This window comes from Hemicordylus capensis, chromosome 2 (assembly GCF_027244095.1).
Source record: "Hemicordylus capensis ecotype Gifberg chromosome 2, rHemCap1.1.pri, whole genome shotgun sequence".
Taxonomy (NCBI): domain Eukaryota; kingdom Metazoa; phylum Chordata; class Lepidosauria; order Squamata; family Cordylidae; genus Hemicordylus; species Hemicordylus capensis.
In genome coordinates this window covers 427,965,313-428,037,401 of record NC_069658.1, presented here as the reverse complement: position 1 = coordinate 428,037,401, position 72,089 = coordinate 427,965,313, and the positions used below count along the sequence as shown (strand labels likewise).

The window sequence follows — 72,089 nt, the reverse complement described above, 5'->3', positions numbered from 1 at the left end:
CAGATCAGGAATGGGGAGACAGCATAAACTGGCTGGAACTCCAGGCCATCAGACTAGCTCTACTCACCTTCCAACAACTCCTGTATGACCGACATGTATTAATAAGGACAACACCATCGCAAAAGCAAACGAACAGGCAAGGGGGTACCAGATCAAAATCGTTGCATGCAGAAGCAATCCTGCTCCTGGAATGGGTGGAACACCACCTCACCTCCATCACCGCCCATCACGTGAAGGGAGATCTGAACTCCCTGGAAGATTGGCTAAGCCAAGAGGACCTACTGCTGCAGGAATGGGCGTTGAAATGACAGACATTCAGTCAGATCACACATATCTGGGGGATGCTGGTGGTGGACCTCTTCACCACCCCACACAATGCTCAGCTCTGGAATTCATTTCCAGGTTCCACTGCAAGAAAATGATGGACACGGACACCCTATCAGCACAATGGCCTCAGGGCCTGCTATATGCCTACCTCACACATACCCCTGCTAGCCAGAGTGCTCAGAAGAATATGCCTCAGAAGAATATGCCTCCTCAGAGCACAAGTGATCCTTGTGGCTCCATTCTGGCGCAGGAGGCCCTGGTTTGTGGAGCTGCTTCAGCTGGCAACATCAGAACCTTGGATGATACCTGTAACACCAGATTTCCTAACCCAAGGCCCAGTACAGCATCCAAATCCAAGGTGGTTACAACAAGCCGCATGTAGACTGAGTGGCGATTACTAGGACAACATGGCTACTTGCCCAAGGTACTGGACACAATGATGGCATCAAGGAGGGCCTCCATAAATAGAATTTATCAGTACACATGGAGAGCTTTCTTCCGGTGGTCTGCACGTCACTCCAGCCCTTGCCTCGAGGAAAGGCATCCATGCAACACCTCTTACAATTCCTACAGGATGGGCTTGAGAAGGGCCTCAAACATAACACCCTCAAATGACAGGCAGCATCCTTAGTGGGACTGATTTCCGGCTTATCACAAAAATCTATCATATCTCACCCTCATTTCAAGTGTTTTCTTCGGGGCGCAACAATGCTCTCTCCTCCAACAGTTCATCGTTTCCCCTCATGCGATCTCCTGAAGGCCCTCCAAGCTCCTCCGTTTGAGCCTATACACTCTATCCCCTTATGCATACTTTCTTTTAAGGTGGCCTTCCTTATAGCCGTCACATCAGCATAACGAGTCTCAGAACTTCAAGCTTTGCCTGTCCACAAATCCTGTATTTTATTCCCAGGTGACAGTACGGCTTATTCTCGACCCCTTCAGGCCTAAGGTGGCATCAACTTTTCATCAGTCACAGGACATTGTCTTTCCATCTTTCTGACCAAGACCTACACATCAGACAGAAAAGGCATAGCACATGCTCAATGTTTGCAGGTGCTTCAAGAGGTACGTAAAACATTCATCTTTCTTTAGGACAACAGATGCTCTCTTCATCTTCTTCCTTCCCGGTTCTATGGGCAAGGCGGTATCTCCAGCCACTATTGCCAGATGGATTAGAGCTTGCAGCGCAATGTCTTATGAGGTGCAACACCTTCGGCCTCCCTCCCACATTCTGGTCCACTCCACCTGAGTGTTTTCTGCACAAGCACCTGTACATGAGATCTGTAGGGCTGCCACCTGGAAAAATCCATCCACCTTTACCAGGCACTACAGGATGGACATGTATGCCTCAGCCCAGGTTTTGTACATAGTCTGGAAACTACAATTGGTACAGAATGCGGCAGCCAGACTGGTCTCTGGGACACCTTGAAGGGGCCATATAACACCGATTATAAAAGAATTGCACTGGCTACCGATATGTTTCCAAATGCAATACAAAGTGCTGGTTATTACGTATAACTCAACAGCTTGGGGACTCAACAACTTGGGTCCAGGGTACTTAAGAGAGTACCTTCTTGTTCATGAAGCCTGTGCCTATTAGATCATCTGAGGAGGTTCAGTTATGGTTGCCACCAGCTCGTTTGGTAGTGACTCAGGACCAGGCCTTCTCTGTGGCTGCCCAGGGCTTTGGAATATGCTCCCTGTCAAAATAAGAGCATCTCCATCTCTGATTGCTTTTAGGAAGACCCTCAAGACACAACTGGTTGTGGTTTTTTTCATGCTTTTAACTGAAATTAATTTTAAACTGTTTAATTTTTTTTCATCCTATGAAATTGTTTTAACTTTTTTATTCTGTACAATTGGTTTGATTGTTTTTACTCTATTTTATATTTGTTGTTTTAAATTGTGTACAGTGTGTGTATGTGTGGCGGTCTCTGTGTGTGTGTGTGTGTGTGTGTGTGTGTGTGTGTGTGTGTGTGTATGCTAAATAAACAAACACTCTCACTTCCAGACAAAAAGACAATCACAGAATGTTGCCAGGATTGTTTTGTGCATAGCAGCCAACATATGAAGGCTGCTTTTAAGCATGCACAATATGGTGTTTATTTTCATGTGAAAAGTTGTTAGCACATAAGGTAGTTAGTACTATCTTCTGCTGAGTCAGACTAATGGTCCAACTAATCCAGTATGATTTATTCTGGTCATCTCTGACTGGCAGAATTTCTCTCCAGGAGAGGCACTTCCCAGCTCTGCTATTTAAGTTCCTTTTCACTGGTGATTGAACTCCGGACCTTCAACATGCAAGGTATGTACTCTACCACTGACAATTTTCTACACAAGCATATGAAAACAATGCAATTTAAGAACAATTTTAAACAAACACCTGGGGATCCAAGATATCATTGATCTTTCACTCTGATCAGGGTGGTGTTTTGTGGGTCGGGACTCCTGTGATTTCCCCATTGTCATAGAAGGACCACCATCTGGTTAACGTTGGACTTACAGTCACTTCCCTCACAGGGGTGAAAGACCTATTAGAATGGTCTGCCCGATAAGGTTATTGGATCCAATAGGATTTCAAGAAGCCTTGGAGGGATTTAGTGTTGGCTCTGTTGACGATCCAGTTGATGCCCTGGTATCCAGTTGATACCCTGATACTGGAACAGCAAACTCACCGGGGCAGTAGACATGATCTCTCCTAAGCATCCTCTCCGACCTGCTTCAAAATTGGCCTCTTGGTATACGGAAGAACTATGGGGGCTGACGTGGTGAGGTAGACAACTGGAGCGCAAGTGGAGAAAGACTCGACTTGAACCTGACAGATTACAACATAGAGCGCATTTGAAGGCCTATGCTCAGGTGATACGTGCGGCAAAGAAGTGATTATTTTCTGCCTATATTGCATCCGCAAGTTCATGTCTGGTGGAGCTGTTTAGGGTTGTGAGAGGGCTAGTATGTGCCCCTCCTCTCTTGAATCAGAATCTGGAACCATTGATTACCCGCTGTAATGTGTTTAATGAATTCTTTGTGGGGGAAATCTGTCATATTCGGGCTGACTTAGATTCCGTCTCCACAATTACTTCAGTGTCTGATGTGGAGGTGTCCAGTGACTCCTCTTGTGTGGTTAAGTTGGATCAGTTCCAGTTTGTGACTCCTGAGGATGTGGATAAGCTGATTGGAACTGTGCGACCTACCACTTTTTCTCTTGACCCTTGCCCGACATGGCTTATACTATCTGGCAGAGGGGTTGTTGTAGAAGGCCTGGTAGAGATCATAAATGTGTCTCAGAGGGAAAGCAGGATGCCTCCATGTCTTAAGGAGCTAATTATTAGACTGCTTTTGAAAAAGACTACCTTGGATCCCTCAAAGGTGGCTGGGCAAGGTGATTGAGAGGGTGGTGGCTTCCCAGCTCCATACAGTCTTGGAAGAAACTGATTATCTAGACCCATTTCAAACTGGCTTTTGGGTGGGCTATGGGGTGGAGACTGCCTTGGTCAGCCTGATGGATGATCTCCAACTGGGACTGGACAGAAGAAGTGTGACTCTGTTGGTCCTTTTGGACCTCTCGGAGGCTTTCATTACTATCGACCATAGTATCCTTCTGGAGCGTCTGAGGGAGTTGGGAGTGGGAGGCACTGCTTTGCGGTTGTTCCACTCCTACTTCTAGGGCAGGTTCCAGATGGTGTCCCTTGGAGACTGTTTTTCTTCAAAATCTGAACTTTTGTATGGTGTCCCTCAGGGCTCAGTATTGTCTCAGATGGGAGAGATCATCAGGAGATTTGGTGCATGGTGCTATCAGTATGCTGATGACACCCAAATCTACTTCTCCATGTCAACATCATTGGGAGGGGGCATAACCTCCCTAAATGCCTGTTTGGGGGAGGTAATGGGCTGGATGAGGGATAACAAGCTGAGATTGAATCCACATAAGACAGAGGTACTCATTGTGTGAGGTCGAAACTAGGGAGATGAGTTTGGTCTGCCTGTTCTGGATGGGGTCACACTTCCCCAGAAGGAACAGGTATGCAGTCCGGGGGTGCTTCTGGATCCGAGCCTCTCCCTGGTCTCCCAGGTTGAAGCGGTGGCCAGAAGTGCCTTGTTTCAGCTTCAGCTGATATGCTAGCTGTGTCCGTTTTTTGAGATAAATGACTTCAGAACAGTGGTACATTTGCTGGTAACCTCCAGACCTGATTACTGTAATGTGCTCTATGTAGGGCTGCCCTTGTGTGTAGTCTGTAAACTACAGCTGGTTCAGAATACGGTAGCCAGGTTTGTCTCTGGGTCATCTCGGAGACACCATATTATTCCTGTATTGAAAGATCTACACTGGCTGCCAATAAGTTTCTGGACAAAATACAAGGTGCTGTTTATAACCTATAAAGCCCTAAACGGCTTGGGCCCTGGGTATTTAAGAGAACGACTTCTTCGTTATGAACCCCACCACTCACTGAGATCATCAGGAGAGGTCCATCTGCAGTTGCCACCAGCTCATTTGTTGGCTACTCAGGGACGGGCTTTCTCTGCTGCTGCCCCAGAGCGTTGGAATATGTTCCCTGCTGAAATAAGAGCCTCCCCATCTCTGACAACTTTTAAAAAGTCTTTGAAGATGCACCTATTCACCCAGGCTTTTAATTAAATATTGTTTTAACAGTTTTATCATCATTTAAAAATGTTGTTTTAAACATTTTAATTGTTGTAATGTTTTAACTTTTACTATGTCATTTATTTTGTTTTAACTACCCCTTTAAGGGTTTTTTTGTGTGGGGTCATTTATTTTAACTAATGTTTTAGCTTTTTGTTTGTTTGTTGTAAACCACCCAGAGATGTGAGTTTTGGGTGGCATAGAAATGTGAATAATAATAATAATAATAATAATAATAATAATAATAATAATAATGATATCTGGATAAAACAAACCAGTCAATAACACCTGTCTGACTGTGTAAACAAGAAATAATAATAATAATAAAATAAATTTATTTTAGAACAATCCACAAACGAGAAGCAGAGATGTTGAGTTGCTGGCATGGAAGGTGGGTCAAGAAGCAATGGTGCAGGAACTTTCTTTATCATCACACCACTCTTCTCTCCATGCATACAGCATTTTTCTGCAGAGAAAAGCACTGTATTTGGGGCGAGACCCCATGACAGAGAACGCTAGGCTCCCAGAGTTCTTAATCATGGGAAAAATCTTTCCCAAGTGCAGCATTTGCCTCATGCTTGAAAAGCAGGGACAACATGGTTAAGGAGCATGCCAGCGTGGAGTTGTTGGTACTGCAACTTTGCACAGCATGCACCATGCCTGAACGAGGCTCAAGATTGCCCTGATGAACATCATTCAGTTGATTAGATTCTAGCATATTACCCAAGTACTAAATTCGCTCCACCACTTCCACGCCCCAACATTCCTGGCATCAGTTTAGGGACATATAAAGTTGTTCAGCCTATCAGAATAACAAACTGTATATGGCAGTGCTGGATTAGAGACCATGGCAGTCCTATGCTGGATAATGATGTCTATGTCTGCACACTTCTCTGATCCATATGCTCCACACAAACCAAAGCCATCTCCCATCATGCTCAATGCACAATTGAATATGCAGCTGTGGGAGGGATGCAGACTTTTGCCTTTATGCTTCTTGTGCTCTGCAGGATACCAGTATTTAGAACTGTACCATAACTGGAGATTCAACCACAGCTTTCTTTGATTGCCATTTGAGTGGCTGTGGGAATGAAGGGAAGGGATTTTCAAGGACCTCAGAACAGATAGGTATGTTCTGGTCTGGGTGGGCTAGTGGGCAAACAAGCTGAAAATCCAGATAATACAGTAGTGCTCTGGGTGGGTAAAACTGATCATCTGAGTAGTGAGGTAAATCTGGTCTTGGATGTGGTTGCACTCCCCATGAAAGACAACGTCTGCAGCTTGGGGGTGCTTCTGGACCCGACGCTGTCCTTGGTGGCACAGGTGACAGTGGTGTGCAGAAGTATATCAGCTTTAGCTAGTATGTCAGCTGCAGCTCTACCTGGAGAAGTCAGACCTGAGTCTGACCTTAGTCACTCATGCTATGGTGACATCCAGATTGGACTACTGCAGTATACTCTATGAGGGGCTGCCCTTGAAGACGGTTTGGAAGCTTCAGCTGGTCCAGAATTCTGCTGCAGGGATGTTCGAGGGTGCAGTTAGCTTCATGAATGTTACCCCCATCCTGTGGCAGTTTCGCTGGTTACTGCTCCACTTCCAGGCTAGATTCAAGGTGCTGGGCGTGACCTTTAAAACCCTACATGGCTTGGGGCCAGGGTTCCTGTCGGGCCACATTCACCCATCCAAACCCACCAGGGCCCTCTGTTCGCATCTTGGGCCATGCTTATGGCCCCGCCACTAACAGAGATCCAGTTGTCAGGGACTAGACACAGGGGCTTTTTAGTTGTGGCCCCTCAGCTTTGGAATGCCCTCCTGGAAGAGCTTCACCATGCTCCGTCCCTCAATTTTTTTTAAAAAAAAAATTAAAGACATCTTTTTAGAGCTTTTAAATATCTGCAGCAATATCTAGTATGTTTTTAAGTTCTTATTGTTTAGTTTATTAATAACTTTTAATTTGAACTTTTTCAACAAAATTGTAAGTGTAAAGGTGGTTTTAGCTTGTTCTTTTAACTTTTTCAGTTTTATTAATCTTTTACTTTATATTGTACCTATTTTATTAATTTTGTGAGCTGCCCTGAGCAGTAGTTGTGAGCATTTGATATTTTATTTAAATAAATGAGATATTTATTCAAACATTTTATAAATAAATGAATAAATAAATGTTCTCTACCCAGTGATATATTTGGCACATAGTAGTTTCTGACACTGCCACACAAATTTGGATGGGTCTCTCAGCTGCATAACATTCTTAGAGCAATGGTTAATCCTGCCTTGACAAGGTGTGTTTGGAAGAGGGAACTGTTGGATGGGTTAGGAGAAGGAAGGGAAGGAGTGAATATATTAGAAACAAGCAGCTTTGACAGGCAGAGTTGCAGTGTTCATAGAAAGCCAGAAATAGCAGATGAGCTCCTACAAGCAGGCACTGAATCTATTCAGACGAGCAGAAAATAGGGTTACATTTTGAAAGCAGATAGAACCCTATTTTTACCTTATACCAAACAGACGGGTATATGCTGCAAACCCGGCAGGGAGTGTGAGCGACGCACGGTTAACATTTTAAGGTTCTCTCCAGCCATTGCTAGCATTGTTGGTCCTCCAGCCCCACCCATGGCAACAGCAGTCCGTGTGAGTGGACAGAACAAGCACATGACCCAAGGAGACAACTCAGAGGGCTCCAAGCTGCAGTCCCTCTTTGCTGCTCCCTGATTGGTAGCCTCAGCTAACCCTTTCCTGGCAATTGCAGCACAGTCAAAGGAACTGAACTCCGTCCTGATGCCCAAAAGGACAGAGAAGACTAGAGCAGCTGCAGCTGCCAACCAGCCCCAAAGGAAGAGTCACACATACCCCCAAGGCACTCCTCAGATCCAGGAGGGACACAGCAGATGCCCTCTGGAGCCATTGCTAGATGCGGATGAGAGCAATTGCAAGATGCCCCCATACGTAGCCCAGGCACAAGGCACACTCCGTACACCGCAGCATGGTTTGGGAAGGCAGAAGGGAGAACCTTCCCCTCGCCCGCTCACCCTCCCGCAACTGTGAGCCCCCTGCTGCAACCGCGAGCCTCCCCCCGCCCACTGCCATTGCTGCCATGAGGCCAAACCAGTGACCCTTGCACGGACAGTCATTCCAGCAGTCACTCCCACTCTACCAGCAGATGGAAGGAGGAACCAGTGGAGCCCAGAGTACTATATACTCAAGTTCCTCCTCACAACAACCCTGTGAAGTAGGCTAGGTTGAGAGAGAAGTGACTGGCCCAGAGTCACCCAGCAAGTCTCATGGCTGAATGGGGATTTGAACTCGGGTCTCCCCGGTCCTAGTCCAGCACTTTAACCACTACACCATGCTACAGGCAAGGGCAGCTGCAGGCAAGGGCAGGGACACTCCTGCTCTTGTCCAGTGACTTGCAGGGGACAGGAAGGAGCACAAAAATCTCCATTCAGCTATGATACTTTCTGGGTGACTCTGGGCCAGTCACTTCACTCTCAGCCTGACCTACTTCACAGGGTTGTTGTGAGGAGGAACTTGTGTATGTAGTACTCTGGGCTCCTTGGAGGAAGAGTGGGATATTCTATATTATTAATTCTTCTAGACAGGCCATGCGCCCTGCGGGGCGGCTGGAAAGCAGTTTGACCTTTGGATCGGGGGCACTGTGAAGCAGCAGGGAGCTCGGAGGCTGGGGGCAGCTTCGGGAGTTGGACAGTTGGCTCTGAGGGCTGCGGGTGGCAGACGGTTGGCTGAGCTGCACTATGAAGTGGCAGGGAGCTCGGAGGCTGTCAGGCGAGCAGGTGACAGTCCCTGGCAGTGGGAAGCAAGGACTACGAGACAGAGATAGAAAGACGGAGGACAGAGAGCATGAGCACGAGACTTGCGGGAGTGGCGAGAGACTTGCAGGGGGCGAGCGGAGGTGGCGAGAGCGAGCAAGAGCATTGCGGGGGTGGCGAGAGCAAGCAAGAGCATTGTGGGGGTGCAATGCCACAGGCTCATTGCAAGACCACACAGATGTTCTGTGCAGGGTCAGCTAGTAGAATGTAAAATGAATGAATAGTATGACATGTGTCTGTGCAACTATTCCCTAGGGGATAGGGCTGCTATAGGAAGAAGGATTTGAGCTCCCTGCCTGGCATCTCCAGGTCGGGCTGAGTGAGAATCCTGCCTGAGAGCCTCGGAAAGCCACTGCCAGTCTGTGTCGACAGTACTAAGACAGTACTAAGCTGGATGGACTAATGGTCTGACTCAGTGGAAGGCAGCTTCCTATGTTCATATTTTCCCTTGGGCTCATTTGCAAGGTGCCTGCCACTTTAAGGAAGCTCAGTGCTGTTTGCTGGACAGGCTTTCCCCAAGCAAACTTCTGCTTGCTTTACAGCCCACTCTGTTATCTAGTCTCTATGGTATCCCTGGGGAGGGAGCCTCAAGCAGCGTCCCACAGCATTCCATGGCTCCACACGGGCACTGGGAGGGGGTAGGCAACCTCCCCTGCTTGCTGAACCTGGTTTTGGAGGAGGGGCTGAGAACTGGGTGACCCTCTTTTGACAGAGCCCTGTTTGAGAGATTGCTGAGGTTCCACACGGTAGTGCTAACCCCGCCTTCATACCTCAAGCCCTGTTTTTGCTGGTCGTGAGAATAGCTTCATTGACTCCACCAGTGTTCCCTCTAACAGGGATTCCCAGATGTTGTTGACTACAACTCCCATAATTCCCAAGCAACGGCTGCTGCAGCTGGGGATGCTGGGAGTTGTAGTCAACAATGTCTGGGAATCCCTGTTAGAGGGAACACTGCTCTCCAGCTAGATACAGAAGCGGAAGCATAGGATGTTTGGGAGCAGATTGGTTGCAAAGCTTCTGCCACAAATAAGAGAGAAGAAAACAATATCTCCCCGGGGAACAGGGGGCGGGGAGCCTAACCAGACTGGCCCAGACCCCATTCGTCCACTGCAGGTCCACTGCACCAAACCATTTAGATCAACCCAGGGATGGCTGGGGATTCTGTTGGTGTACCGACCACCCCGCTGCACTTCAGTCTCCCTACCTGAGCTGGCGGGGGTGGTCTCGGAGGTGGCCTTGGGTTCCCCCAGGCTTATTGTTTTGGGGGATTTCAATGTCCACGCTGAGGCCCCCCTAGTGGGTGCGGCTCAGGATTTCATGGCCTCCATGGCAACCATGGGCCTGTCTCAATTGGTATCGGGCCCTACCCACGTGGCGGGACACACTCTGGATCTGGTTTTTGCCGACCGGGAAATAAATGATCTGGAGGTGGGGGAATTTGAGACCATTCCCTTGTCATGGACAGATCATCACCTGGTGGGGTTTAGTTCGACTGCTCCGTCTGCCCTCTGCAGGGGTGGTGGCCCAATTAAGATGGTCTGCCCCCAGAGGCTTATGGATCCGCTTGGATTTCAGACGGCCCTTGGGGAGTTTCCAGTGTCCAGAGCTGGTGACCCTGTCGAGGCCTTGGTTGATCTCTGGAATGGAGAGATGGCCCGGACTGTTGACACGGTTGCTCCTAAACGCCCTCTCCGGCTTGGTGGAGCCCGTTCTGCTCCTTGGTTTTCCTCAGAGCTTAGGGCGATAAAGCAACTCGGGCGACGGCTGGAGCGATGCTGGAGGAAGAGTCGTCACGAATCCGACCGAACACGGGCTAGAGCCGATTTTAGGGACTACGCCGTGGTGGTGGGGGCGGCGAAGAAATGCTTTTTCTCCGCCTCCATTGCGTCTGCTCAGTGCAGACAAACAGAGCTGTTTCGTGTGGTGAAAACTTTGCTCCACACATCCCCCCAGAAAATGGGGGAGGAGTCATCTACAGCTCTTTGTGATTGGTTTGCCTGTCGCTTTGCAGACAAAGTCGCTTGCATCCATGCTGACCTGGACTTCAGAGTTTTGGCAGTTCCGGCAGACGTGCCTTTGGTACCATCTGGTCCCGTTGTTTTGGATTCTTTTCAGTTGGTGCGGCCTGAGGATGTGGACAAGATCCTGGGCAGTGTGCGGGCAACTTTGTGCGCTCTCAACCCTTGCCCTTCCTGGCTAATAAAAGCTGCCAGGGACGGGACAGGCAGATGGTTGGAGGTGATCGTTAATGCTTCATTAAGGGAGGGCAGGATGCCATCGTGCCTCAAGGAGGCGGTGGTAAGACCTCTATTAAAAAAGCCCTCCCTTGATACCTCCAACCTGGACAACTATAGACCTGTGTCTAACCTTCCCTTTTTGGGCAAGGTGATGGAGCGTGTGGTGGCGTCCCAGCTGCAGAGGGTCTTGGATGATATGGATTATCTGGACCCTTTTCAATCTGGCTTCCACCCCGGGTATGGGACTGAGACTGCCTTGGTCGCTCTAGTGGATGACCTACGCCGGGAACTAGACAGGGGGAGTGCGTCCCTGTTGGTGCTGCTGGACCTCTAGGCGGCGTTCGATACCATCGACCATGGTATCCTCCTGGGCCGCCTCTCAAGTATGGGAATCGGAGGCACTGCGTTGCAGTGGTTCCGGTCCTTTCTTGAGGGGAGGGTCCAGAAAGTGGTGCTGGGGGACTACTGCTCAGCCCCTTGGCCGTTGGCCTGTGGGGTCCCACAGGGATCGGTCTTGTCCCCCATGCTGTTAAATATCTACATGAAGCCGCTGGGAGAGGTCATCCGGGGACTTGGACTGAGTTGTCAGCAATATGCAGATGACACTCAGCTCTATCTCTCCTTGTCATCTGATCCTAGGGAGGCGGTGGATGTCCTGAATCGGGGGCTGGAGGCCGTGATGGATTGGATGTGGGCTAACAAACTGAAATTGAATCTGAATAAGACGGAGGTACTGTTGGTCAGTAGGAGAGCCAATCGGGATGATGAGATTTTACCAGTTCTGGATGGGGTTGCACTCCCCTTGAAGGAGCAAGTATGCAGCTTGGGGGTACTACTGGACCCGGCTCTGCTTTTGGAAGCTCAGGTGGAGGCGGTGGCCAGGGGTGCCTTTGCACGGCTTCGGCTGGTGCACCAGCTGCGTCCCTTTCTCGAGAAGGCAGATCTGGCCACGGTTACCCATGCCTTAGTCACGTCATGGCTGGATTACTGTAATGTGCTCTATTTGGGGCTGCCCTTGAAGAGTATCCGGAAACTGCAGCTAGTGCAAAACGCGGCAGCGAGGGTGTTATCCGGAGCTGCCTGTTGGGAACATATCACCCCCATTTTGAAAGAGCTGCACTGGCTGCCAGTTAGTTTCCGGGTCCAATTCAAGGTGCTGGTTTTGACCTTTAAAGCCCTTAACGGTTTGGGCCCAGGGTATTTGAGGGACCGCCTGCTCCCAAGGGTTGCTGCCCACTTGACAAGGACATCTGAAGGGGCCCTGCTCCGTGTGCTGACAATGAGGGAGGCCCAGCTTTCGTGCACTCAGGACAGGGCCTTCTCTGTTGCTGCCCCTAGACTCTGGAATGCTCTCCCAGTGGCCATTCGTTCCTCAGACTCCATCACGGCTTTTAAAAAGCTTTTAAGGACTTGGCTTTTTACCCAGGCTTTTACATAATTGTTTTTACTGCGGCTTCTCTGTGTTTTTATCTGTTGTCTTGTTTTTATGCCTGTTTTATATGTTTTTAGCTTGATGTTTTTATTGCTTTTATTGTATGTTTTAATTTTTGTAAACCGCCTTGGGGTTTTCTTTTAACAAAAGGCGGTATAGAAATGAAAAAATAAATAAAAATAAAACCCTGTTCATAGGCTGTGTCAAAGGAACATGTGAAGTTTCCTTGGAATGAGTTGCAAAACAAACTATTTTATCTAGCATTGTCTGCAGAGACTGGCAGTGGCTCCCTTTTGATTCAGGAAAACATATTTTCCAGCCCTTCTACCTCCAAACCTTTTTAATTGGAGGTCCTGGGAATTTAACCTGGAACTTTTTGTAGGCATAACATGCGTTCTGCCATGGAGCTCTGCCCTCTGTTACACTAATGGTGGGCAGATGTTGGTATCTGCATTGTGTGCGAATGTGTCCTATCATTTTAAAGTGTCTTGGTTTATTCTCTTTCAACAGACTCTGCTACACAAGCGCATGAATAAATAAATAAATAAATAAATAAATAAATAAATAAATAAATAAATAAGAAAAAGAACGAGAGACACACAGTGGCAGGTCATAAGTATAAACCCTGTTATTATTGAAGATTTTGAGGTGTTCTTAATCTGTGCCACAAAAGGGTGGGTGGAGACGGTGGTTTGGTTTGCGGCATGAGATAATCATCAGCAGATCAGTGATGTACACAGAGTAAAGCCCATGGGGGTTACTTTTCAAAATTTCCAAACACTGAACACTAGAGAGTTACAGTGAGGGACAGGCTGGAATAAAGGACAGAATTAAGGAAAAGAACATGGTAAGAGGAGGCAGAGGGCAAGAAGAGGTCTCCATGGTACAGCCAAGGGTTCTGGTTTGGTTGAGAGTGTGCTGGGCTTTGGTGGATGAAAGCAGCTTTGTGTTGGTTTCTTGAGGTGCTGCAGACATTGTGCTTGTCCTCACTTTTGCACGGATACCTGTATGAGAGAAGAAGAGAAAAGATGGACCTAGGGAGCTGCCTTATACTGAATCAGACCATTGTCCCATCTAGCTCAGTATTGTCCACACAGACTGGCAGCGGCTCTCCAAGCAGGAATCCCTCCCAGCCCTTTTTGAAGATACCAGATGGATGGGACCTTCTGCAAGCCAGTAGAAGTTCTACCACTGAACTATGGCTTCATCCCTTAAGGGGAATATTTTATAGCAGGTGGTGCTCACATGTAGTCACCCATCTGAATGTACACCAGAGCAGACCCTGCTTAGCAAAGAGGATAATTTATGCTCACTACCGCCAGACCAGCTCTCCTCCCCAAGTCCAGCCTACCTCCCTAAGCAATTGGATCCATGACACAGTTTTCTGGTTTGGAATCAGGTCTCGGCATGAGAGCAAATGACACAGGCTGAAATTCAAGTAAAATGCACAGGGGGTTTCATGAACTCCGTGGCATTTTTTACCTTTCCCCCTCTCCACTAACTGACCACCCACTCCACTGCCATAGCACAAACTAATTGTGAAATTCCCCTAAATTTCAAAAATAGTTGTCATGTAACATGGGGAGTTGGTGTTCAGGAATAGCAAGCGTAAAGGTCCCTTAGGCCCATGGGACTAGTTTCATGGTTCTTTGCATCTTGGTCATAGACTGGAAGTAACAGAATGTAGGAAGTGCTGCATGCTTCTGAATTACATTCACAAACTCACCCTTCCAGCATTTTGGATGTTACATGAATGCAGCATCTTCTTATTTTCTCTGTTGAAGCAATGGAATGACCAAAACTTTGATCTCATGGGTTGCAGTCCCATTTGCTGGGGTTAAATCTTATTAATCAATGACAAAATCTCATTGACTTCAATAGGAGTTGGGCAGCCTAACGATGCATAGCAGGGATTCCCAACTTTGGGTCCCCAGATGTTGTTGACTACAACTCCCATCATCCCCAGTCACAGTGGTCAAAGGATGATAGGAGTCATCACCCAACAACTCCTGGGGATCAAAGGTTGGGAATCCCACTGTATATGATTGTTTGTTTGTTTGTTTATTTATTTATTATTTGATTTGATTTGATTTGTATACCGCCCTTCTAAAATGGCTCAGGGCGGTTTACAATTAAAACAGACCACTAAAACAATAAAGAGCTAAAACAAATTAAAAACAATATAACAATTAACAATTTAAAAATATTTTAAAACAACAATTAAACAATTACAGTGATTAAAAGCCCCCAAATCGGGTTAGAATATTAAAACCGATTTAAAAACCCTGGAAAGCCAGGCCAAACATATACGTTTTAAGGGCTCTCCTGAAGGCTAGTAGAGAATTCAAATTGCGGATTTCCGCAGGAAGCGCATTCCACAACCCCAGAGCAGCTGTAGAGAAGGCCCGCCTCCAAGTTGCCACCAGACTTCATTATAACAATGAATTGGAAAAACAATTGATTTATCGTCAGATCACTCTCAAGAACACTTGCTTAATAACATTCTAGAGCAGAAGTGTGCAAAGTTGGCCCCTCAGCTGTTGTTGAACTATAGCTTCCATCATCCCCTGTGTCTGCTGAGCTGAATCCAAGCCCAATGAGAACCCTCTAAAATTTAATCATTTAATATCTCTTCACAGTCACAATTTATTGTGGCTGGGGATGATGGGAGTTGAAGTTCAGCAACAGCTGGAGGGCCAACTTTGCCCACTCTGCTCTGCAATAAGCCATTCTGTATCTCAGTCTATGGATTAATGTGCACAGGCTACTTTGGGGAGTCAAGTGCATCTCTCACTAGTATCTTCCTGTGCGGCTTGTGTTGCAACTTTTTCAGCCCATGCTGATCCTCTGAATGTACGGTCAGCATGGCAGGTGAATCCTTCATATGCAATCGAGAGGTGATAGTGTAGGATTTTCCTGCACCACATGCTTCCGCCTTCATCTGTTGTTAACAACTGTCAAGGCATGTCCAGCCAGCCATTTCCTATGGTCTTGGTTCAAGAGTTGTGTGTCAGAGTGCGGGCACTGAGAGCCAGCCAGGGGGACATTTCAAAAATGCAGGCACTTCTTCAAGACATTCACAGAAAGACGTCTACCTCACTGGCTGCATCATCCATGTTAGCTTCATGTTCACTGCTGCCTGCAGTGTTGGCAAGCAGGGACATGAAGAGGGCCATTGCGGGGAGCTCATTCATCCTCTTCAAAACCACCATTTGGACCCATCCTTCGATGTGCTAAATGCTTCTTGCTAGCTCTGACTGGCAATGAAGTGCTTGCAGGGCAGGCTAAAAGGCTCTTTGTCACATGTCATGGGATTGGAGCAGGAGGCTGGGGTTGGTACCATGGCTTTCGAAGACCTACAGCTGACTCTGTGAATTGACTCCATTGTGTTTGGGGTGATTAGGAAGAACTGGCTGAGGTACTAGGTCAGAGATACCTATTTCACATATATAACATCACATGATGGTGCAACCATCAAGTGATAAACACAGCAGTATGAAGTTGCCCTTCGTATCTCATACGTTATAAATCATGTCGTATATGCAACATCATATACATGCACCCAGTTCAAAGCAAATTGTGTTCAGATGAAAACATATAAACCTTGTAGACACACGCACAGAAGCTTGAGCAAAGAGCCCACTGGTGGAAGGCAGCGGGTGCAGTATAGATTCATCTATATGTGGATTCTAAAAGCACTTGGTTTTTCTGCTACCAGAAAATGCATTGTATTTACTTGTAGAGCTTCCTGGTACTGAGGGAAAGCATTGTTCCACAGCTCTGAGTTCCATTAGCATTAGTTTCTCATCTTGAAACTGCCATTCATAATAATGGAATAATTACCATGCAATCAGTGTTATTAAAGGCCACACTGAACCTGGAACTCAGACTTGCCAAAACAAGAGGCCAAGTGCCTGGTCATTGTACTAATAGGAAATATTATGCATGCATCTGGAAGGCCATCCATAGATTTTATGTAGGTAGATAGTTGGGGGGAAAGTGGATTTGATGTGTATTTCACATTCCCCATGTAATGGAACGAGGTAGTGTTATGGTGCTGTGGAGACAGCCATAACACTTTCTTTTCTTTTGTCAACTGAACTGGAAAGATCCCCCTCCTGAAAACCTCAGTCCCATGGTCAGTTCTTCCCAGGTTCATAAAAATGATATGTTTGAGGAGGGAGGGTAAATTCACTGCTTTCTGTTTTGCTTTGTTTTTTAATGGGTGGTGCTAAACAGTCCAACACTGTGGTACAGTGGAGAAGCACATGTTCATCCAGGCCATGAAGATGAAAACAATGGCTGATATTCAGACTACCAAAGCAGGTGTGGAACTGAGAGCTGAATGTCTCCTGATGAAGGCAGTGTCCAGTGAATTTTGAGGATCCTACCTTCCCTTCAAATCTCCCTGTGATAGAAATATGTGCCCGAAGGTCCCTCAAGGGCATACTTTTGTGTGGCACAGAGCACTTCCAGGGGAAGGAGTGATGGACAACCCCATGACTTTGTATAGAACCAAGTTCTGGACCCTGCACTCTTACCTCATTCTGTATTTGATGAGTACTTCGGGTCACCAAAATCTGTGAGTGCTCCTTTATTCACATCTGAGGGTTTGTCTACAATTAGAGGATAAAACAGCTTACAGCACAGATATTTCTGATTCATTCCTTTGCTAGTCACCATAACTCTACCTCTGCTTTTTCATGGCGCAGATGTGATGGTACCAAAGCAAACCCTCCCTTTCCTTCTCTTTCCCCCCAGTTTCTGCAAGAAACATTTCTCCTCGAGTCTCAAAATCTTCTTAATCCTATTTTAAACAGTTATAAGTAACTACCATGGGCACTTGAGATTTATTCTGAGGATATCTTGATTTTCCCTACACAAACCCAAAGGTTTAGTCCTCAATTCTGGTTTAGTCCTCAATTCTGTAACACCTCAAATGACTGTCAACAAGACATTCCACAAGGAAGAGCTGAAGGAATTAGTATTAGACTAGAGAAAGAAATATGGATTCTATTCCTGCATTTTCATCTGTCCAGGAGCAGAGTGGCATGTTAGTGGTGGTGGCCCAAGGAAGAAGTGGAACCACAGAACCATGGAGTTGAAGGTGGCCTTGTGGGTTAAATCTAGTTTAATTTCCTGCTCAGTGCAGGAAAACTGACCTTTTAATACTGCTCTAGTTTAGTAGCAATGCCAGCTCTTGTATTGCTCTGCCAACATGTATTAAACATAATAAAACATGTGTGTGACATGGGGAGATGTTATCTATCTATCTATCTATCTATCTATTCCATTCCATTCCATTCCATTTCTATACTGCCCTTCCAAAACTGGCTCAGGGCGGTTGTTGGAAGTTGCTGGCTCTAAGATGCTTGTTGGAAGTGGACTGATTCTCCAGTCGGCTTTCCAATCCATGTCCAGGGGTTTACTTGATGAACTTACCACATTTCACCTTCCCTGCTTGCCACATTTTGCCTTCCCATGCACTCTGGCATGCAAGTTCAACTCAAATTAAGCCCAGGATATTGACGATATTGATCTCAACCACCTGACCTATCAGGTAATTGCTTTGTCATTCTGGGGGGTATCTTGCCTACAAACAGACCAGTGTGTACTTTGGGACTAAAGAATGCAAACTTTGCATTTAAAAAACTGAATATTTTAACTTCAGCCTGCACCAATTATGTAAATTAAGTATATTTCACTGTTTTCTCTTAATCTGCATAATTCCACATTTTTTAACGTTGCTTGATTTATTCTGCTCCTGTTATAGCCATGGGGAGGGACAAGGAGATATGTAGGTCACTGAAGCTCCATCTCCTGCACACAGGAGATCTAATCCAACCACCATTCTGGTTTCTTAATTTCACCTAGCATTGCCCAGTCACTTTGCTACCTCAGAGGGAAGAAACTTGATTTTTTCAAAAGCAAGCTGAGATTCCTAGGAAGCTGCATTCTGCACTTAATGCAGGTGCCCCCCCCCCTTCTTACCTGCACATAACTCTGAAAAGAATGAGTGAACTGGACTGGAGAACTAGTACTTCCAGCTCTAAAATCTACTAAATCTATCCCTGGGTTCTAAGAGAAGCGATTTCTTGGCTCACAGCCACACTTTCCACTCATACACCTACCAGTTTCTGTGGTCCTTTTGCCCATGAGCCCAACGAAGAAGTCATGCATGTCTCCTATAGAAGCAAGAAAAGTGTTACCCAAATACAATCAGCCTGTCAGAATGGGCACCAGGTTAGAGGTTTCACCTGAAGCAGAACTCGCCCCATCCCACCCCACAACTGGAATGAATCTCTTCTAATTTGTGAAAGGGGAGTGATTAGACATCTGTGTTTCACTGAGTATCTGGAGATGCTCACCTTCTCATTCTTAGAGGAAACTCCTATTGCCTCTGAGGATACTTTGGTTACAAATACAGGTCAAACTAGATGAGAGAAGATCCATGATCAGATCTCTCCTCTTTAAATTTTTGTTTAAATGATTTTTAAAAAGCAACAAGAGACAGTACATTCAGGTGCAGGGGAAGGGGAAGGTAACAGGAAAAAGGGAAGGCAGCACCAAAAAACAACAAGAAGAAAGAAGACAAAGAGGCAAACCACACAAGGTGCTGAAGGAAACAGTGAGGCCATTCTCACCACCAGTCCAACCCAGATAAGGAAGTGCTAGCCCAGTAGAGCTGGTCGTAAGAAGCCCCGAGATCACTCCTGATCCTGACACTCCACCCTTAGGTAGCCTGGGCTTGAAACCTGGGCTAAAGGTGAGGCAGGAGGGTGCACATGTGCCTCCTACCTCACTGCCCAATTGTGTGGGCAGTCGTGCTGCTAGCAGCTCCTCCCAGGCTGCCGGCAGCTATCCTGGCCATTGAGGCTGGGGGAAAGAGCAGCCAGGCAGCCGGGAGATATCCCAGGGCACTGTGCTGCTTGTGCAGTGCATGGTGGGATAGCGGGCAGCCAAGCTGTCTGTATCCCACTCGCCGTGCCAGTTAGAGTGGCCAAGCCCTCTGTGGGCTCACATTGTGTAAGGGGAAGGCAGGTAGGCTCCTGCCTTCCCCCCAGCCCCCAGGTTGTGTGAACAACTTTCCTCTCTCCCTCCCTCCCTCCCCCTTATATAAATGAGAGAGGGAGGGGGAGGGGGAGGTAGGTAGGTTTCAAGTGTCTGTGTGTGTGTGTGTGTGTGTGTGTGTGTGTGTGTGTATATATGTATGCACTCAAATTCTTTATTTTTATGCCTAAAATATTTTGAGTGTAACAACTCCTTTTTGGTCAGAGACGATAATTATTTCTTGTTTCCTGAATAAATGCCTTTGTCTTATTTATTTATTTATTTATTAACATTTATGTCCCGCTCTTCCTCCAAGGAGCCCAGAGCGGTGTACTACATACTTGAGTTTCTCTTTCACAACAACCCTGTGAAGTAGGTTAGGCTGAGAGAGAAGTGACTGGCCCAGAGTCACCCAGCAAGTGTCATGGCTGAATGGGGATTTGAACTCGGGTCTCCCCGGTCCTAGTCCAGCACTCTAGCCACTATACCACGCTGGCTCCTTTGTCTTGAAGACAGGGGATGATCATTTCCTTTGAGGAAGAGCTGTTATACTTGAAATGTGCCACGCATGGCAACAGAAAATGTGAGTGAAATATGGTATGATTTCCCTCAGCATCTTTTGAGGTTTCCCCCTTTGTCTTTTATTCTGGAGGGGAGAGTAATAATTTGCTCACATTGTACATCCTGCTCCCAGCCCAAACTCACCAACTAAAATGAGTGGTACTTTTGATTATAATTTGAAAGAGTTACATTTATTTATTTTATTTTAGTTTTATTTTATTGTTAAATTTTATTGTTAAATTTATACCCCGCCTTTCATTAAGAAAATCCCAAGGCAGCTCACAATACAATATAAAAACAAGATGATAAAAAAGACACATTAAAACACTGAGCTAAAAAATATAAAAACAAATCTGATTTAAAAAAATTAAAACACAAGCATAAAAACAGTACAAAATACAAGAAGCAGCAGAGGAGACAATCATATAAAAGCCTGGGTAAAAAGCCACGATTTGACATGCTTTCTAAAAACTGTGATGGAGACTGAGGAGTGGATACCCACCAGGAGAGATTCTAGAGTCTGGGGGCAGCAACAGAGAAGGCCCTGTCCCGAGTGCACAACAACCTAGCCTCCCTCATAGTCGGCACCCAGAGCAGAGCCCGCTCAGATGACCACGTCAAGCGGGCAGCAACCCTTGGGAACAGGCGGTCCCTCAGGTATCCCGGGCCCAAACCATTAAGGGATTTGAAGGTCAAAACCAGTACCTTGAATTGGACCCGGAAACGAACTGGCAGCCAGTGTAACTCTTTCAGAATGGATATTAAGAATTTCATGTCTTAATATCAATGTCAATGATAAATGCTCCTACAAGCACGCTAGGTTCTAATTCTCCCATACATCTGGAAAATATCTAATATTCTACTATATATTCCTCAGTATGTAAAAGGGCTTGCCTGTGGAGAAATACAAAGTATCCTTCAGTTTATCTTTGCCAGCAAGGCTGTTTCCTGCTAACTGAGCAAAGAGTCATTAGATCCTTGCTAACTGAGCAAAGAGGCACCTTTTAACGTGGTGATTCTCTTTATTTAGCAGGGGGAGAGTAACCAGCCCCCTCCACCCCCAGCACAGTACCTCCAGTGACTGTGGCTGGTGCCTCTCTCATGTTTCTTTCTAGAATGTGAGCCCTTTGGGGACAGGGGTCCATCTTATTTATTAATTATTTCCCTATGTAAACCACCCTGAGCCATTTTTGGAAGGGAGGTACAGAAATCGAATGATCGAATGAATGAATGAACTCACCCCTCACTGTATACTCCTTCTTGGTCATCAGCCTATTAACCCCTGTTTCTACTGATGGTGAGGTGATTCTTTCCATCCCTCAGCCCTCCCTCCATCTCTCACTCCCAGGGGCAGCTTTTCCATGAAGCGAGATGAGGAGTTAGCCTCAGACAACAGGTTTTGGGGAGATAAAAAAGCAAGGTGTAGAGAGGAGGTCTTGGAGAGGAGAGCTGGTCTTGTGGTAGCAAGCATGACTTGTCCCCTTAGCTAAGCAGGGTCACCCTGGTTGCATATGAATGGGAGACTAGAAGTGTGAGCACTGTAAGATATGGAGCTGCTCTGGGAAGAGCAGAAGGTTTCAAGTTCCCTCTCTGGCTTCTCCAAGATAGGGCTGAGAGAGATTCCTGCCTGCAACCTTGCAGAAGCCGCTGCCAGTCTGTGAAGACAATGCTGAGCTAGATAGACCAATGGTCTGACTCAGTATATGGCAGTCAGCAAGGTGGCAAGATGCCCTTCTGCCCCCTGCTTTTAAAAAGGGGGGAGAAGGGGTGGAGGTATTTGGCAACTTGCTTCAGGTGGCCTGTCTGACTGTGTAAATAAATAATACTAATAATTCAATTTCTATAGAATTAATGTTCTGCAAAAGCAATAAAGAAGTCATCATCATCAAAAGGGTACTGAGCACTAGTATCACTTTAGCAGGTTCAAAGCACTTCATCATTCTCTCAGTAATAGTGTTGCCAGGTCTAGATGGTGAAAAAATTCAATATCCATCACCAAACAGTGGAAATAGAGGCTGCTTTTCACCAAAAAGGTCTCCAAAAGTCTCCACTTGACATAGCATTTGCATATTGATATTATATGTGCATATTTTGATAAAAATTGGATAATTTGAGAATAAATACGGCTCACCCCTGTGAAGCTGATGGCCAGGTGAGCTGTATGTCTGCCGTCTAGGTGCCGAGTTCTCCAGGCCCCTGCTTCTTAACTGTAAATGCATCTCCTGGTTAGGCTTACCACACACACACACAGTCCTCTCCCCTCCGGGCCACCCAGCCTGCGATCCCCAGCCAGGCCAGCAACTTCGCCCCTTGGCTCGAGGCAGGCCAGCCAGCTAGCTACCGAGCCAGCCTCTTTGCATGCTGGCACAGTGGTGCGTGCACAGCCTCCCACTCGCTTGCTGCTCTCTCCGACTACAGACATTTCCATACGGCTTTTCAACAGAAGGTTACACAGTGGCTTTTAAAGAAAAATAGATAACTCATGAGGGAGGAGAACATGAGATCACACATGTTGTCTATTGTTTGTTTGCTGCTTTTGATTCTCAGCTTTGGAATTTAAGTGCCTTCAGCTGGCATGCTACATGCAAGGTGAGGATAGTGAGGATGGTGTATCACACTGAACCGTTTGCTCAGTTTTGTTTTAACTTACATGTTTTGTGTAAAAATCTGTAAGTTATTTTAATATATTTTACACATTAAAGAGATCATTTTGAAGTCTGTCTTTGGAGCAGTGCAATGTGTATTTCATCACTGGTATATTGTTTTATTCAAAGAAAAACCAATAATAAGATGCTCCTCTGTAGGGGTGCTCGCAAAACCGCTTTGCCTGGTTCAGTTCAAATCCGGACTGGATTTGAACTGGACCAGGCATGTTTGATTTTGGCACCCCTCGAGCCAGGCCCGGTTCCATTCAAATTAGAATTGGTTCAGGACCAGTTCGAGGGTGGCGGAGGACATTATAATTTAGTTTCCACATTATTGACTTACTGGCCTTGGGGTTGCTGCAGCGTCTGTGGGGTCTCTGGCGGCTCCTCCCCCCACTCCTCTGCCGGCCTCGCTCAAGTCTCCCCAGGGCCATTTCACTTTTTGGCCACCATGCATCCACATGGACCATTTGCGTGACCTACTCCCCTGTCACCAAAGGGCTCACAATCTAAAAAGAAGTGCAAGGTAACACCAGCATCAGCCATTGAAGGAATGCTCTGCTGTGGTTGGAGAAGGCCAGTTGCTCTCCCCATGAGAGTCACCACTTTAAAAGGTGCCTTTTTACTCAGCAGTAAAGTTAGTTAGTTAGTTAAAGTTTGAGTAAAGTCAGTTAGCTAACTGCTAATTGAGTAAAGTTCTTTAGCTAACTGCTAACTTCTCACTGCCACCTCCACCGCCACCACATGAAGGGAGCCAGCTGCACCTGCTGGGCCCACCCATCTGTGCTCCTGCACCACGTGGCTCTGCAACCTGCCACTGAAGCAGAACCTCCCCTCTGGCTTCCCCATTGGATGGATGGTCAGGAGGAAGGGGGAGGAGACAGAGGAAGAGGAGCTGCTCAGGAGAGCAAAGTGTGCTGAGCGAACAAAATCTTCCAGCTGCTCTCCAGAACTTCGGACACGACACCACACATGCAAAAAAAGTTGTTTGGTACCCCAAATAGTCACATGTCCTCTAGAAAAGTCCCTAGTTGGCAACCCTATCAGTAATTTTTTCAATAATGCTGTTATGACCCCCATATTGCAGATGGGGGAGGGGGAGGTCTGAGGTAAGAGACAGCCTCAGCTGCTTCCAGCCATCTCCAGGGAAGAGTTTTTCAGAGGAAGCAAGTGAAAAGTAGAGCTGACTTACGTTTCTGGGAAGAGGCAAGTGCCTGCGGACCTGGAAAATAAAGAAGAGAATATCTGGAATATAAAGGCACAAGTCCACACAGGCTTCTCCAGGCAGGACTTCGTTTGCACAGGGACAAGTACATGCTAGGATGTGGATGCAGAATGAGCTCTATTAAAGCTTATGTAATTTGGAACTGAGTTCCTTTTGAGATTGCCTCTCTTCCTTTACATCTCCATGGGAATCCAGAAAAAGGTGGGATGTGTTTGCTAATAGTAAGGAGAGACCTCCCTTGTCAACGCCCTGATTTGTTGGGTTATTTTAGAGTGTGCGTTCATGTGTTAGGGCTGGATCTTTAGGCCTTTACCTTGTTATGTCTGTATTATGTGTCTTTATCCTTTTCTAACTGTGCTTTTTAAATTAGGGCTGCAGTCCATAGCCTATTTAATGACGGTCAAGCCCAAGAATGTGAATAGGAAGATTCTGAAATAGATGGGTTACAACCTTTGTATTTGTAAGAAGCTTTTGTGCTGAGTACATGTTTGATGTCTGTGTAGTAGCAATAGTACATATAGCTGGATTTTGCATCATTTTATTTGTACTGAATGCATTTTACTTATTTATATTTGCATTTTATTGTATTTTGCATGTTTGCTTGGTGGTTATTAGGAATGCTCCTTCCCTCCCCAGATTAATACACTGTGTGAAGGAGGAGTTCCCTCACATCCTCCATTCTGTGGCATCTGTGACTTCTGGTTGTGAGATGTATGCCCCCAACTACTACCATTAAAAAGCCCCCTCTTCCTATCTGAGGTTTGCTCAAGTATGTGAAGGGGAAACACTCATATCCCTCCATTACGTCATCAGAAGTGTGCCTTGGCTTGCCTCTGCTAAAGCGCTGCCTGTTGGGATTTTGCCATGGACATTTTCTCAGTTCTTTGGGTGGGGCGTGCTTGTACATGTCTGAATGTATCTGTGTACTGGCTTGTGGGGTGGAGTCACTGTAGTTTTTTGTCTGCCCCTCACATGCTGTCCTGAATTCAAACTGAGAGGTTCTCCCTCTCACTGCAAAAGAGACAGTTAGTTTATTGTTTTCTTGGCCTATGGTGTAGTGGTTAGAGTGTTGGACGAGGACAGGGGAGACCCAGGTTCAAAATTTCATTCAGCCATGAAGCTGACTGGGTGACCTAGGCCAGTCCCTGTCTCATGGCCTAATGTACCTCTCAAGCTTGTTGTGAGGATATAATGGTGTATGGGTAGAAAAACCATGAGGCTGCCCACACGGGCAGCCCAGCCTGGGCTAGGCAGCGCGTGTGAGGCACCAGGATCGAGCTTGATCCCGGCACTGCTCCCATGCCGAGGCCTGCTATTTAACCTGGGGTTTCACCTCAGCAGACAATTGTCTGGGTGATCACTGCCGGGTTAACAGTCTTCCCCCGGGCCTGCTGCCATTTTCTGGCTGAAAGCCTGGGGGAAGGAGCAGCCACACGGAATGCAGCAGCTGCTCTAAGGAGAGCAGTCGCTGAGCTCATAGTGTGAGGCACCCTGAGGTCCTCCTACTCTCAGCTCCTGCTGTTGCCACGCAAGAGGGTGGAGGGCGGCTGCTTCTCATCTGCCTTCCCCGCAGTGCACCCATCAGTGGCCATGAGGTCTTGTGAAAGGCCTCTCTGTATGCTGCCCTGAGTTCTTCAGAAGAAGACTAGAATAATCAATGAAGTAGACTCTGTGTTGTGCAAGAGGCATAGAAGTCCCGTTTTCAGTCATTTCTGGTAATCCAAATGCCTTGAATTCCTTGCACATTACATTTCACTTTTCCGTTTGATGTGGAAGTACTGTAACAATTTTGCGGAGAAGACTTACCGACTTCCTCCTTGCCTGACAGCCTGAGCAGTGCTTCATAGGAAATCCCTTGGCCATCATACAGCCTCCGAAGCAGGGCTGGGGACAGCTTATAAGGGTCTGAACTCTTCTGTTGGGGAAAAAAGAAGATGAGGTGACATCAGAAAGGACCTGATGTTCCAATGGAAAGCAGAATAGACAAAACCTTCCACTAGGGGTGTGCGAGCTGGCTGTGAGAACGGCTCGGTTTGAATCTCGACTGGATTTGAACTTGGCTGAACCAGGTCTGGTCCAGTTTGGCCATCGAGACATGGCCAAGTCGGCTTGGGGTAGTACATTTGTAAAGGGGAATATGGTGAGGATTCCCCTCAAGTAAAGGGGGATTCCCTAGTAATGTGGGGTGAGGGGTGGAAGAAACGCTCCTTTTTACCTTTAGAAATTAGGCAGCAGGGATGGTGGCAACGGTGGAGACATCAGAGGCAGAGGCAGCTCCTCCAACCCCCCACCCCACCGGCCTCCCAAATGACAGGCTGGGCTGGCTGCAGCCTACTTTGGGCCTCTGTGCACATGCACAGGCCATTTGTGTCACCACACAAATTGTGTGGTGACACAAATGGCCTGTGTGTGTGCACAGAGGCAAGTACCAGGCTGCAGCTGGCCTGGCCTGTCATTTGGGAGTCGGGGTTGGGGTTGGGGTTGGAGAAGCCAACATCACCACTGCCTCTGATGTCTCTGCTGCCATTCCCAGTGCCTGATTTCTAAAGGTAAAAAGGAGCCTTTCTCCCGCCCACCGCCCCATATTACTAGGGAATTCCCCTTTACTTGCAAAGGAGAATCCTCACCGGACACCCCTTTACAAGTACAACCCCCCCAGCTGGCCCGTGAGCCTTTTCTTCAAACGGGGGGGGGGAGAGGGGTCCGGTTCTAACTTGGACCGCCAGATGTTGAGCCCAGCTTAAAGTGAGCAGACTTGCACATCCCAACTTTCCACAGATAAATAATGTCAATTTACACCCTCATTAACCCACACATAGGCATATCTTCAATAAGAAATTCAGTCTTAACATTCAATTCGTTCCCAGTCTATCTAACATGAGTAGCAAAATGATTTCTTCTCCAGTGATGGCTACTGTTATCTTTTCACTCCCATGAGCTGATTGTTTGAGCATCAGTCTGGGCAGGGTTGGCAATGAGGCGATCAGCAGAAGGTCAATTGAGGCAATTGAGGGCTATCAGCAGGAGGTCTAAAGGGTTACACAGCTTTGATTGTCTATTGAAGTATGAAGATAAAAAACTATTAATGCAGAATGCGGTGGCTATGCTTCCTCCAATGATCATGTTTCTAGTCCTCCATTGAGCCTTCTCCCCCAGTCTTACCCAAGATGCCCCTACCTCTAAGTTTCTATAGTACTTTTTCAATAATCTGTGACCTTCAACTTTCCTTCCACAATCTGTGACAAAGCAGAGGTAAATATTGCATAGTACTTAAATGTATTTAAATGTATACTGCATCATTTGTGTCGTGTATCAAAGCCAGGATTTTCTGCTTGTAGGATTTGAAATATTTAGCCCCATAGTGTGTGGGTGCTTTGCAAAGGACTTTCCCCCCTCTCCTGTGGATATTTTACTATGGGAGAAGCCCAGGAAACTTGCAGATTGGGACATGGGGACATTGATGAAGCTCTGGTGAGCTTTTCTGTCATGATGGCTAGATAAACCAGGAGCTGGCACTGCTTCACTAGCGTAGTGATATGGTTTGCAATTTCCAATCCCATTTTCTCCCTGCAACCAGGACTCAATGGAGAAAGAAGTGACAGTTTTGAAGAGCCAACATTCTCTTTTCCACCTATCATGCAATGTCCCTGTGCATCAACCTGCCCCATCTTGTTACTCCCTCTGGTTCCAGCCATCACAGCTTCTTTACAACAGAGTCCCCAGGAACCCAGGAGGAGAGGGGGTAATCATAGTCATGGAAAGGCCCTAAATTTAGCCTGCCTGCACTGCACTTCCTAACGGTACTTACAGCCCAATCCCCTGTGCATATTTACTTGGGAGAAATCCCCAGTACTACTGGGCTCATTCCCAAGCAAATTAGTAGTTCTGAGGTTGCAGAATACTGGATGCACAGGAATTCAAAGGCTCTGTGCTGTAGGATACAAGAGAATGCCCAGTGCACAAGGCTGCAGTAGAAGTCTTGGAGGTGGGAGAGAGGTCATTTGTTCCGCTCCCAAGCCAACAGGGAGAGAGCGCTAACTTGGTACTGGTATAAGGGCCAAGCTATATGTGAAACGTAAGTTTCAACCCAGAGACGTAAGTTTGGGCGGTATAAAAATGTTTTAATAAATAAAATAAATAAAACACCAGAATGTTTAATTCTGAGAGAGAATCTGCTCCTTCCCAAGAAAAAATCCAGAATGTAGCTTTTCAACCAGCCTTATGTATGTATAATCTGTGTACAGTGTTACAAAGTTTGAAACTGGCTACTATGCAACAACAATCTTGGAAAGAGGCAATCTGTGAAACTCTGTTTATTTTTAGTTTTTTACATTTCTATCCCGCTCTTCCTCCAAGGAGCCCAGAGCGTTGTACCTGGTTATGTTTACCCTCACAACAACCCTGTGAGGTAGATTAGGTGGAGAGTTCAGTGACTGGCCCAGTCACCCAGTCAGTTCCATGGCTGAATGGAGGTTTGAACTCAGGTCTCCCTCGTCCTAGTCCAGCACTCTAACCACTACACTACACTGACCCTACTGCACTACACTTTGCTTATCGAACTACTCCTCATTCCACTACAGGAGAAGCACCTTTTGAACTGCTGAGAGGATGCAAACCTAGCCCCCAAATCATCCAATAACAACTGATATTGTTATTGCATGCATGGAGGCTGGAATCGGGCTGCCTGCTGGGCTGCGGTGCATGGGGGGGGAGCATTGGTGGGGCCAAGAGGGGCCACCGTCCCTGCTGATGCGGAGAGCTGCCACCACAGCCGGAAAAGGTGCCCTCTCGTCTGAACCACTTTTTAAACAGGGAATCCCCCTTTGCTTGTAATGGGGAATCCTTACTGGATTCCCCTTCACAAGCAAGGCAATCGAACCAGGTCAACCCAGTTCAACAGCACGAATCAAACATCACCAGTTCTAATGAACCAGTTAGCGGACCAGGCAGTACGATTCAAATTCATTTCTAATTCAAACTGAACTGCCCATTCTGATTCCGTACACACCCCTACATCAAATTACTTCTACTGCAAAGTTTTGGTGTGGAATAAAGACAGCCTTGAGTAGACGGTTGTGGTGATCATTCCTCTGTTCACTTTGGGATACACCTCTGCCAAAAACCAGAGGGTGCTATAAGGCCTACAAGTTCTGAGAGAATCTGTCCCTCCTGATACAAGTTCCTTACCTCCTGATACAAGTTTCATAATTCAGAATAATCAGAACAGATATTCAGTGAAAAAACACGGCCAGTTACATCTCTTTGTACAAGGTTTAAAATTGCCTTGAAGAAGAAAAAGTGTGATAGAAGGGGCAGCTCTAATTTAATCTAGTTAAAAGTGTGGCTGAAAGTGAAGTAATTTCTGAGGAGAAAAGCAAAATGTGTCCAGAGATCACGAGCAGCCAAAACCGGGTAATTACTTTGTAAGAGCTCTAACGCTGTGATAATTTGAGGCATGTTTTTGGACAGAAGGGATGTGACAGGAAGAGAAGGAGGGAGAGGGTAGGCATGGATTTCTCAGAGCTTTTTATCCTCCATGGATCTAATTCAGCAGGGATTTGACAAAAGCAGCCACTTAAGACTCCAGTTGCGTCCTGGCCACAGAAGTAATTTGGGCCGCATAAAGCTCTTTTTAACAGAGATGGGGGGGGGAGAGGAATCTGACTATTGAACTTCTTCTTTTCATACCTATGAAAAAATGACCCTTTTTGCATCAGATTACAGATCCACCCACATGTAGACAGCCTCTTCAATGGACTTGGCATATAGGGGGAGATTACTGAAGTATTAGCAAGCAAAAACCCAAAAACCTTGGGATCAAAGTGAAGAATCTCTCAATTTTCTGTGCAAGAACAGTACTTTACAACTGCGTTGGTTGGTGTGCCCACTGCATCCCTTCCAAAAGAAACTGGTAGGGATGTGCATGAATCTATTTTTTCAATTCAATTTGGGCATAAATTGAATCACTCCTGATTTGATTTGTATCCAAATCATCCCCCCCACCCCCCAAATCACCCCATATTTGATTTGGATTTGATTTGATGCAGATTCAGATCAATTCGAACCACGGATAAAGGTCCTAGGGGCACAAAATTTGGGTGGTTGGTAGGTCCCCATGGGTGCCACCTACCACCCAAATTTCAAGGCAGTGGGACACTTGGTTGATTTCTAATGATTTCATTTAGTTGTTACTGATTTTGTATATTTCCACCATAGGAAATAATGAGGATTTCAAATCGCCCTATCCTAACCCTAACATGGATCCCCAGCTTTAATTTTTTTTTTTAAAGCAAAGCTCTAGCCCTTGTAGAATTGGAGTTATGGAGCAAAATGTGTGGTCACTATTTTTCAAGTGTTTGGATTCTTTGGTGTATAATAACTTTTCCACATGATGAATCCCTATGAGGATTCATTGCACACCTTCATTTCTTCTGTTCATTTTGACTGTCACTGGGCAGTGCCAACTGTCAACTGCCATGTGCCAACTACACCCACCCACACATACCTGCAAGGCAGTGGGACACTCCGTTTATTTTTTTAGGATTTTTTTGAAGTGTTTAGATTCTTTGGTGTCTTCATTATACACCTTCATTTCTTCTGTTCATTTTGACCCCACTGCTCCATGGGAGGGGTAGGGAATTAGTGGCATCCCATGTGCCAACTACCCCGCCTGCCCCCCAAGCCACTGGGTACTCAGTTTATATTTTAGGAATTTTTGAGGTGTTTAGACTCTTTGGTGTGTCATGAATCCTCATAGGGATTCATTATGAGGAAAGGTTATTAGACACCAAAGAGTCTAAACACTTGACAAAATCCCTAGAACACAAACTGAGTAGTACTCCACTGCCTTGCTGGTACAAGGGGGGTATAGTTGGCACATGGCAGTTGACAGTTGGCACTGTCAACTGGAGTCACTGTCCAAAGGCAGTCAAAATGAATAGAAGAAAAGAAGGTTTGTAATTAATCCTCATAGGGATTCATTAAGGAAAAGTCATTATACACCAAAGAATACAAACACTTGAAGAACAGTGACCACACATTTTGCTCCATAACTCCACTTCTACAAGGGTGAGAGCTTAGTGCCTTTTAAAAATATGGAAGTTAGGCATCTGGGGAAATTAACAGATTAATTAATTTATCTGAATCTCAAACCCATTCAAATTGAATCTGGTGCAATTCAATTTGGTCCCAAATCTAGCCAATGGACCACAGGGGTGATTTGTTCTGTCTCCAAATCACCCAAATCAGCTAGATTCAGATACAAATCCATTTGTATCTGAATCGATGCACACATCACATCCCTAGAAACTGGAGCTGGACGCGGTCATTCATGCCCTAGTCACACTCATATTAGATTCCTGTAACATAATCTACATGACAGCCTTTGAAAAGTTTCTAGAAATTTCAGCTGCTCCAGAACAGGGCAACCAAATTGTCTGGTGTGAGAAATTTGGACCATACCACCACAGGGCACTTCCAGATGTGTTCCTGCCATCCAGATTCCAGTCCTTGCTTTTCCATGTTGAGTTGCTAGCGAAACTGAACTGCTACAACCACACCAATCTTTGCACATTTATGACACGAGATTGCATTCACACTAGTGGGTGGTCCATAATGTAAGAAGGAGTGACTGACCCCTTTTACCTGTGTTGTGAGGCATGTGTGAACCAGCTCAAGGTCAAGCCAGTTCGCCACTGAACAGGGCCTGTTCAATGGCTTGCCCTCAGGCCCAGTTCAGTTAGGCTCAACATCGAGTTGAACACGCCCTCCCAACCCCCACAGGCCAGCTCAGGGGTTCAAGTAGTAAAATTAAAAAAAATTAATGTACCGCCCAGGCCTCCAGGGGCTGCTGCCATGGCGGGGGGGGGGGGCTCTAACAATCTCCACTCCCCATGCTGGCCCCTCTGGTTTTTTAAGGCCAGCTCGGGTCATTTACGGGCCTTTGTGGCCCTCTGCCTGCTTGCAGTAGCCATTTTGAAGGCTGCTGTGCATGCACACTGGCCATTTGCATACCTGGGTCATGCATCAATACACTATTAGTGCTAAATCCATATTAAGGATATTCACGTAATCAGCCTAACATAGACATGCATATGACCAGTATGCATGTGTGGCGGCCTTCAAAATGGCAGCCGCGAGCAGACAGAGGGCCGGAAAGGCCCATAAATGGCCCAAACCACCCTAAAAAGACTAGGGGGAGGCCAGTGGGGGGAGCGAGGATCATTGGAGCCTCTTGCAGCCACGGCAGCACCCACCGGAGGCCACTGGACTGGGCTGTAAGTTTAAACCCTCCACCTTTGAGCCGAGCCCAAACCGGTTTAGCCTTGAGCCAAACTGGGGTCCGAATCGACATGCACAGAACCAAACTGGGCCAGGTTTGATTCTATTCTGGTTCTATTCGAACTGAACCGGGCTCCCCGATTCCATGCACACCCCTACTGTGTTGTATCTTGACATGTGCAGATAATATAGCAGATACTCCTGCATGCACCTCCACAAATAATGTTGGGGGCAAATGATTGTGCCATATTGACACATTGATCCACAGCTATTCTGGTGTCCCCCCCTTAACCCAAAAGCTGTTAATTAATATAGCTCAAATACAATGTAAGTTCTAATGAAATACGAGTATTGGCGCCAATACACTATTAGTGCTAAGGAAATTATCCTTCCTTTTGATCCCACAGAACTGGAAGGGGCAGTGCAGCTGGAAGGAACCTGAATCTGCCTGAAATGGCTTGAGGGGCATGGCACTGAAGGAATCCCAGGAGCATGCCCAGTTTGTACAGTATTAGCATCAATACACTATTAGTGCTAAGTCCATATTAAGGGTATAAACACGCACAACCTAAACCAGGCTAGGGCAGCCCAGCCTGGTTTAGGCTGCACATGTGAAGTGCCAGTAGCGAGGTTCCTCCCGGCTCTGTTCCTGTGCCAAGACCCACTTGCAGAGTTTAAGTGAATCTGTGGTTTGCTTAACCTCAGCGGGTGATTGTCTGGGTTAGGCAGCTTCTCCCTGGCCCAATACCATTTTCAGCAGGGAGCCAGGGGGAAAGACGCAGCGGCTGTGACAAGTGCGGCAGCTACTCTAACGAGAGCATCCACCACGCTTGTGCCCCAGGGCACCCTGGGATGTGGGAGGGGGAAGTCCTTCCGCTCCCAGCGTTTCTCTTCACCACACCACTGCTCGTGTGGGCACACATTGTGGTGGAGGGGAGGTTGGTGACTATTTGTCTATTAGGGAAGGCAGGCGAGCTCCTTCCTTCCCCCCAGGCCTACCTGCCCTCCCCAGTGAGGTTGTGTAAAAGACCTCATAGTGTTAAGTTGCAAACAACCATGGTTTGTGTACACCATCTAGCGATACATATATCAGGTGGTATATAAATATGGTAAACAAACTACTTTAAAAAAAAAAAAAAAGATGGAACCATGGTGTGGTATGGCCTTCCATGCCCCCAGAAATAACCTCTAACGGTGTCATGTGAAAAAGAAAGGAAAGGAAATAGCACAAGTGTAGGAGTAGGTGTGCTCCTTTTCCCGGCCGGGTAGACCAGACCTCGATCGGAGGCCCGGTCTACCCGGCCTTTTCCTGGCCGGGTAGACCGGGCCTCCGGCGATCGGTGTCTTTTGTGGCGCGTGCATGCGCGCGCGCGCAAAGCGCCTTCATTCTGCAGCAGGCCTTCATAACGAGAGGAGCTCTGTCCGAGAGCTCCTCTCGTTTGTTAACAAAGCATTCCGGTGAGGACTCGGGCGGGCGGGCGGGCAGCTGGGAGGGAGGGAGGAAGGGCTGGCTGGCTGGCAGGCTACAGCGGCGGCAGGGGTATGGGTACTTCTTGGAGAAATCGGCTCGCGGCGGGGGGGGGGCGGCGGCGGGGGCGGCTGGTTTCCAGCGCCCCGTTAGTCTATTAAATACGGGCGCTGGACAGGGCAAAGAGGCGGGAGGGATAAGTAAGCCCTCCCTGCCCTAAAAGTAAGGCCCCCCCTTCGGTGCCGGTCCGGACTGCTCCGGACCGTGCACATCCCTAGTTCACTCATTGCCAATTGGTTTCCAAAACCAATTGCAAATGCTTGTCTTATTCCCTGGAACCCTAAACTAGGGATGGCCAACCTGAAGTCTCCAACGGTTGTTGGAATACAACTCCTATCATCCCCAGCTGCAGTGGCTGGGAATGATGGGAACTGTAGTCCAACAACAGCTGCAAAGCCTCAGGTTGGCCATTCCACCCTAAATGATCTAGGACCAGGATATCTCAATGAGCACCTCCTTCCTACTTGTGTGCTCCATTCAACACCTAACACCCTGTTGACTATCTTCCCACTATCTGCCATATGGTAGGCATGGCTTTTTTTGACTGTGGTACCTGAGTTGCGAAACACCCTCCCTAGAGAGGCCCACTCAACTGACGTGATGCTTCCATTCCATTGAGGAACTAAAACTTGACTTTAAAATAAAGCTTTCCCATCGGATTAACTATTTGTTGAGCCATTGATTGTTTTTAGTTTAGTTTTGTTGGTTGTTTTCATTTGCTTTTTATTGATTGTTTTAATCTGAGCTGTGAGCTGCCTTGAGGGTCATTGGACAGAAAGGTGGGATATAAATGCTTTAATAAAGGCAACACTGCTCCATAGCCAGGCAGATTCACCACATTGCTCAATGGAAGGAACAATATTGGCAGATAAGAGACTTCGGAAGATGATGTGTATGTACGGACCACAAGACACTGTGTCCTGGTCCAAACCTGAAACAGAATGAAGCAGTAGAATGCTGTGGTAGAAGGGTGGTAGGGTAGGCTGTTCCACTTCAGACTGCAGGTGGGGGTGCCATGTTTGAATGCTTCCCCCATATAAAAATTGCCTGCAAGTGAAAAACAAACAAACTATACATCAGGAATAAAGGTTCTAAACCCCGTCTACTCCTTGCTGTGCTAGTTTCACACTTGCAGGGAGGCGTTTTGTTTGTTTGCTTTTTTAATACAGAGGAGAGCATTCAAAAATGGTATCTCCCACTTGCAGGGTGGAGTGAAGTAAGCAATTCTGCCATGTTAGAACCCTACCACTTCATTCGGTTACAAGTGGATACCACACTTGTGTTTATCTAGATTAGGGGTGTGCAATTCGGATTTTTGGTGTTTTGATTTGGATACGAATGGAAACACCCCCGATTTGTTTTTGGGTCTGAATCTGACCCATCCGAATCACCCCAGATCGATTTGGATCCGAATTAATCTGAATATGAATAGATTTGGGTCAAAAAATGGGTCCCAGGCCAAAAGAGTGGGGTGGGGTGGTAGTGCCTAATGGGTGGAGGCTACCACCCAAATTGCAGAGGAATTGGGCAAAGGGCTGATTTTGGATGAATTTTTGAAGTTTTAGTGCCTTTGGGGCAGATTTGGGGCATAAAGTGGGATCTGAGTGTAGATTCTCTGGTACCAAATGAGATTTTCAATACAAACCATGAATCAACTCTCATTTGCTATCAGAGAATCCACACTCAGAACACCTCAGAAACAACAGAACCCTGTACCCCATGGGTTAGAAACCCATGGGGGTGGCTGCCACCCTCTGTACACTGCACCGCCACTCACTCTGGGCCACCCTAGTGCCCCCCAATTGCAGTTATGGGACTGCTAAAACCTATATGATTCCCTATGGAGAAAAACCTTAAAAGATGCGTAAACTTCAACAAATCACCAAAAACCAGCCCTCTGCCCAAATACTTTGAAAAAATTCTGGTAGCTTCCTTGCCCCCCCTTGGGCACTACCACCAACCCCACACCACTCTAGGCCACCCCGTTCCCCCTGACGTGAAGCGATACACCTGCATTATACGTTATAGGGGGGAAACCTTAAGGACACGTAAACTTCAACAATTCATCAAAAATCAGCCCTTTGCCCAATACCCCTGCAATTTGGGTGGTAGCCTCCATCCATTAGGCAATACCAGACCACCCCACTCTTCTGCCCCAGATCCCACTTTATGCCCCAAATCTCCCCCAAAGACATTAAAACTTCAACAATTCACCAAAAATCAGCCCTTTGCCCATTTCCTCTGCAATTTGGGTGGTAGCCTCTACCATTAGGCACTTAACATAAACTGAGTAGTACCTCACTGCCTTGTGGGTGGGAGTGGGATGTAGTTGGCATGTGTCAGTTGACAGTTGGTGCTGACGAAAAGACAATCAAAATGAATAGAAGAAATGAAGGTGTGTAATGAATCCTCATAAGGATTCACTGAGTGAAAGTTATTATACACCAAAGAATCCAAACACTTGAAAAATAGTGACCACACATTTTGCTCCATAACGCCATTTCTATAAGGGCTAGAGCTTAGCTTTTTTTTCTTTTAATGAAAGCTGGCAATCTGGGGAAATTAATAGGAGGGATCCAAAACTCAAATTGATTCAAATCAAATCACGCATGATTCGATTTGTACCCGAATCTAGCCAATGGACCACAGGGGTGATTTGTTTTGTCTCCGAATCACCCGAATCAGCTAGATTTGGGTACAAATTGATTTGTACCCGAATCAATTTGCACATCCCTAATCTAGATGCAGTGGGAAATGACATACCTACAGAAACAGTTGGCTCCCTAGGTAAGCTCATGCCAAAATAAGCCTGTCCATCTGTAAACTGATAGAGCACCTTTTGCTGTTACAGATGATGATGATTAATAAATAAATAAGATGGCTCCCTGTCCCCAAAGGGCTCACATTCTTAAAAAACACCACAAGATAGACACCAGCAACAGTCACTGGAGGTACTGTGCTGGGGGTGGATAGGGCCAGTTACTCTCCCCCTGCTAATTAACAGGATTAACATGGATATGCTAGTGGAATTATTTCCTTTGGGGTTTAATGCCACTGAGCCCCTGGTGGCACAGTGGTAAAACTGCTGCCCTGTAACCAGAAGGTTACAAGTTCGATCCTGACCAGGGGCTCAAGGTTGACTCAGCCTTCCATCCTTTCGAGGTTGGTAAAATGAGTACCCAGAATGTTGGGGGCAATATGCTAAATCATTGTAAACCGCTTAGAGAGCTCCGGCTATAGAGCGGTATATAAATGTAAGTGCTATTGCTATTGCTAAGTAAGTGCTAATGTGAAAATATTTAGGGTATTAATGTGGAAAAACGCAGGGTTCCCCAAATAACGTGCAATTCCTGAAGTTGCCCTAATCATGACAGAAACAACCCTTCTTGAGTTGTTTGCTTATAGCTCTGAAAATAAGAGATGGAAAATACGGCCTGATCTCCCTGACCATCTACTGTATGACCTCTTACTAGCCAGACACCCAATCTTTTAGCAGATTGGAGCAGTCTAAGTAGAGGGGTATGGAACACCCTGACCTGGAGTTCTCAGATTTGGGCGATCTAATTTTTGCCTCAGTCTACCTCCATGACCTTGAACAAATTACTTGGCCTTTTGACATCTTTAAAATGAGAAGGTTTGTGGGGTATTGGTGGAATAATATTCTCAATTATAAATAGAGGAGAGGAGAGGAGAGGAGTTTGGCAGCTCCAAAAATACCACTGAGCCTTTGAAGCTGGCCTTCTGAATGATCTTAGTAACTGCTTCACCTCATGGCACACTGACCACACAGATGTTTTGAAAACATTAGTCTCATTCAGAAACCAACCCTTTCCTATATGTGCAGATTCAAGGGCTTGGATATTATTTATATACTGTTTTTTCAACAGCAAAAGGTCACAAAGCAGTTTACATAGAAAAAGAAATAAGATGACATCTATTGATATCATCACAAACGACTGAAACTCCCATTTCAGACTCTTTAATGGAGAAATTGTGGCAGACCACGATTTTGTTCTCTGCAGGATGAGGAGGTTTATATCCTTGAAACTGCTTCATGGAAGAAATGACCAGCAGGCAGATCTTATATCAGTGGCATCCTTCTTTGAACTAACAGCGATTTCATTGTACCAGTCTTGCATCAAAAAGCAATGAGGGAAGCAGTGCCTAATCCTGAGAGAGAGAAAATGTATGGCATCAAGGAATGAGAAATGAAGTGTTTGTCTTTTGAAATATTCTTTCATCCTTTGTCCCTCAAGTTTATAGTCCCCACAACTATAAACTTGACTTCTGAAGACAAATGGCCAGTTTCTGTCAAAGGCTCCAGTATTCAGTAGAGGGAAGCTGCCGCCTCCTCCTCCTCCTCTGCTTTTTGAAAAGTTGAAAAAGTAGCTTATGATGAAGGAGGAAGAGGAAGAGAACCCCTGTTTCCAAAATCTAAGAAATATATCCGTCCCACCAGCCACTTCCTTGGCCACAAGTCATGTTCTCTTATCCAAAGACCTATGTGGCTTCTCACGTATTTGGGTTTCTCCTTTCACCCTTCATTGCCAAATTCAGAATAAAAAATGCTGTAGCTGATAGTCAGTACAGGTCATTATTCAATAGTCAGTTTATACAAAGTAATGTATGGATTCCCAGATAAGGAACATAGAATTTAATGTTATTTATTTGGCTTGTATTTATTCTAAAAGAACATGATGGACATAACTTGATGTAGGGAATCAAACCTTCTTTGCCCAAAGTGGTAGGTACACCGCCCCTCCCTGTACTGTTGATGCTCAAGAACCTCCTATGCGCACCACCTCAGCCACCACTTCCTTTGTTATGAACTAGGCCACCAGTTTTGCATTTGCTCATTAATTATCACTTCTCTATCCTCTCCTGTTCATGTAATCACTTGCTTTTAATTCAGTACCTTAATAGCAAGCAGAATTCACACTTGAGTCTCACTGTTCCATTGTTCCCCACTTGAGTCTCATTGTTCCATTGTTCCATTGAAATGAGAACAAAGGCTTTTAAAAAGAGAGAGACCCAAAAACCCACTTATAGCTGTTTCCTATACAAAGATTATGGATACCCCTTCCAAGCTGGAAAATCATGTACACCATCAAATGTGATGAATACCCACTTGTCTTGTTTACTGGGTCGATGTAACAAAAGGCTCAACAGTATGGTCTGAAGGCACATGATGCACTGTAGCTAACCAGGTCTGAATCCAGTAAGTGCCTAGATGGGAGAACACCCAGGGACCTCTTGGATGCTGCCTTAAGTTCCAGCATGGAAGAACAATGTATACATGGAATAAATGCAAACATTACAATGTATACTTCTAATATGTTACAGCACCCTCACAGAGAATGCTGGCTGCTGTCCTACACAGAGCATCTCTGTGCAAAATTGTTGCATGTGAAATTGACTTTATTCAAGAATAATTCAGGCATATCAAGAGTTGTCTTTAAACTCTGTTGTTCTTGCATAGTCAATGGAGCTTATTTAAGGGGTCAACTCAGTGTGCGGCAGCTGTGAAAAAAGGCAAATTCCACACTTGGGATCATTAGAAGGGAACTGAAAATAAAATGGCTAATATTATAATGCCTTTATACAAACCAATGGTGTGGCCGCATTTGGAGTACTATGTACAATGCTGGTTACCATATCGCAAAAGGGACATTGTAGAACTGGGAAAGGTGCAGAAGAAGGCAACCAAGATGATCAGCACTTTCCTTACAAGGAAAGACTACAACCTTTGGGGCTTTTTAATTTAGAAAAATGATGGGTAAGGGGAGACATGATAGTGATCTATAAAATGCATGGTGTGGAGAAATGGAGAAAGCGAAATTTATCTTCTTCTCTCATAACACTAGGGGTTATGAGAGCCAATGTGGTGTAATGGTTAGAGTGCTGGACTAGGACCGGGGAGACCCGAGTTCAAATCCCCATTCAGCCATGATACTAGCTGGGTGACTCTGGGCCAGTCACTTCTCTCTCAGCCTAACCTACTTCACAGGGTCGTTGTGAGGAGAAACTTAAGTATGTAGTACACCGCTCTGGGCTCCTTGGAGGAAGAGCAGGATATAAATGTAAAAAAACTAACTAACTAACTAACTAAATATCCCTTGAAACTGAATGCCAGGAAATTAAGGACCAGCAGAAGGAAGTACTTTCACAGAGCACATAACTAATTGATGGAATGATTTGCCACAGGATGTGGTGATAGTCCACAACTTGGGTGGCTTTAAAAGGGGCTTAGACAAATTCATGGAAGGCGAGTCTATCAATGGCTGGATGGCTATAGGCTGCCTCCAGGCTCAGAGGTAGGATGCCTCTGAATAACACTTGCAGGGGAGTAACAGCAGGAGAGAGATCATCATGCCCTCATCTCTTGCCTGTGTGCTTCCTAGAGGCATCTGCTGGGCCACAGTGTGAAGCAGGATACTGAGCTAGAAAGGCCTTGTATCCGATCCAGCAGGGCTATTCTTATTTTCTTATGCCTGGTAAGATTCATAGAATGAAGCACCTGGACCTCCCAATGGCCCAACCTTGCCAGGAGCAAAACAATGGGTTTGCTAAATCAAATCAAAGGTCAATCTAGTCTAGCATTCTGTGGCCAGTCAGAGACCGCTGGCCACTCACAACCAGGGCCAAGAGAGGTAGTCCTTGTTCCAAAGGGCTACTCATCAGAAGAGGGAGCAGTAGGAAAAATTAGCTTTCATTGCATTTTGTACAGGAGGCCCTACTCCACAAATCAGCATGATGGCAGATTTTTCTAGCAGCTGTTCAAGGCAGGGCCTTTTCTACTGTAACATCAACATTATAGAACTCATTCTCATCTATCTATCTATATAATTCTCTTACGGCTGACCCAAAAGAGAACTACGTCCGGATGTGTCTGGAGCATCTGGATGCCTGGAACCATTGCCTAGCGAGGGAGCGGCAGCAAGGGAGGAAGGCAGAAATCGGCAGAGTGGGGGGCAGGGCGGAGGATGGAGGAAGAAAGAAGGACAGCCAGAGTCAGGCGAGTGGTGGCGGGAGAGCGAGAGAGTGGGGGAACAGAGTGAGAGATAGAGAGTGGGGGGAGTAAGAGAGTGGTGGAGGAGAGTGTGAGCGAGAGAGCGAGCGAGAGAGTGGTGGGGGAGAGAGTGGTGGGGGAGAGCATGAGCGAGAGAGTGAGCAAGAGTGGTGGGGAGGAGAGAATGAGCAAGAGAGTGGTGGGAGGAGAGAGAGAGCTAGAGTGGTGGTGGGGAGAGGGGGGATGCCACAAGCTCAGTTCACTACTGCACAGATGCTCTTTGTGAGGTCAGCAAAACCCCCAAAAGTAAGTAAACTACCGCACAGATGCATTGATGCTTTTGAACTTTGGTGCTGAAGAAGACTTTTGAGGATACCATGGACAGCCAGGAAAACAAACAAATGGATCATAGAACAAATCAATCCAGAATTTTCACTCGAGGCACAGATGACCAGGCTCAAACTATCACACTTTGGACACATTATGCGAAGACCCAGCTCCCTTGAGAAGTCTGAATGTTGGGAAAGTTGAAGGAAAGAGGAGGACGACCAGCAGCAAGGTGGATGGACTGAATTGCGACAACAATGAATGTTCCACTGGGAGACCTTAAAGGCCAAGTTGAAGACAGATCATCCTGGAGAGAATCTATCTATGTAGTCGCTAACAGTCGATACCGACTTGATGGCACTTAATCAATCAATCCATCAATGTCCTCCCCAGTAGACTGACACTCTCATGAGAGTGCTAGTCCCCTGGCGTCAAGCTGCCACAGGGGCAGGAGTGTGGTTTCATCTCCATGGACTGCTTGGTTGTGAGGTGAGGCCTTGCAAGAACATCTTTGGTCACAGCAGGCCACTCCCCAGGATCCTTTGCCATCCCTCATATACATATCCTCTCCTAGGAAGTAATCGTGTTCCCTTCCCTTTCCTGAATAACAGGAAAATAGTGCCCCACCCAAGATAATCCCAGCCCTAAATTGTGCTTGTGTGAGAGACCTTTGTTGTGTTATGAGGCTGTTATGAGGGCAGAGAGCAATCGCTGTCAGAAGAGGGGCTTGCATAGCATGGCATTTAAAGGGATTTAAATGCCCTTTCCCTGCCGAGCATGGGCAGACCATTCCAAAAAGGCACGATCGTGCTTGGCACTCTCCTTGGAGATTATGGCCAATAGCTGCTGCCCTCGAGACATCCTGATGCCTTGCCCACACTCTGGAGATGCAAGTGCTACGGAGTTTGCTGGAATGCAGCCTTGGAGGACCAGGAAGAGGGAGGGGCTCCCCTGCCCTGAAACGGGAGGTTGCCGGACCATATTTGGACAAACTTCTATGATGTGATTCACAGTTTGACAAATTAACCACGGGTCCAGCAACCTCCGTTTTCACGTTACATGTGAATGCAACCACTCTCTACAGGATCCCCCCCAGGACAAATGTCCAAACAAACAAACAAACAAACTGCAAAAGATTACTCGACAGAATACAACATAGTCCTTATGATGTGGAGTTTCCCTCCACATGGGGAGATGAAGATATTAGGCAACCAAAAACTACACCACATGAATTTCTAATTGATCTCTAGGTTTCTGAACCTTGAATATACTAGCTATGTATAACTACATTTTCTAATTCTCTAAAACTTGGGCTGGTAACATTCAGATTTTTTAAATTAAGATTTTCATAATTTTAGTCCATGCTGTAGGAAATCAGCTAAAAAAAATGAAACCCAGAATAAAATCTCCAGCCTTACATTCTACAATCACACTCAAAGGATACCCTGTTTGCCCAACACTGGAAGCAAAACTATGAGGTTATTCTCACGACCAGGAGGAACCGGGCTAAGGGAGCCTAGCCCGATTCCTCCTGGTCGTGTGCTGCCACAGGAGCTGCACAGCTCCTGGCAGCAAACCCCACAAAACGCCCCTCCCCTTAAAAGAGGTTAGTGGACTGAGTGCTTCACTAACCGTTTAATTGATTGTGTGCCGCTGCACATGAGTAGACCCCTGACTGGGCGGCTACAACACGCCTCCTGGCCTTGGGGGTCACCCCGGAATGCTCCATGAACTCACAAAGGGCATTCTGGGACTTCCAGGGACCAGGTGGGCCCCGATCCCCACCGCACCTACAGGCTCAGTGACGGAGCCAGTAGTCACGTGGGCGGCTGATCTGGCCGCCAAGGAATGGCTCCCCGCTCACCACCTCAAGGCGCTTCACTTTGCTTGTGTGAAGCATATCATAAAGTAACCACAAAAATATGGGAAAACATCAGAATAAAGTTTCCAAAGTTTGAAGAAATGTTTGGAAAAATGCTTGGAGCTGGGTTCAGACATAACGCTAAACCAGGGTTTGTTTAGCTAAACTAATTAATTAATTAATTAATTAATTAAAAATGTTGCGTCTGAACCCAGCCCTGCCTACAACCCATGTTTTGTTTGGGGTTAGCAAACAAAAATCCAAAACCATGGTTTAATGTTAATTTGCATACCATAGTTTGTGCTGGGAACTATGGTGTCATAGGATGGTTTTATCCTATGTCTGATTTCATATGCCAATCATAAAACATTGCCAAGTTCACATTCATCTCCAAAGATTCAAGCCCCCAGAATCACATCAGGACACTGTGACGCGAAAATGTGAGTCATTCCATTCATCAGCCATTTCCCACCTTTTCTCTGATTTCCCACCTTTTCTCTGGTCATCCTCACCTTTGTCTGGATTCTGCTGGACATCTGTTGCTCCTGAGACTCAACACAGTAAGCATGACATAACTTTGCCACTAGTAAGGACAGCAGCACTATCAGCATGAGTGAGCTCTTCATCTTCTTTTCTTGATGGCAGGACGGCTTGAGAAAGGAAGCAATCTGTTAAAGGGATGGTGGAGGGAGAGGGTTCAGGAAAAGAAATAAAAATCAGTGTGGAAGAGGGAAACTACCATATGAAGAGGAAACATCAACACATTCTTCATGCTACAAAAGCAAAGTTGGTAAATAGCAAGCACTTTGTTATAATAAAATGTTTTACTAATTTGTGAAAGTGCCATTTGGATTTCATGCAAAACATATTGGGCCTACAACAGAGAGGCATCTCAGGGTCCCCACTGATTTTTGCCTCCAGGATGGTGCCTGGCCCCTCTCCCACACAGCAATGTTCACAGTGTGTATGCGGATACAACTTCGCTGTTTCCCATAGCAAACACAGAGTGGCAGCTCAAGACCTCTGTGTGCCTGAGGCAGGGTTTCAAATGCCGCCCCACCTTATGCACAGCCTCCTCCCCCTCTTTCCCCCTTTTAAAGGGCAGGCATATTGCAGCCTCACAGGTGCCCCAATAATCTGCTGCCTTAGGCAACCACCTGACTTCACCTCTTGGAAGGGCTGCCATTGAACTGAAATGCCCATGTAGACACATCTGGGAAATCTAGTTGGTCCAAAGTTCCCAGATATGTTTAACAGGCGTGTATCCACAAGTTTCTGTTATCCACTGTTTGCTAATGGTAACATCAGTACACACATTGCAAACAGGTTTGCTTTGGGAAGAATGTCACTGCCCACAAACAGTTTTCAAGGGGATAGAAAATGACATGATAGTTTCCTTCAAGTTCCACTTTTGTTTCCTTTTCACATTAGCCCTATTCAGACGTTATGCTGTACAAGGGTACAGATGTCTGTAAACTCATACATGTTTTTGTTGGAATGACTGTACCTACGTTTATTTTAAAAATGAAGCTGGGTACAGGTGCCTTAAATACACCATGCAGATAGGAAGCATACTGCTGTACCAGGGTTCAACATAAATTGTGAATAACTGTACCTCTGTACAGATCTGTACCTGTGTATGACACTTGTACGAGTATCGAACTTAGCTTGTGAATAGCGCTATTGTCACCTTTGCACAAATAGATTTTTCAGAGTTTTAGAGCATGAGTAAAATTAGTAAAACCTGTAAACAGAAAGGATACTGGGATGATTGCACCATGTGTAATAGTGGAGTGGGGGGGGGGGTGGGATACTGCCTGCCTGATGAAGTAACTCAGACAATGGCCGCCTTCAGACATAATGCCAAACCGGAAGCAACCATAGCAGAAGTGAACCCACAATTTTGTTACTGGGGCAACTTGAGGTTTTTCACATCAAACCTGAATTTGAACCTTTGGTTCCACTTGAGTTTCACCACCAAAACCTCGGGTGCAGAAGCAGCATCATGTTGTCCAGATTCTGCTGCTGTCTAAAACCAGAGTTGAAAGTAGGAAGTTCCTCCCTCTCTCCTTCTCGATTGGCTTCCATGGCTTTCCTTCATGCGAAGGAGGAAGCCTGCAATTTCTTGCCCCTTGCAGTCTCCCAGACTGGAGATTGGCATCATCTGGGAGTGCGGCGGGGGGAATGGGGGCAAACTGTGGGTCCACTGGACCTGTGGTTCGTCGTTATGTGTGAAAGCATCCAGTTGCCTAATACAGGGTAAAACTAGACATTTCTGTGAGGGTTTTTTTCTTTTAAAAAAATATAGCAGCTTAGGATCTGAAACAGGACACAGTATGGGGGAGAGTTTAACATTTTATCCCCATATTGTTTGGTGTATTAAAATCCCCCACTTGTTGCTATTTGCCCCAAGAGGATTAAAAACCACCCACTATGGGTGCAAATAGCAGCTTGAGGGGGGAGGGCACTTTCATCATAAAAATGGTGAGTTAATGCCCTGCACCACAATCCCACCTAGATTGGGGGCCCTGTAGCAGTGATTTTTTTAAACATGAAACTATGGGTACATGTCCATATATACTTATGCAGTCCTTTAAAAGGAAAAATGCAATGCTAAGATGCCCACACCCCTGCAGCAAAGATTAACCACTGTTCTTTGGACAGGCAACAAGACTTCTTCTGTAGATTTTAATGATTATCAGGTTGCTGAAATAGATGAGTGCCATGGTCCACATAAGGGGGAAATCACCCCTGTTGCTCCATAGAAATCATTGTCTATATACAGCCACGGTGGGGGAAGGAAATACAATGCATTCCTCTACATCTCCCTTCTTGGCAAGCTAAGGCTTCAATTTCATGTGCTGCCTGTAGATATTGCTTGTTGTCACCTGTCCAAGGACAGATTGAATCCAGCTCAAAATTACCCACAGGGACATGCCATTTGAAGTTACAGATCACTTCCCTTGATACAGCCCAATATGGTGTTGCAAATTAGCCCTCATCAGTCAGAGTCATCCTCTCTATGAAGGATGAATACATCTATTTTCTCAACTAATCAGCCCCAGGTGTCTGCATTTGGAAACCACCACTGGATTATCAAGCCCTAGCTTAATGCTGGGCATGACTGATTGAACTGCAGCTCCTGATATACCACTTGGTTCGATTTTTATTCCATCGTCCTCCGACATACATCCTGTATGTTGTATCCGCACAACAATCCTGTATCCTCACAACAATCCTGTAAGGCAAGTTAGGTTGAGAAAGAGAGAAGCTCTTCTCATGATCCATGAGAAGAGCTTCTGCCAGGTCTCCTTAGCCCACTCTCCCCGCAGACGATCCCGCCCAGAGTCCTGGACAGCTGGATCGGCCACCCACACAATTGCCAGCTCCGTAACAGAGCAAAGAGGGATGGCAGGGACTGGGGGCCAGCTGGCCCCCAGAAGTTCCAGGATGCCCCGTGCAAATCCTGGAGAGACCCCCAAACCCAGGAGGCTGCTTGCAGACTCCCAGTCGGGGGTCTACTTGTGTGTTGCCGTGTGCCACGGTGACACACGTGCAACAAAATGAGGTTAACGGAGCGCTCACTCTGTTAACCTCATTTAAGGGGAGGGTGTTTTAGGCAGGCAAGCCGCCTTGGGACCACCGGGTTCTCTGTGAGCCTGGTGGTTCCCATGATCAACGGAAAGCAGGCTAAGCTCCCTTAGCCCGCTTTCCATTGATCATGGGAATAGCCTCAGAGAGTGGCTGGTCCAACATCACTCCGTGAGCTTCATGCCTTAGCAAGGATTTGAATTGAGGTCTCCTCTGCTCTAATTCAACAATCTAACCACTACACTACAAAGAAGGCATAATCACAACTGCCCATGACCTCACCGGCTACTGTGAGGTAGAAGGTGTTTCTCACAAACAGGGACCTTTGGGTACAGTGGGCACAAATTTTTGGTTTTTAGTTTCTTTACAAAATGTACATACCACTTTCCAACTTGAGCTCCCATTGTGGTGTGTAAACAATCACATGAAAATAATTCAAATATCAGAATAACCCAACAAAGTTATCTAAAAACACTGGTCGGCATCCTGACTAAGCGTCTGCTTAGCAAGAGGCATCTCCAGTGCTGAGGGCTTCCTGAGCTCCATAGTGCCTACCACACAAGGGGTTTGTGTAGTGATCAGCCTCCCCTCCCACTAAAGAGCTAACAGGGAGTGAAACCTTGTCTCGACTGACAGCTGGTGAACTCCAGGGCAGCCAATCAGTACACCAGGTGGGTGGGACCTAGAGAGTGGTTGCTGGGAATTCTTGAATCAAGAAGGATGGTCTTTGTTGGAGAGAAGCACATGCGAAAAGACTTAGTGAGGGGCATGGAGTTTTTGCTCCCTCATGGTAGGAGCTAGCATGTAGATTTCTCTCATGGAATAACTCTGTAGATCCTTGAAAGACAGGATTGCAGGAAGCTTGATTCTCATCAGGTGTTGGGTGAGTTCAAGGAAAAAGGAATACAGTATAGGAACAGTTTGTTAGTCGGGTTTTGCATTAGAAACGTATATTTCTCTCTCTGTGTGTTGAATATTCCTGATACTGTTCTATTATTGTTTACCTGTGACTTAATTAAAATAAGATACACTAGCCTATGCTCAACCCACTAAAAGCATTGCAAAGGACTCTGTACACTTTTAAGTGTGCCTAAATGCAACCTGACACTAAGACAACCTATTTTTGTAACCTACTAAGTATTTTTGAATGTATTAGCCAGTGTGGTGCAGTGGTTAGAATGTTGGACTAGGACTGGGGAGACCTGAGTTCAAATCTCCATTTAGCCATGAAACTCACTGGGTGACTCTGGGCTAGTTGCATATATCTCACCCTAGCCTACCTCATGCAGTTGTTGTGAGGACAAACATAACCATGTACACCACTCTGGGCTCCTTGAAGAAAGAGCAGGATTTAAATGTAATAAATAAATAAATAAATAAATAAATAAATAAATAAATAAATAAATAAATAAATAAATAAATAAATAAAAGCCTCAGACAGAAGCAGTCTGTAGTTCTTGAATAAAACTGGGGCTCTTTTTTTGTTCTTTTCTTTTTACAAGCCTCTCAGAGTTGGGTTTTAACTCAAGAAAAAGGGAGGGTGGAAATGGGACTTTTCTGGTGCAAAAGCATCCTCAAGCACTCAGCAGCTATCAGTTTTTCTTATCCCTTGTAAGCTTACACGTGGAAGGTTTTTTTGTATTTGCCAAATACCCAGTTACAGAGGGACCTTGGATTAAAGCACCCAATCCACTGGTCCAGTTTTCTACAAGTTTTAGGGTGCTTGGTGGCAGAATTTTAAATCTACCGGAAATATAGAAAGGTTTTATGAGAAGCCCACCCAGGCAGCTCAGCAGGGATGACCTGGCACTTTTCTTCCCTCACGTGAGCTATCTCTGAGACAAAGGCTTTAATCCGCTACAGCGTGTGTCTGCAATTTTTGCTGATCTCGTTTTCTCTTGGAAGTGCCCTGTACTGTTCGAAAATATGCCCCTGAGAGTTGCACATTTTTACTTTCAACGCTTTCCTAATCTCATACCAGGTAAGTCTGAAGAATTTCAAGTGTACAAATATTGTCCCATAACAAGGCAAAGAGAAAAACGATGCATAAGAAACAAGGCAGAAAAGGAATACAAAAAGTGATAGGCGAATCAGGTGTATTGTATACAGCTCTGCCATGCCATCACAAAAAGGATATAAGGAGACAGGAAACCCATACTGTATATGAAAAGCGAAGAAAAATAACCATGCCTTCCATACAAGAAGAAATGGACAAGATTTATTTTTTTAAGTGTGGGAGGATGAGGCAAGTTGACCAATGTACCACATGTAAAATCTTGAAGGATCAGGGGACGTTTGTGTGCTGATTTTCACAATGATGAAAGCACCAGATGAACATAAGATGCTCAAGTTTTAAAAGAGGATAACATTTTAATACTGACGTGGCATGCAACTGATTACTGGAACCCACTATAGTCTCCAACAATATAACCTGATTCATAAAAGGACTAAAGGGAGGATCAAGGAAGGACTATTAACTAACTTGGACGATCAAATCATGGATCCTCTTTCTATGGAGTTCCCCCAAAGTTTGAATTGAATGACAGGGACTACTTTATTAGTAGCCTGTGTGCTGTACTTAAGGGATGGTGGTTGTGTTGGGAACTTGCTGCTCTGCACATATAGGGTTCCTAATCTGAGGGTACCTCTGAGTGTGTGTTCAAGGAAGGGTTCACCATAGCTTGGTGGCAAGAATACATGCTTTGAATGCAGGAAGTACCAGTTTCAATCCCTAGCATCTTCATAAATAACCTCAAGCACAGCTAGGAAAGAATGCTGCTCAAGGCTTTGGGAAACTGCAGCGAGGCAGAACAGGTGAGACTGGACTAGATGGACCAGTGGCACAACTCAGCATAAGGCAGCTTCATACGCTCACATATCCAAAACTGACCATTTTCATAAACAGGCTAATGATTAATTCTGGGTAGCACAAGCAAGCTTTTTGTGATTTCCTTTTCCTTTTTTTTTTAGTTCAGAAAAAGAAAGCTGTTGAGCCGTTAACATTAATTTTTAAAGACTTAAATAAGTGCATTTTTAATCAAGCACATGCATGAACTTCTGAAAGCAAACAAACCTCAATATCTTTGTGAGAGACATTTCTATGGCATCCTAGCTATGTCTGTCACTCTTGTGCATGATTCCCATGACTGGAGACATATGGAAAGGGGTTGAAAAAACAGTCCATAGACGACATTTGCTTCCTAACAATTCATAAAAATGAAATCCTCCTTCCAGATGTTTACAGTTCATAGGAACACTGGAGAGCAGATTGTGTGCAGGAGCTGTTGATTTTGGCTGCAGTTGCGCTCCCTGTTAGGCTGTTTATCCCACTGACTGGAGTGGAGGTAGCCTAACTGGGTTGAGAAGTAAGGCCTTTACAGATTTCTGTGTGCATTCAGTCATGGAACTCCCATGAGAATTCCCCCATGTCTGTAAATAATGGCTGATATCTGCACCAATGTGGCACTAATGCAAACACATTGAACTAGTGCAAGACTGTTGCACTAGCTAGGTCTGCTGAGCTGAGAGCTTGCGTTCCAGACTAGTGTTGTGCTGGTGCAACAGGGTGTGCTTGCACAAACTGTGGCACACCTCCTGCTGTGAAACATCTTATAAGGCCATATATGTTGTAAGGAACGATGCAAAGCCGTCTGCCATTCTTGATGAGCAAGCAAAATGCTTGCAGAAGCAGACCAAGAGCAGAGGAGTTTGATCAACTTTGAGAATCTGCTCAGCAACATGGCATTCTTATGCAGGTGCATCGTTTGTTGCACTAGTGCAGTGCTAGTCAGCATGTCAGTCAATGTCTTATCAATCAGACTTTTAAAGATTGACATGCAAGACCACCTCCTGCAGATTAAGTTCCTCTCACACACTTTTCAACCACCCTAATTCAGGAGAGTGACTACAGAGTGTATAAGGGTGGACTCTTTTACTTATCCTTTCAGAGTGTGCTTATGCATAACATTGGGATTCTAGTCCATGCTAGTAAATGTCATTGTAAGGCTGGGGGAGAGCAGTTAAGTTACTCTACAATTAAACTGTATGCAATTATTATTATTATTATTACATTTATATCCCACTCTTCCTCCAAGGAGCCCAGAGCGGTGTACTACATACTTGAGTTTCTCTTTTCACAACAACCCTGTGAAGTAGGTTAGGCTGAGAGAGAAGTTACTGGCCCAGAGTCACCCAGCTAGTTTTATGGCTGAATGGGGATTTGAACTCGGGTCTCCCCAGTCCTAGTTTAGCACTCTAACCACTACACCACGCTGGCTCTTATGCATTAGGCTGCTGTAATGAAACCTATGTACATGTAACTGAAGTAAATGCATATCTTTCCCTGTTGATCTCTGCCTCGACTTTCCTCATCTGTGGCAAATTTTAAATTGTAGGCTCCTTGGGACAGAGACCTGCTCTCTTATACTCCATATACTGCCATGCACAGTACTGCTTTATAATTATCGTCATCAACATCATCATCATCATTTTACATGTATAGTATGCTCTTAGAAATGCTAAAAGAGGTATAATAATTAAGATGATAGTTATTAGGCACTTTACACTCATACACACATTTGCTCAAAAATGTTCATATATACTTTTCTGCCCCAATATATTCCTCAATGCTCATTCCTCTGCTAACTGGACAAAGAAGGATCTTTTAAGGTGATGGTTCTCATATATTTATATAAGATAATATATAGCAGGGGGAGAACAACTGTCCCTATTCAGCCCTGTTTAGCCTCTCACATTGATGGTTGCTGCTGTATCCCTTCCATTTCTGTTTAGACTGTGACTGCGTTCACACAGTCACAACAATCCTGAATAAAGAGTTAACCATGATCGCTGAGCCCTGCAGGACTGATATAGATAGATAGATAGATAGATAGATAGATAGATAGATAGATAGATAGTACTGTCTCAAATTCTCCTATAAGGAGACCTTGGTTATCACATTCCAGAGACATGTGCATGGTCAGATATCAAGCACTTTCTCCATTAAGGAAAAGCCACTTAGTAAAACTAGACATTCGTTCTTGGCAGAATTGCTGTAGCTCTGAGCTACATATATTACATTAGCAAACAACTTCTTGCTAGCTACTCTTCTTGCCTTGCTCCTCTACAATGCAGCCAGCCTTTTCACATATTTACCTTGCCACTGGTACAAGGTTACAGCTACTGTCGGGCTAGAGAAGTAAAGCAGTGAACTGGACAATCAGGACCACTTGATCCTGAACAGCAGATTGCTTCTTTCTTTATTAGCAATGGATTAGCCTGGGACCACCTGGGTCCCCCCATTCTATCACCCATTTTTAAAAATCCATATCATGGTAACTAAAAAAACCCGTAGAAATGTGTGGTCTGTGCCCACTGAAGTCTCAGGAGGTCTTTACTACCCTGCACAGCTCCCTGTCCAGGGCATAAGCTTTCCCCTCTTGCCTCCGGGTCACTTACCAGAGACAAGAGGTAAAGGTAGAGGAATTTAGGTAAAGGTAAAGTTGTGCCGTTGAGTTGGTATCAACTCCTGGTGACCACAGAACCCTGTGGCTGTCTTTGGTAGAATACAGGAAGGGTTTACCATTGCCATCTCCCATGCAGTATGAGATGATGCCTTTCAGCATCTTCCTATATCGCTGCTGCCCGATATAGGTGTTTCCCATAGTCTGGGGAACATACCAGCGGAGATTCGAACCAGCAACCTTTCACTAGGTTAGTAACTTCCCCGCTGTGCCATTATTTAGACACACACATTAAAAATGTCATGTGAATTGTGTGAGCACCTGTTTGTCACCTGTGTGAGAAACAGGTGCTCTCAAACAAAGGCATCCCACAGGCACATTTGTCTAGGGGCCAGGAAGGGTTGCAGCTTCCTTTTAAGCACAGACTGCTGCTAAGTAGAAAAACCAAATATGGGTTGAGAATAGGCGTCTACCATGGAAAGGAGAGTGGGTTTCTCATCTGGTTGTGACTGGGGATGATGGGATCTGTAGTCCACCTACAGCTGGATAGCCTCAGGTCTGTTACCCCTTCCCTAGGGATATCATCAACCTTACCCTGGTCCAGGGTCGGTGGTGGCTAATACCCATTGGGCCTGGTGGGATGGAGGGCAGGACAGCTAAAAGTAAAATGAGCCAGAGGTAATACGTGGATCCATGGCTGAAAAATCAGAAACAAACACAAGCTCCCCTTATAACTGTGAGGGTAGAGGATGGGATCGATTGGGGGACTCTTGGATGGCGGAGAAGCAACACCCCACCTGACTTTTCTGAGGAGCGCCCCCCCCCCCCACCGCCCAGGGTATCAGACCAAACATGGTATTTCTGAACCTAGGCTTACACCTATCCTTGAGAAAGCCTTATTTATGCTGTGAATACATTATCATATCTATGTACTCCATGGTAATTAATCCCAAATGATCATCCATGGCACTGAACTCGGCTATGAATGGAGTTTGGAGCCCACACTTCCTGCCCCTTAGCTTTTAAGCCTGGATTTCACCTTACTGGCAGAGAATGGTCTGGGTTGTTCAGAGATTTCAGGCTTCACTAATGATTTCCTGCATTGAAGAGTCAGGAATCTGGATTATGTACCCTCTTGGCAAGTATGACAGGCTGTTCAAAGAGGGCAATTCACGCAAATTATGTCCCACACATACCCTTCTCTTCCCCGCCAAATCCTCTAACTGCTTATAGATAGAATTCTCAGCTCCTACCCTCCACCCACACCCCCCCGCACGGGTCCCTGCCTTGAAAGGATGCATGGCAGGCGGACATTCAACAGGTGGAGTTTTCCTCATGGTGGAGTCCAGAGATGAGCAAAGCCTCCCTTGTTGAATTTCTAGAGACCTGAAGTATTGTGCAACTTGGCACGAAGAATTTGTGCAGCATGGGCACAAAGAAGTGCGGGAGAAGAGGTGCCCCCTATAAAAAGAAAAATCCATGCGATGAAACGAGTTTGAAACTTTCTGCTCCCTCTTTCACGCGCCCACCGGCCAACGTGTTTGTTTTTTGCCCATTTCACCCTCCGCCCCCCGCCCGCCCCCGCAACTGCGTGTCAAGGTCTAGCCAACCTACCTGGTGGAGACCTCCGACGCGCGTTGTCTCCGCGGGATAGCAGGCCAGGCTAACGCCCGTGCGGATAACAAAGGCTGCCTCGCAGAAAGATAGCGAAGGGCTCCGACGGGTTGCCGCGGCTGCTGCTGCCGCCGCTTCTCTCTGGCTGAGCGCCTTCCTGGCTCCCAGGTGGACGGATTCCCAGAGCGCAGCAGCCTCGTTGCGCTGGAGGAGAAACAGGCGCGCCTGAAGGAAGAGGAAGCGCAGAGAGAGACACTCGCCTCCAGTTCCCGCCACTTTAATAAGGCGCTGGCTGCCGCTGCGGGGGGGTCGGAGGAGGGCGCGAGGGAGGGGGGATGGTGGAGGAAGGCTCTAGGGAGGATGGCACCACTCACGCCCACGCCCGTCTACACAGACATCAGCCTTCTCCCCCCCCCCACCGCATACACGCAAAGGACCCCACACAGACGCACACGCACAAAACCCAGAGACGCCGCCACCAACCTCAACACGTCAAGGAATGGAATTCACCTGTACAGCATCTCCCCTCTGCCTGCTACGCCACACACCTTCCCCACTGCCTTGCCACCCAAAGGCTGGATTAAGGTCTCGCTCATGAAGCCCTATATGGAAACCCTCACTCCCACAAACCGGACTCTTAGACCCCATATAGATGTCACGCATGAAAACATATATACACACACAACGCTGGTCCAACAAGTGTCATACTGAACACAGGTACAGCAATACACTTCCTGCACCATGCATTTATTTTTATTTTTACATTGATATCCCGCACGTCCTCCAAGGAGCCCAGAGCGGTGTACATGGTTATGTTTATCCTCACAACAACCCTGTGAGGTAGGTTAGGCTGAAAGAGACGTGACTGGCTTGGGGGGCCTGTTCTACTACAACGTTGACAGATATTTATATACCGCCCTTCAACCAAAGTTCTCAAAGCGGTTTACATAGAAAAATAAGTAATAAATAAGCAAAGATGGTCCCCTGTCCCAAAGGGCTCACAATCTAACATAAGGCAGATACCAGCAACAGCCACTAGGCATGATGTGCTGGGTTTGGATCGGGCCAGTTGCCCTCCGCCTTCTAAATATAAGAGAATCACCACTTGAAAAGGCATCTCTTTGCTCATTTAGCAGGGATACCAAGGTTCACTTTTAAAATGCACTCAGGTACAGTCATTCACACAAGAACATGCACAAGTAAACAGACATCTGTATATTCTTAGAGCATAATGTCTGAATAGGGCTACATTCCTGCCCCTTGCTTCTCTCTCAGAGACACACAACTTGCAGATTTCACAGCTGCCATGTAAAGTGCTTTGGAGCCTTTCTCTTGTTGCTGGTGTGTCAGTGTGAAGGACAGAAGTGGATCTCTTACATACACGGGTTTGTTTTATAACTGATGGATTACTCAGTAGGAAGCTCGCTTCACAAACATCTTTCACCTTCCTATTCTGTTTTGATTCACCTTTGAAGAATAGTAGCATTATCTCTGAAGATCACTGTTAGTCCTTCAGCCACTGTTGTTTTATAGAGTTGTACATATGTATTTGGGAAAGATTTTTTTGTTTTCCCGTTTTCACACTTCACAAAAGGGTCTCTTTGTTCGCAGTTTAAAGCTGTGTCACAGCCCCCCTTGTGTGATCCTCTTCTTGTTACATGGCACTTGGGCACCTGCAGCATGCCTATCTCCTTCACCTCTGGACCCTCTCTAGTGAAACTTCTCCATCCTGTCTTCATTTTCACCAGCCTGTTTATCTCCCTACCCACTTTTTGCAAAAGGACACATATGCACCCCACTGCTGGTGTGGAGAGCAATTTCATCTTAAACAAGACTGAGAAGGTAGAATGATGCTACATCAAAATATAGTGTCATTCAGGAGACTTGGCAGGGGGTGGGGGGATGATGGCCACCAGCCACTGGCTGCTGGAAAGAGTAGTGGTGGTGAGTTTTACCCCATTCAGCTCCCCTCACCAAATATTTGATTGAGATTTCAGCGCCCCCTACCACCTGCCCATCCAGGCCCAAAGTTATTGCCATTGGAGGGGTGATGCTGCACAACTTGTCGAAGGAAGTAATATGCACATCAACAAGTGAGGAAAGACTTGCGAGTGAGCATTAAAGACATTGCAAATGCAGCTGTGTGAGCCCGGCCATGATAGAAACATGCATTGATCTCTCCCAGCCACACTTTACACATAACTGTCTCGCACCACACACATTACTCCCTCAGTGTTTCTCCCTATGTGTCACTCACATACATACACACATATTATTTTTTCTGTATTTCACATCTACCCACTCACACTGTCGCTGTCATGTGCCATTCACACACAAATGGAGTCTGTCACACTTGTCAGCAGTACAATCACTCTAATGAATCTTTTATGCACCAATTCCATGCGCTTCAACTGTTCCTGCTTCCCAGGGAGAGTCCTTGGTCTTTGATTCCTGCCCCTCATCAAACACTGTCCCTATTTTTAGCATTTTCTGGGGGAAATCCTGGGATGTCTTTGAAAAGATCTTAGCATGTACTCAAAGAGGACTTTAAGTATCCGTGTCCTCCCATGAGCCTCTGGCAGTTCAATATTTGTATGGAGGAAAGATGCATCTGGACTCCAGTGCACATGTATGAGGACAAAATGCCAGCACATTGGCTTCCCTTCCCCCCTCCATCTTCAAGCAATACAGAGTTCTGAGTGGGTCCAAGCTACAGCAGCTGTTCTGTAAGAAGTATTAGCCATTCCACTGTGAGTTTATTTATGATTTATTTGTTTTAAAAATTAACAACCTGTCTTTCTTACAAACTTCAAGGCGGCTAAAAGATTAAACAGTCTTTGTTCCATTTTTTAAAAGAAAATAGTTGTGGATTGTTTGCTAACCCACCTTGCCTCAGAACAGGGATGTGCAATTTGATTCATGCATGAATCGATTCGTGCCGAATTGAGGCGATTCACATGATTCTGAAATGAATTGAATCACCCTTAAAATAAAGCGTCTGGTTCTCATTAGAATAGGATTAACCTCAATTTGACACAAATCGATTTGCGTGATTTGAGTGGCCATTTTGGCAGGCCTTCCGCTTTGCTGAATGGTTTTCTGGCACTGGCTTCTGATTGTCTTGAGATCTCCTTGCTTCTTGGTTGGCTTGTTGTTATTAAAATCAAGTGTTGTCTTGGGCAATTGTGCCCCCATTGGCTGGGGGGGAGACAGGAAGGAGGGAGGGGGAACAAAAAAATGAAAGAATTTCAAAATGTCTTCAAAGGGCCTGGCATGCCCTTTGTGTGCCCTTGAGTGTGCCCTTGAGGAAGATACATTGTGTACCCTTAGTGTGCCTTTGAGGAGGATACATCAGAAGAGGAGGAAGGACGGAGTCAAGGAAGGCTTGATTTTGTGCTTTTCTCTGCAATGAGTATAATAAGTTGTGCTGTTGCTGCTATATTGTTTTGCTGGATCTCAAAGGCAGAATGTGGGTGCCTTCCTTCCTGCCTTCCTTGAGTCGTGGTTTGGTTTGTGTTGTGGCATTGGACAGTGGCAGCTCAGAGCGCGCACTCTCTCTGTAATATATGCTTAGTGAGTACTGTAAGATGAGCTCCATGTGTGGTCGTGAGAGACTAACTTGTGCTTCATTCATTGCTCTCCTCTGCTCTGCATTCTGCATTCTACATTGCAAAGTGTACTCAGTCCAAATGTGGCTGAAGACATTGCTGTAGTTGAGCTTATGGCTATGCTTGCTGCTGCTAAGGGTGCTGCTATGGCAGCTGTTGCAATGCTGGAAATCAAGGACGGAGTCATAATTGTGTGAGAAAGAGCAACTTGTGCCAATGATGTTATTGCAGGACAGGCATTGTGGCTGGCAGTGGATTCTGAGGCAGTGCTTATTTTTTGGCCATCTTTGGACTGTGTGTTTGGCAAAATCTGTTGTTTTGTGTTGGGAGGACTGTGTGTGCTTCCGTACTGCAGTGTTGTCTTTCAAGGCAGGGTTGCAAAATGTGTGCTCTGCATTCTGCTGGTTTTACCCATAGGGAGCAATGGGGAACTTGAATCACCCCATTGTTCCCCATGGGTACATTCTAGGGACACTACAGTAGGTTGGGTAGTATGGCATGGTGGATGCTACTCACAAAAGTCTCTGACAGCTTTTAAAAAGTCTCTGACAGCTTTTAAAAAGTCTTTAAAGACACATCTGCTTGCCCAGGCTTTTAATTAATATTGTTTTAATGGTTTTAATGCTGTTTTAAAATATTATTTTAAAAATTTTAAATTGTTGTAATGTTTTAAATTTTTCATTTTTGTTTTAACTAATGTTTTACTTTCTGTTTTTATTTTGTTGTAAACCGCCCAGAGACGTAAGTTTTGGGCGGTATAAAAATACATTAGTAAATAATAAATAAAATAAATGAAAGCAATGGGCAAGTGGCCAATTTTTATTTTTATTTAATTAAGAACGCAAACAAAAAAACCCACCTAAGCCCCCATAGGATCCTATGGGTTTGGGGGGGAGTTAAAAAAATAAAATAAAAACCTTCTGTTTGCCCATTTCATTTTTGGGTTGTCTGGTAGGTAGCACCCATCATGCCCTACCAACCAATCCACTTTGGTGTTGCTAGGACCTACGCATGGGGAACAATGGGGTGATTAAAGTTCCCCATTGTTCCCTATGGGCAAATCACAATTTTTAAAAATGATTTGGCTGGTCAGATCAATGAATTGACTTGAATGTTTGTGATTCAATTTGAGGTTGAATTGAATTGCAGAAAATGATTTGTGCATACCTCTACCTCAGAAGCCAAATGGCCAGGCTGTTGCAGAGTAAGCAGGGGCAACCCTTCCATGAGGCAAGGTGAGACAGTCACAGCCTCAGGCATGGGTGTGAGGAAGGGCATAAGCTACCCCTTCTGCACACCACAGGCCACCAAATGTGTATTGGATCACCCCTGAGGGTGAGGCTGCAATCCTACACTCACTTACCAAGGTGAAAGCCCCATTTAACACAGTCAGACTAACTCCTGATCAAACCTGCATAGAACTGTGCTGTAAATGATGAATATGACATACAGCAGGCAAACAGCTTTCACAATGTGTAACATTAGGGAGAGGACACTGGTATGAGAACAAGTATATTTCAAGAAGTACATTAGAGTATCCCACTCTATTTTCATCAGTGAAATTAAGGAGGGTATGTCAACTGCTCAAAGCAAGTGTATTGGCATTAAATAGGATTGGTGGTACTACGGAGCACTGTGTCACTCTGTAGGACAGGGGGCAGGCAGCGTGTGGGCTCTCCAGATGTTGCTGGACTACAACTTCCATCACCCTCAGCCACAATTTATTACAGCTGTGGATGATGGGAGCTGTAGTTCAGCAACATCTGGAGAGCCACACATTGCCTGCCACTGTTGTAGGAATTTCATGCAATGAAATGCTTAGTTACTTTGGCTAAGATTGGAAGGTTCCAAACTAGCCAAAATTTGTGAAGCTTCTCCAGATGCAATGATGTTCTTTTTTTTAAAAAGGCGTCATGCCCTCTTTAGGGAAGAGAGAAAATTATCTCACAAACACACTTCCTGGAAATTCTGCCCCACCTGGCAGCATCCTTCTGGGTATGTGTTTGTTCACCAGCCATGGGCTAACTCAATTCCAGTTCAAGGAAAGAAGAAAATAGGAACTGTTAGCTTCTGAGGTGCCAGAAATGTTGCTGTGTTAAGAAACATTCAGGTTAAAATCAAGATATTGCAACTTCCTTGAATCTGGGGAGTTGGAGGACAGTGACTCCAAATTTCCCCAATAGGGATTCCGAATGGGGAGGGATAATGCTTGAGCCAGGCACCCTAGCTCTTTCCATCCTCCCGACGACTTCCTCCTTCCAGCCAGAAATGGCGCAGGCACACAGTTTATTACACTACTCTTGCATGGGAATAAATCTCATTTGACACACTAGGACTTATTTCTGAGGAAACAACAACAACAATAACAATTTATATACCACTTTTAAACAAAAGTTTCCAATATGGTTTACATGGAGAAATAATAAATATATAATATGGATGCCTATCCCCAAAGGGCTCACTATCTTGAAAAAACATAAGATAGACATCAGCAGCAGTCACTGGAGGTACTATGCTGGGGCTGGATAGGGCCATTTACTCCCCCCCCCCGCTAAATAAAGAGAATCACCACATTAAACAGGTGCCTCTTTGCCCAACTTGCTTAGGGAGCAAGAGGTTGCTGATTTGAATCCCCGCTGGTGTGTTTCCCAGACTATGGGAAACACCTATATTGGGCAGCAGCGATATAGGAAGATGCTGAAAGGCATCATCTCATACTGCTCAGGAGATGGCAATGGTAAACTCCTCCTGTACTCTACCAAAGACAACCACGGAGCTCTGTGGTAGTCAGGAGTCGACACTGACTCAACAGTACAACTTTACCTTTTGCCCAGTTAGCAGGGGTATAGCTCACACTGCATTTGTGTTTAAAAGTCTCCGCATCTGGCAACTGTCTGATAAAGCAGTCAGCAACCAGTGCCTGACATGGTTTTCAAGAATTACTGGACAGTGGACTACACAGTGCCGGGGGAATCATAACAATAAAAATACTGTGAAACCAAAAGCACATGTCCATCTAGATCCTAGATTCAAATTTTGACGTTAATTTGGGATGTTTTCCTTCTTCTGCCCAAAACATAGGCATGGAAGGAAACTACTCTGTTATACGACTCTATTTGTTTTGTAAACCGCCCAGAGAACTTGCGTTTGGGGCGGTATAGAAATGTAATAAATAAATAAATAAATAAATAAATAAATCTGACTCTCCCCCACCCCACTCATCATCCAGCTGAAGCACTTGAAAACCAAGTCTTTTTTAAATTTAAAGAATACCTGTCAGGCACTTCCCCCAGTCAGACAATGGGTTGGAAAGCCATGGGGCTGAAAAAATAAATGGTTGATATAGTGTGGAACAGTCCACTTGTGTTTCAATGAAAGGTGTGCGCAGTTGCGCAAGAGCGCTCTTGGCAATAACCAAAATTGCACAAAAGTAGTTGCATGATAGAAAACCATTATGTGCAAATGCGTTTATGCCATTTTCACCTAAGAGTGCTCTTGCACAACTACCCATTTTGTTCTAATGCAAATGGAACGTTGGGCAATTCTGTCCCATGTCTTTATCATTGTCAGTCCACGTCTTTATAATTTACCCATAGCAGCTGAATGCCCATAGTAATAATGCACTCCTTATTATGTAACCATATAAATGAGAAATAACAGAGGAAGTAGCTGATGGATGCCGTACACCTCATCACCGCCACCTATGAACTTCACAGTTTACTACTCTTTTTGCCATGATGGTCTTCACACACCTGCTCCATCGTGTTGTGTCTTCTCTGTTACAGTGAGCATTTCTGCCCACAGTAGCCACTTGAACACATGTGTGGCAATAACTGCGATATCGGGAGTCACAAACACATCCAGCTCTCTGCCCCAAGTAGAGGGGAGCATCTGTGATGGCAGCGATGTTAATTAAATGAGTCTTGGGAAGAGAAGAAAGCCTAATTAATTCAGACATTGCCTGCATCTCATGGCAAGCCATAACAGCTCTGCAGCAGCTCTTCCCCTGAAAACATCCTGCAAGGGAAACAGTCACCTTGGGTGTTATCCCTGCCAGCCCAATGGCTGCTGGATGGGACGTTCACTTCTCATGGCACCAGGACTATGCCATGCTGCCAGTGCTGCCAGGCACAACCTGATCTCATGACATTGACTGGGTAGGCTGATGCAGCCCACTTAACATGGAAGCTCAGAGGAGGATAGGAAATATCATGGCTTAAGTTCTGGCAACAGGTCCTTTATAAAATAGTCAAATTCATGTAATGGAGGAATACATAGTGTGTGTGCGCGTGCACGTGTGTATGTGTGTGTGCACGTGTGTGCGTGTATGTGCAGACATGTATGTAATTCTGCCATTGTTGGTCACAAAGAGTCCAAAGGTATACAGAAATCATGCTTTATTCTTCCACATTTCATTAATCCTCACAAGACCACATCAAAATATTAAACTGTTTTCCAGATCTGTGTTGTGTAGTCCACAGTCTAGTAATTCTTAAAAACCATGTCAGTCTCCTAGTGATCTAGAAGAGAGGTGTAGGAAGGTTGGAGTGTGCCTTGGGACAAGTGAAGATGCTCTCCTGCCTCCCCCTTGTTTTTAAGATGTAGCAGCTAGGGGTGTGCATAAAACCAGCTGGCCCGGTTTGGTTCAAGTCTGAACTGGACCCGAACCAGACCAGGACAGTTTGGTCTGGCACCCCCTTGAACCCCTCCCCCCCCTGGCTTGGTTCAATCTGGGGAAGGTTCATGAGCTTTTTCTTTAACAAATTATTATTATTATTATTATTATTATTATTATTATTATTATTATTATTATTATTATTAGTGTGCTTACCCCCTCTGGGGGGCTTCTCCTAGGCTGCAGGGGGGATGTCTCAGGAGATTCCCCCTCCCCCACTGGCCTCCATTATGCCTCCAATCACCCCATTCGGGCAGGCTTCAGCCCGTTCCTGGCTTCACCTGACCTGGCCACACAGAGGTCCATTGGGCATGCATGGTGGCCTCCAAAATGGCCACTGTGACAGGGGTGAGGACCAGAGTGGGCCGAAGACTGCCCAAACAAGGTGATCTGAGAGATAATGGAGGCCTGCAGTGGGGAGGGGGAACCTTCGGAGACCCCCCCATGGTCTCAGGTAAGCCCCCCCAGGGGTAAGTACAAAAAAGGGGTAAGTTAATTAAATTAAAATTAAAAGAAAACGCTTGCAAACACCCCCAAACTGCCAGTGGGGTGAGGAGGTCCAGTCCGGTGCCGAACCAAACCGGGGGGTTCCGTTCGACATCGGACTGCCGAACCAAACAGGTTCGATTTGACATCAAACATGTTTGCACATCCCTATAGCAGCCAATAAATGTGACTGCCTCCACAACAAAATGTTGACAGTGTTGGAAGTAAGAAGATACAAGCCAATTGAATCTGACTTGAACCAGGCAAAACCCTCACAACTATTTCCCATTGATTCCTCTTTGTTTCAGAGTCTTATGGCTCAGGCTCCACAGCATACTCCTGATCTGGTCCTGCCCCCTCTTCTCTTCTCATCTCATTGTGATTGGCTGACTAGGTGGTTAGCTCAGCCCACCACTCCTCAGCTTGACTGACAGGCTCAGCAGCCAAGAAAGTGCCAACTGAGCTCAGCAAAAGCATTTCCATGGTTGCTGAGCCTCTCAGTCAAGCTGAGGCACTCGTGGCCTGAACCTGATCATGTACTACATGCTGGTTACCATGTAGCCAGTCAGTCATGATGAGATGAAGAGGGAGGGATGCTTCCTGACACTCCTCTCCCTCCTCACTTGGAGAAGATTTGTGGGCTTGAAGCTGAGATGACTCCTGTGATCAGGAGGCCAGTGTGGCTGTGAGCTGGGGAGGCAGAAGAAGGTCAACCCCTGCTAACTGGGCAAAGAGGCACCTTTTTAACATGGGGATCTCTATTTAGCAGGGGGAGAGAAACTAGCCCTATCCACCCCCAAGACAGTACCTCCAGTGACTGTTGCTGGTATCTATCTTATGTTTCTTTTTAGATTGTGAGCCCTTTCGGGGGACAGGGAGCCATCTTATTTATTTATTTCTGCATGTAAACTGCTTTGGAAACTTTTGTTGAAAAGCGGTATAAAAATATTGTGGTTGTTGTTGCTGTTGAGAGCAAAGAGTGAGCTGTCACCCAACTAATCGCCTCTGCCCACAGCAGCCCTGGGACAAATGTCCCACCTTGTTCTATTGTGACTGTACCCTGATCTAGAAGATACCAAATCCACTTACCATTCTCTTCTCTGTACTTAAACTTCTTTTCCATCTGCTTCAAAAGCATGCTGGCCTTTTATCCATTTTAACTTTAAAATGGTAAAGTATGATTCTGAACAGTCCAAAACATATTTTGAGGAATAAACTCCCGTCTTGGCAAACCAATCTATAGTGCATTTGTCATCTTCTCTATACATCTTCTTGGAATGCTTCTTCTTCCTAGATACTCAATCACCTATTACATCAGGAAATAGTAAGGTTCAGAGATGAGACTATGGAAAATAGGGCTTCAGTCCAAAGAAACCACGTACTCACATGTAAGGAAGCCACACAACACTGGTGATTTAAAAAACTAAAACATATACACATAGAGAATATACAAATCATAACAATCTTAACCTCACACAATTCCACAGCCTTTTAAATACATTTGATACAATAAATAATAAAACAATAATCCAGACGTTAGAGAGTTTTTCCAGGTGTGGCCTTGCTGTGGGCTTTTAAAAACTTCCATAGTGGTTACTGACTATGGTTACTAAAGCTTCCATAGTGTTATTGACACTCACAGTATAGTCTTGTATAGTGCAAACACTTGTATAATAGTTTCTCATGCTCCCTCCTAACAAGTTTCAGCACTTTGACTACACATGGTATATGGCCATAGTGCTATTTTTACAGCTCCACCTGCTGGCCAGCACTTGCAAATCCATCCCTTTTCATGACAACTTTTAACTCTCACATTGAGGTGTATAAGGGGTAATGGGGTGCTAACTGAGCAAAAAGCCACCTTTTATAAGTGGTGCTTCTCTTTATATTTAGCAGGGGAACAGCAACTGTCCCTATCAAGCCCCAGCACAGCATCTCTCCAGTGGCTGTTGCTGGTGTCTATCTTACGTTTCTTTTTAGATTGTGAGCCCTTTGGTGACTGGGAGCCATATTTATTTGTTTTTATTTCTCTGTGTAAACCGTTTGAGGAACTTTTGTTGAAAAGCAGTATATAAATATTCATCATCATTGTTGTGGGCTGAACGAATGAATTATGATTAGCATTACTTTGAACCTTGTGAGCAGCAAAAGCTGTGGATTAAATTAATAAGGAAAAGATATTACGGCAGCAATCTTATGTGCATCTATGAGTAAGCTCTATTTAACTCAACTGTTACTTCTGAGTGAACAGGCATGGGACTGCCACTCTTATCATGACTTTTATTTTACATATTTGTAAAAAAATTATAAACTTGTCTTTATAAAACAGAATCAAGGTGGTCCATTTAAAATAACAATACATAAAAGTATTAAGTATGTAGTACACCGCTCTGGGCTCCTTGGAGGAAGAACGGGATATAAATGTAATAAATGAATGAATGAATGAATGAATGAATGAAAGCAAACAATCCAAACCCAATGAATCAAATAAACTCAATACATGCGATCAACTTCTCCAGTACAAAGCCCAAATGGTTTCCTCACTCTGATCATTCTCTTATGGGCAGAATTAATCTGGAAATAAATAACACAGCCAAATACAATCCTGTTCTTGGTAAGTAATGTACCCAACATTCTGAGTACCCAGAATGTTGGGGGCAATATGCTAAATCATTGTAAACCGCTTAGAGAGCTCCGGCTATAGAGCGGTATATAAATGTAAGTGCTATTGCTATTGCTATTGCTAATGTAGCTTAGAAGTGGACATTAAAAATCCTAGGTGCCTTAAAGTTTGTTTCTCTGCTTCTTAAGACTTTAAAACATCTGATTTCTTCAAATTACAAGAGGGAAAGAAAAAGAAAAGTAGGGAGAAGAAAGTCTGGGATAAGAGAAGTGATGTGGTGGGGAGGTGGAATCTCATCATCTTTGAAAACAGTGTTTGTCTTCTCAATTCAGTGCAGAAGAGAAATCAGGCTGAAATGGTCCTTTAATATGAGGAAATTCTTCTCTGAAATTTGTTAAAGAAAGGCATGGAGAGCAATCTGAAATTACCTGCTGCTTCAAAACAAACTTATTTCTCTGAAATTAAATGCAAAGCTTTCAGATGGTGCTGAATGCTCTAAAATAAATTGTTCCTTTAAAACCAATGCACTCTTTTGATGTTGTGTGTGAGATTTCAAGTTTCACAGAACATTTGTCCAGGCTGAACATGACTACAAGCCACTGTAGTCAGTGTGGTGATGGAAGACGTAACATTTGCAGATATAACTCTTAATAGTAAGCCATGCATGCTTACTACTGAGTTCTGCCAAAAGATATGTGTCCCAGTTCAGACAGAGGCATGCTGTGACAAAGAAGTAGGCAATGGAAGAGCTTGTTTTGAAAATGAAATAACTTTTTCTTTTCTTTTCCCCCATCTTTCCATCTTTAGAAGATGCTCTGTGCCATCTAAAAGTTTGCATATTGCCTTGTGAACACTTTTTGGTCACAGTTAGTTCCTTGTGAATATTGTTCTAATGCAGGGCTGCTGCACAACTTCAGCCCTCCTATACAGGTGAAACTCAGAAAATTAGAATATCGTGCAAAAGTCCATTAATTTTAGTAATGAAATTTAAAAGGTGAAACTGATATATGAGACAGATGCATTACATGCAAAGCGAGATAAGTCAAGCCTTAATTTGTTATAATTGTGATGATCATGGCGTACAGCTCATGAAAACCCCAAATCCACAATCTCAGAAAATTAGAATATTACATTTAACCAAGAAGACAAGGATTGAAGAAAAGAACAATATCGGACCTCTGAAAAGTATACAGTGTACTGTGCTTGATTGGCCAGCAAACTCGCCTGACCTGACCCCATAGAGAATCTATGGGGCATTGACAAGAGAAGGATGAGAGACATGAGACCAAACAATGCAGAATTGCTGAAGGCCGCTAATGAAGCATCCTGGTCTTCCATAATACCTCATCAGTGCCACAGGCTGATAGCATCCATGCCACGCTGCATTGAGGCAGTAATTGCTGCAAAAGGGGCCCAAACCAAGTACTGAATACATATGCATGCTTATACTTTTCAGAGGTCCGATATTGTTCTATTCTTCAATCCTTGTCTTCTTGGTTCCATGTAATATTCTAATTTTCTGAGATTGTGGATTTGGGGTTTTCATGAGCTGTACGCCATGATCATCACAATTATAACAAATTAAGGCTTGACTTATCTCGCTTTGCATGTAATGCGTCTGTCTCATATATCAGTTTCACCTTTTAATTTGCATTACTGAAATTAATGGACTTTTGCACGATATTCTAATTTTCTGAGTTTCACCTGTAGATGTTGGACTACAACTTCCATAATTCCTGATTATTGGCTACTGTGGCTGGGAATGATGGGGATTATAGCCCTCAAACAGCTGGAGGGCCTTGTATTAATGGAACAGCACAGCACTGATACCCACTGCTACAGTGATTTAGCAGCTTCTTAGAACCCACATGTAAAGGGGGGTTCCTTATAAGAAAGAAGCTGCCAGTGTCTGATGCCTAGAAGCTTGCTAGAGAAGAGAGGAGGGGAATTCCATCTGTGGAGGAGGGACTACCATCTTGCTGGGCACCCCTCAGGGTGAGAGTCTGGGGTTCTTGCCTGGCAGCCCCCTTCTCCTTTTGCCCCCTCCTGATTCCATCTGCCTCCCTCACCCCTGGACTGGTTGAGGTGTTGTGGTGCCTTGCAAGACTGAAGCTAAGCTCAAGGTGACTTGGCAGTTTTCCCTGGTTCCACCAGCCAGGCTTTTTGCCCAGGACTTGTAAGAAGGAAGCTGCCAGTGGCAGCAGGGCCACCATCGGCGGGGTCGCCACCAAAGGGGCGACACAAAAGGGGGTCGCCCCTTTGGGGGAGCCACTTCATGGGAGTAACAAGGGTGAGGGTCAGAATGTTTGGCCTGTTTTTCATATAAGGGGCTCGCCTTTACAGCTGGATCTTTGGGGTGGGTGTTGAGGGGAGGTTCTGTTGTGGGTGGAGGTTTAGGGTTAGAGGCTTGTTTTATTGTACTGAGTTGAGCCAGGCCCACATTTGCAGATATCGGCTTTCCTGAGTGGGATACTGCAGGGGGTGCATCCAGTAGTTCTGGGGCGGCTATTGCTGTAGTGGTGGGGAATAGAAGAATTGGTGTAGGCAGAACAGCTGGCTATTACAGGGGAAGGGAAACTAGCAATTTAGTAACTGTTTCCACTTCCAGCTGCTCTGTTAACTCTCAGGCCTTGGGGAGCAGCTCCAGTTTCCCACAGAGCCTGGCCTTGCTCCTCTGTAATGCCAGGTCAGTTCAGAATAAGATGGAAATTGTCCATGACTTGATCATGGACGAGGGAGCTGACCTGGCATGTATAACTGAGACCTGGTTGGGGGAGGCGAGTGGTCCAGTGTGGGCTCAGCTTCTCCCTCCAGGTTATTCTGTTGTGGAGCAGGTTAGGGGAAGTGGGCAGGGTGGTGGTGGTGGAGTGGCTGTGGTCCATAAGAATACCATTTCCCTTACCAGGGTCCCTGTGAGACAGCTGACTTATATTGAGTGTGTATTTTTGAAGCTGGCAACTAGGGATAGATTGGGGATTCTGTGGGTGTACCGATCACCCCGCTGCCCAACTGACTCCCTAACTGAGTTGTCCGATCTGGTCACAGAGGTGGTGTTGGAGTGTCCCAGGCTTTTGGTCCTGGGGGATTTCAATATCCACTTTGGGGCTGGCTTGTCTGGTGTGGCTCAGGAGTTCATAGCGGCCATGACAACTATGGACCTATCCCAACTAGTATCTGAACCGACTCATGTTGCTGGCCACACACTCGATCTGGTCTTCTGTTCAGATCAGGGGGATGTTCCATGGGTGGGGGATCCGGTGGTTTCCCCATTGTCATGGATGGACCACAACCTGGTTAAGGTTGATATCACGGCCACAATCCACTCCTGCAGGGGTGATGGACCAATTAGGATGGTCTGTCCAAAAATGCTGCTGAACCTAGTAGGGTTCCAAAACGCCTTGGAGGGTTTCGAAGTTGGTGCTGCCGGCGATTCTGTCAATGCCCTTGTGGGAACCTGGAATAAGGAACTTGCCAGAGCAGTAGACATGATTGTCTACTAAGCGACCCTCCAGACCCACTTCAAAATTGGCTCCCTGGTATACCAAGGAGTTGCGAGGGTTGAAGCAGCTGGGTAGGCGACTGGAGCATAGGTGGAGGAGAACTCAGCTCGAATTTGACAGGATGCAGCATGTGACCCACTTGAGGGCTTACATGGAGGCAGTGCGTACAGCAAAAAAGAAGTTCTGGTCAGCTTGCATTGCTTCCGCAGGTTCACAGTTGGTGGAGTTATCCCGGGTAGTGAGGAGTCTATTTTCTACTCCTTCTGTTTCTAATCGGCTCCCGGAGGTGCTCTGCTGTGATGCCCTCAGTGAGTTCTTTGCGGATAAAATCTCCTGTATTCGGGCCGACTTGGATTCCACTTTTTCTGCAGGGTCTACAGAGGAGGTGTCCAGCAATCCTTCTTGCAGTGTTAGGTTGGATCAGTTTCAATCTGTGATTCCTGAGAATGTGGAAACGCTGCTTGGGACAGTGCGGTCCACCACTTGTTCTCTGGACCCTTGCCCGACTTGGCTGCTTCTATCTAGCAGGGAACTTATTCGAGGAGGCCTGGTGAATATCATAAATGCATCACTGAGGGAGGGTTAGGTGCCTCCATGCTTGAAGGAGGAGATAATTAGACCTTTTCTTAAGAAGCCTTCCGTGGATCCCTCGGCGATGGATAGTTATAGGCTAATCTCTAATCTCCCTTTGTTGGGCAAGGTGATAGAGAGGGTGGTGGCCGACCAGCTCCAGGCAGTTTTGGAGGAAACTGATTATCTAGACCCATTTAAAACTGGTTTTAGAGCAGGCTATGGGGTTGAGTCAGCCTTAGTCGGCCTGATGGATGACCTATACTGGGGAATCGACAGAGGGAGTGTGACTCTGCTGGTTCTCTTGGATCTCTTGGCGGCGTTCGATACCATCGACCATGGTATCCTTCTATGTCACCTGGAGGAGTTGGGGATAGGAGGCACTGCTCTGCAGTGGTTCTACTCCTATCTCTCAGGCAGATTCCAGATGGTGGTGCTTGGTGACAGTTGCTCTTCTAAGCTGTTATATGGAGTCCCTCAGGGCTCCATTCTGTCACCAATGCTTTTCAATATCTACATGAAACCGCTGGGTGAGGTCATCAGGAGATTTGGTGCTGAGTGTTATCAGTATGCTGATGACACCCAAATCTACTTCTCTCTTTCATCTGCTTCATCAGGAAATGGTGTTCATTCCCTAAATGCCTGTCTACAGGCAGTCATGGGCTGAATGAGGGATAACAAATTGAAGCTGAATCTAAGCAAGATGTAGGTGCTCATTGTAGGGGCTCAGAATCTGAGGGGTGAGTTAGATCTCCCTGTGCTGGATGGGGTTACACTCCCCCGGAAGGAGCAGGTGTATAGCTTGGGGGTACTCCTGGATCCAGACCTCACCCTGGTATCTCAGGTGGAGGCTATGGCCAGGAGTGCTTTTTATCAGCTTAGGCTGATCTGACAGCTGTGTCCATTCCTTGAGGAGGATGACCTCAGAATAGTGGTGCACCAGCTGGTAACCTCAAGGCTTGACTTCTGTAATGAGCTCTACATGGGGCTGCCTTTGTACATAGTTTGGAAATGTCAGTTAGTTCAAAATGCGGCATCCAGGCTGGTCTCCGGAGCAACTCGCAGAGACCATATCATGCCTATTTTAAAACAGATGCACTGGCTGCCGATACGTTTCCGTGCAAAATGCGAAGTGCTGGTTATTACCTTTAAAGCCCTGAATGGCTTAGGTCCAGGTTACGTTAGAGAGTGCCTTCTTCGGTCTGATCTCCACCGCACACTAAGACCATCTGAGGAGGTCCGGCTCCAGTTGCCAACAGCTCGTCTGGTGGCTACCCAGAGGTGGGCCTTCTCTGTAGCTGCTCCAAGGTTGTGGAATGCGCTCCCTGCAGAAATCTGTAATTTGAATTCTTTATTGGCATTTAGGAGAGCCCTAAAGACCTACCTGTTCGGCCTGGCCTTCCAGGATTTTAAAAATGTTTTTAAAGGGTTTTCAATGTATCGGGTTTTTATAAACTTTTGAATTGTTTTATTTTTAGCTGTTTTATTGTATTTTAAATTTTTTATTCCCAATCATTGATTGATTTTAACTGTTTTATGATATTTGTGAACCGCCCTGAGCTATTCTGTAAGGGCGGTCTAAAAATCAAATAATAAATAATAAAGTAGGAGGAAAATCTGGCCCATATTTATTAATCTGGATTAATAACCATCCTCTGTTCTCTATTCACAATCATAGTTGCAGAATGTAAAACTCACTTTTTACCCATAAACATGCATAATGGACTTGCAGAAGAAGAGGGTCCTCAGAACACTGTCCTGAACCATTCTATATAAGGAAGCATTTGACTCTTCACTTCAAGAAGCAACATGTTGTGTGCCAGCACTTTGTCCCACTGCAGTCTTAGCACCGACAAATCAAACTTCATGACATGGGGCTGTCAATGATAAGGCAAGTTGCTTTTAAAACTGGGTGGCACATGGCCTGCTCACTAGGGATGTACAGGACATTCCAAGCTCGGAACGTTCTGACTCGAAATGGGCTGTTTTGAGTGTTCTGAACTTGAAATTAAACACCCTTCAAATGAAGGACCCATTTCGAGCTTGGAACAGAACCACCGCGTTCCAAATCAGAATGTTCCAAATGTTCTGATCGGTGACAGGGTGGTTGGTGAAGGAAAATGGGAGGTCACATTAACAATCATTACCTGTTATGGCTCACCCCTGCAGCTCCCACAAGCCGCGGTGCCCTGTCCGGCATCTCGCGCCAAGGCTGCCCCATCTACAGCACTCTTCTGGCCTCTGAGCATGCATGGCAGCTATTTGCATGTTCTCAAATGGCTGCCGCACATGCACAGAGGCCAAAAGAGAGACAAAGATGGGGCAGCCTTGGTGTGAGACACCGGGCAGGGTGTCGCTGGTCTCAGGGGCTCACAGGTGCAAGTGGTACCAAGGTAATGGTTTTTAAAGTTACCTCCTGCTGTCTCTTACTGCCCACCCTGCTTGGAACTCTTGAAACTTGAGCTCATTCCATCAGAACAACCGGCTCGCCCAGTTGTTTTGATCTAACGTTCCAGGGATTTGTGTTCTGTTCCAAATTTGGAACGGAACGCAAATCCCGTTCTGTGCACATCCTATTCCAGCAGGGGAAGCCATTTGCAAGTCTCACTGCATGGGCCTGACATGAATTATGGACTTTGATGAGGTTGTTTTTCCAAGGCAGTAGGAATCTGGTTTGATGTTCTGGTTATTAGGGAGTTGAAAGGGCTCTCCCACTAAGTGAAATTAAAGGGACAGGCTCATTCACTAACATCCTGGCCCTACAAAAAGAAGCAGACACTATTCCTAGGAGGCAGGTGTGTGTGTGTGTGTGTGTGTGTGTGTGTGTGTGTGTGTGTGTGTGTGCACACGTGCACACTCACCCACATATGTATGAGTGTACAAACTAACAAACAGATGAGGCTGGATTTTATTTATTTTTTTTAATTATTTAAAGGATACATAAGAGATAAAGCACAGTGTGTAAGTCATTGAGGGATTCGTAACATACACGAAGCCAGACTTCTGGCGGGCCTG

The 72,089-nt window shown here is 45.7% G+C and overlaps 1 protein-coding gene across 2 annotated transcripts; it reads right to left on the bottom strand.

The window, feature by feature from the left end:
* Positions 1 to 13,064: 13,064 nt before the first annotated feature.
* Positions 13,065 to 53,904, bottom strand: TAC3 (tachykinin precursor 3). 2 transcript variants are annotated; one of them, XM_053289589.1, is made up of 7 exons: positions 53,613 to 53,904; positions 43,458 to 43,613; positions 25,747 to 25,855; positions 23,908 to 23,937; positions 18,591 to 18,644; positions 17,001 to 17,075; positions 13,065 to 13,463 (listed from the first exon to the last, which is right to left on the bottom strand). In XM_053289589.1, exons 2-6 carry the CDS (start codon positions 43,569 to 43,571, stop codon positions 17,002 to 17,004), a joined length of 381 nt encoding a protein of 126 aa, XP_053145564.1. In that variant the 5' UTR covers positions 43,572 to 43,613; positions 53,613 to 53,904; the 3' UTR covers positions 13,065 to 13,463; position 17,001. The 2 variants fall into 2 exon arrangements, with proteins under 2 accessions (XP_053145564.1, XP_053145563.1); XM_053289588.1 differs by having other exon boundaries at positions 43,458 to 43,595; positions 53,613 to 53,835.
* Positions 53,905 to 72,089: the final 18,185 nt, after the last annotated feature.

Excerpts from the sequence above, each read along its gene's own strand:
- TAC3 (XM_053289589.1), bottom strand. The coding sequence starts at position 43,571 with ATGAAGAGCTCACTCATGCTGATAGTGCTGCTGTCCTTACTAGTGGCA. Across the intron at positions 23,938-25,746 it reads GTCAGGCAAGGAGGAAGTCG|GTCCGCAGGCACTTGCCTCT; the intron begins GTAAGTCTTCTC and ends TTTATTTTCCAG. Across the intron at positions 17,076-18,590 it reads CAAAAGGACCACAGAAACTG|ACAAACCCTCAGATGTGAAT; the intron begins GTAGGTGTATGA and ends CTCTAATTGTAG.